General features: G+C 45.6%; 3 protein-coding genes across 7 annotated transcripts in view; 2 read left to right on the top strand and 1 right to left on the bottom strand.

Annotated features, from left to right (window-relative positions):
• The first annotated feature begins 2,577 nt into the window (after positions 1-2,577).
• Positions 2,578-45,663, top strand: LOC125986631 (sodium bicarbonate cotransporter 3). 2 transcript variants are annotated; one of them, XM_049750395.2, is made up of 30 exons: positions 2,578-2,757; positions 6,402-6,483; positions 6,707-6,856; positions 7,503-7,641; positions 7,791-7,951; positions 8,093-8,281; positions 9,039-9,398; positions 11,555-11,634; positions 12,284-12,441; positions 12,580-12,667; positions 12,828-12,974; positions 13,421-13,527; positions 14,023-14,197; positions 14,464-14,597; positions 14,690-14,935; positions 15,333-15,438; positions 15,553-15,714; positions 15,792-15,905; positions 16,045-16,206; positions 16,295-16,546; positions 16,613-16,681; positions 16,757-16,930; positions 16,997-17,134; positions 17,203-17,303; positions 17,457-17,508; positions 18,184-18,319; positions 23,535-23,581; positions 31,757-31,932; positions 40,225-40,327; positions 43,384-45,663. In XM_049750395.2, the coding sequence occupies exons 1-26, from the start codon at positions 2,716-2,718 to the stop codon at positions 18,205-18,207; spliced, it is 3,612 nt and encodes a 1,203-aa protein (XP_049606352.1). In that variant the 5' UTR covers positions 2,578-2,715; the 3' UTR covers positions 18,208-18,319; positions 23,535-23,581; positions 31,757-31,932; positions 40,225-40,327; positions 43,384-45,663. The 2 variants fall into 2 exon arrangements, with proteins under 2 accessions (XP_049606352.1, XP_049606351.1); XM_049750394.2 differs by lacking the exons at positions 17,457-17,508; positions 23,535-23,581; positions 31,757-31,932; positions 40,225-40,327; positions 43,384-45,663 and having other exon boundaries at positions 2,579-2,757; positions 18,184-20,510.
• Positions 19,696-24,497, bottom strand: LOC125986632 (homocysteine-responsive endoplasmic reticulum-resident ubiquitin-like domain member 2 protein). 3 transcript variants are annotated; one of them, XM_049750397.2, is made up of 9 exons: positions 24,378-24,497; positions 23,751-23,986; positions 23,077-23,154; positions 22,902-23,003; positions 22,633-22,754; positions 22,340-22,453; positions 21,985-22,275; positions 21,640-21,748; positions 19,696-21,351 (listed from the first exon to the last, which is right to left on the bottom strand). In XM_049750397.2, the coding sequence occupies exons 2-9, from the start codon at positions 23,898-23,900 to the stop codon at positions 21,175-21,177; spliced, it is 1,143 nt and encodes a 380-aa protein (XP_049606354.1). In that variant the 5' UTR covers positions 23,901-23,986; positions 24,378-24,497; the 3' UTR covers positions 19,696-21,174. The 3 variants fall into 3 exon arrangements, with proteins under 3 accessions (XP_049606354.1, XP_049606353.1, XP_049606355.1); XM_049750396.2 differs by lacking the exon at positions 24,378-24,497 and adding an exon at positions 24,186-24,357; XM_049750398.2 differs by lacking the exons at positions 21,985-22,275; positions 24,378-24,497 and adding an exon at positions 24,186-24,359.
• A 1,403-nt stretch (positions 45,664-47,066) lies between the features above and the next one.
• LOC125986630 (adhesion G protein-coupled receptor B1) overlaps positions 47,067-61,562 on the top strand; it is a 14,649-nt gene continuing 153 nt past the window's right edge. Inside the window, exons 1-31 of one of the 2 annotated variants that reach the window (XM_049750393.2) lie at positions 47,068-48,802; positions 49,441-49,590; positions 49,672-49,767; positions 49,860-50,024; positions 50,103-50,267; positions 50,503-50,667; positions 50,773-50,937; positions 51,026-51,127; positions 51,199-51,305; positions 51,398-51,595; positions 51,723-51,791; positions 52,457-52,565; positions 52,839-52,982; positions 53,063-53,132; positions 53,241-53,343; positions 53,684-53,727; positions 54,719-54,845; positions 56,883-56,986; positions 57,075-57,177; positions 57,265-57,415; positions 57,495-57,564; positions 57,652-57,718; positions 57,823-57,908; positions 58,034-58,205; positions 58,282-58,377; positions 58,464-58,500; positions 58,589-59,196; positions 59,290-59,325; positions 59,408-59,512; positions 59,723-59,773; positions 59,976-61,562. The exon at positions 59,976-61,562 is cut by the window's right edge and continues 153 nt beyond it. In XM_049750393.2, the coding sequence (XP_049606350.1) occupies positions 47,953-48,802; positions 49,441-49,590; positions 49,672-49,767; positions 49,860-50,024; positions 50,103-50,267; positions 50,503-50,667; positions 50,773-50,937; positions 51,026-51,127; positions 51,199-51,305; positions 51,398-51,595; positions 51,723-51,791; positions 52,457-52,565; positions 52,839-52,982; positions 53,063-53,132; positions 53,241-53,343; positions 53,684-53,727; positions 54,719-54,845; positions 56,883-56,986; positions 57,075-57,177; positions 57,265-57,415; positions 57,495-57,564; positions 57,652-57,718; positions 57,823-57,908; positions 58,034-58,205; positions 58,282-58,377; positions 58,464-58,500; positions 58,589-59,196; positions 59,290-59,325; positions 59,408-59,512; positions 59,723-59,773; positions 59,976-60,179 (4,719 nt within the window). In that variant the 5' untranslated portion in view covers positions 47,068-47,952 and the 3' untranslated portion in view covers positions 60,180-61,562. Of the gene's footprint in view, positions 48,803-49,440; positions 49,768-49,859; positions 50,025-50,102; positions 50,268-50,502; positions 50,668-50,772; positions 50,938-51,025; positions 51,128-51,198; positions 51,306-51,397; positions 51,596-51,722; positions 51,792-52,456; positions 52,566-52,838; positions 52,983-53,062; positions 53,133-53,240; positions 53,344-53,683; positions 53,728-54,718; positions 54,846-56,882; positions 56,987-57,074; positions 57,178-57,264; positions 57,416-57,494; positions 57,565-57,651; positions 57,719-57,822; positions 57,909-58,033; positions 58,206-58,281; positions 58,378-58,463; positions 58,501-58,588; positions 59,197-59,289; positions 59,326-59,407; positions 59,513-59,722; positions 59,774-59,975 lie in introns of both variants that reach the window. The other variant, XM_049750392.2, reaches the window with a different exon arrangement.

The raw sequence follows: 61,562 nt of genomic DNA, 5'->3' as shown, positions 1-61,562 counted from the left end.
AAGTTCATGGCAGATGAGAATTTGGAAACAGTGTAGCCAAAAAGAGCTTTTGACATCTTAACACAGATGACGTCCTTAGGCTCTTTCTTCACCTTCAGTCACACACTATTACTGCTCTCACAGGCTAAATTTAGCCATGGGCGCGTTTGTCTTTCGCTCCACATTTTTAGATGTCTCTTTGACCAAAAGAGAAAGAGTGGAACAGTGGCCATTTGTCGTGATTATTTTCACACTATTTAAAGGGATGTGTTGCTGAGTGTCAACCCTGTTAAATGACTAGCTAAATAAAAACAATTCATTCAATAATTCATTCTATGTTTAATGAATCTAAATATGACTTGTTGAATTGAAATATTTCATGATGTTCTAATTTGTTGTTGATGCATGTGAAGTTAATAATTGAGCGATTATTTTGTGCAGGTGTACCCAATGGTGTGAGCGTGTTTACAGAACAAGCATATGAGAGGCATTGATTAGCGTGGCTCATAGTTTCGATGACTTGAGGTGTTTTTGCAAGCGACGTAACACACTGGCCCGGCCGGGTCTCACTTATCTCCTCCGCTCAAACCGCTTCATCATTGCTGGATGTTAGACGGAGCGCTGAGCGAGAGAGCGCACGGCTATAATGCTCACAGGTCTGTTGGAGTGAGACCGTGGTGTGAGATGAGTCTCAAGTTAGCGGGGCCACAAATGTTTGGAGGAAGGTGTTGAGTGTTGGCAGAGAGCACAAAGGTGACAGGAAGCCGAGTTGCAGAGGAGCCCTTGTGTGCTACTGCTGGCTGGCTGGCTGGCTGGCTGGCTGGCTGGCTGGCTGGCTGGCTGGCTGGCTGGCTGGCTGGCTGGCTGGCTGGCTGGCTGGCTGGCTGGCTGGCTGGCTGGCTGGCTGGCTGCGGGGAGGCCTCCACTCACTGGTGCGTGCTTAATGTTGGGGAGGGAGAGCATCCCGCGGCTGAGCTGCACTTAACAGCACATTGATTTCAAACCCTCTGGAGGCTGGTGGGACACATCTGAACAGGCCGAATCAGCCCGCTCCGTCCCTACTGACACCACCATTTACCGTCTCCACAACTCCTCCCGCTACCTCTGTGATGATTTGGATACACCGTGCTGGTCATTGGCCTCTTCTGGCCCACTCCTCTCCAGAGTCTCCAAGGAGTCAGTCTGGATTCAAGGGGCACTAGGCTTCCCGCAAGAGCCCACATGTTTGGGGTAGGACACAAAGAGGCAGCCATGTGGAAAAGATATGAATCCAAATCAATGCAACGGCACTTTGGGAAGAGCCAACAGATTTGGGGAGTTCCCTTCCTCTTCTCTGTACCATCACCATTTGGGACAAAGCAATATGCACTGAACCCTTTGGGACAGAATAACTTGGAAAAAGAAAATAGGGCAGATTCAATACTCTTATGATGACTTGATTGGAGATCTTAAGGCCAGATTTTGACTCCATTTTTCCACCAAAAGTTTTTGTCTGTCACACAGAAACTTTTTCTCCAATCATCACAACACCTCGCAGTGACTGTTTGTTTGACTCCCATATTCCCTTCGCAGGTGGATGCCAACACAGTTCTTCTTCCACTTGTCTAAATTCTGACTCACCTCACAGCTGCATTATTTAGCATGCATGGGACACAGCACACTTGTGTGTGCTAATAGGCTCTCAGTATCTTAACGATACAGGGTACAATTAAGAGGTGAGAGTTTGAGCTCCCGCTTTTCCACTTCTATTTCTGAGCTACCGAGTGATTATGCCGGAGGTTGACTGGCGGGTGAGGAATAAGCTTTATTTTTACTCTGTGAACACATTTAAGTTTAGATTACATAGGTTCATGTTATCAAACAAGAGTAACGATATTCAGGAGTGAAGCTCTTGGTGTGGCTTTTTCAGGGGAATTGTCTTCCATTATTTCCAATTCATTTATGATATGACTGAAGCTTTAATTGGCCAATTAAAATAGATTTTTAAATTTGCGGTAAAACCAAGCATGGTTTTCATGTATTCTGTTACAGTAACTATTTATCAAGGAATGATCACACATAAAGGGTCAGAGTATTCTGAATACCGGATTAATATGCGTCTTTTTTGAACATTGAGCGCCGTTGTTTATACAACACTGTCCTCTGCTGGTAGAAATTAGTTAAAACATTTCAAAATGTATTTCGTTTTATTTTGAATGAACATAATGAATGAAGTATGAAAGTATGAACATAATATACTGCATGCATATATGCACACACATACAAAATAAGAGAAATGTGTTGTAAGATTAATCCTCTGCACTACTAATCGCATCTGATCCGTGGACGAAGGAGCCCGGGGACGTAAGGTATGCTGCGAGACTATTTAAAGATTTCAAAACAAAGGACAAAATCTTGCACATAAATATAACTGAAGTAATAAAGTAAGAAAACAGAAGGGTGTTGGTTAGTTTAGTATGCAACAACAAAAGTCCAACCTTACAATGACGACATTCGTTTCGATTGGCTAAAATAATGTAAAAATCGATTGGCTACATTAGCTGTCAATCATTGTGGAGGCGCGGCTTGCTACGTCATTGACTAACGCGCTACGCTACGCCAGCCAGCCGGCCAGTCCCTCTAGTGTTCACTCAAGTGTCACACTCGCCGGTTTCCTCTACGCGACTCTACCGGCAATACAAAAAAAAAAAAAAAAAAAAAAAACACTGGTGGCCCAAAAGTCTAGCGGGGAGTGCGATGGACGAATCATCGGAACAAACACGGCCCTTCTTGAGAACAGTATGTACCCAGTAGCGCTTCCTTCACGCCACATCTGTTTGTTTCTTTGTCCCGCTGGCCGCCCGGCGTCCTTTACGTTGTGTTTGCCAGGCTGAGGCAGCTGTGATGCTTAAGGCAACCAATTGAACTCAACCAGTCGGCAGCTGCTATTGTTAGCCGGCCGGCCGGCCGGCCGGCTTTCTTATTCGGGACACGTGGCAGGGTGATAAGATGCGCTTTGGCTAGGTTCGAGAAAAGGGGACTTTTCAGACCAACGCGTGGCGTGGAAATCTTTTTTCTTGGTGTTTGGCTTTAGTTTGACGCGGGGGTATACTAGTAACTTGCTAGCTATAATGCCCAAGCCGGGTGCGACGTTTTTAAGTAGTTCAATTCTGGCAGAATAGTTTTTTCAAGTAACCATACTTTGACTTTGACTTTGACATACTGTGCATATAAGAAAACCGTTATCCCATCATCTTGCTTGAAAAAGTTCCAGTTGATCCAGTTTTCTGTGCAGTCGTCTTTGACAAACTTCTGCATGTCTTAACAAAATGCCATTCACATGGACAATACGCCAGTGACGCATCAAATGTGTCACAGGAAACGTTGAATTAGTTTGATTAGAGATGAGAAAGCGGAACCGAATCACAATGGGAAAAAAAGTGAACAAAGTTGGCAAGAGAATCCCCTAAAGCATTAGTGACGATGGGATCATGGCTGTCAAACTCCAGAGCTGTGCGAACAAATCCAAAAAAGAAACAGTGCTAAGTTTAAAATGCCTAACTGAGTGATGTAAGTGCTGGTGTGATATTGCCTACTGCTATGTTTGTGTCTAGGTACTTATTTGTGCATGTATAAGCTTGTGGTGGGGAAACATGAGCCCTTGTGTGCTCAATGAAAAGAGCTCACTTCATCACTGCCTACGTCTTTCCCCAGCCATGGAAGTCAGTGGCTGGGTTTACTGTTGCAGAGGCAATGCTTAAGCTGCTGGGATGGATGCCTGCCGCACAATTCAAATCTTCAATGAAGCATTGTCTTGCTCTGGGCAAGTCCTTGTCCATAAGAGAAAAGGGAATTTGTAATGGTTTGTATACAAATAGTTGGGGTTTTGCATTCCTAGCTTGAAAACAAAGCCGCCGCCGCCGCCGCCACCACCACCACCACCACCACCACCACGACCTCCTGAAGTGCCTGCTTCCATTTATCTGTGTGGGGGATTGCTTTTCATTTGTGACCTGAATACCTCAGCGGGTAAATATTAGTATGTCCTCCCTACGAGTGCATATGTCCTCCATGTGTCGCTGTGTGCTTGTGTGTTTTTTTAGCTCCTGGCCAGGTCAAATAAAATATTAATGGTGCCATGGTGGGATTGGCTGGTGAGCAAAGAGCGGGCTGACAACTGGGTAGAGCAGAGCACTGTGTTTCGCAAGCAGCTCTCTCGCTCTCTCCCTCCCTCTCTCTCGCTCTCCCTCACACAAGCAGAGGAATCGGGAAGAGACAAGTGTGATTGTGTCTCTGCCGAGTGCGTTCCCAACGAGGTTCTTGTCAGGATTGAGCTAACGTGTCTGTGCTAGGGTCTCGATGGACAGACAGAGCCAAGAAAAACATGCGCTAACGGTAGGTGCTCCCGTGTTTTGCAGGTGCTGTACAATGTGTCCCATCTCCAGTAAGGCTGCATGCATTGTTGATGACTTTTTATTTGGTCATTGGAGACAGGAGCGCCATTAAGCAGGCAGGGCATGTGCTTGGAGCAGGAAGGCATCCAAGATTTTAGAAAGTCAAATCCAAGGTGAAAGCAGGGGGTGATGGGAGCTTGTTGTTTTCTTCTTCTTCTTCTTCTTCTTCTTCTTCTCTCATGCATTTGACATGCGTCCTGAAATGGGGACGTTTGCTTTGTCATATTTGTTGATCTCAAGGAGTGGAGACGAGTCGAAAGCAGCAGGCAGAGAGTGTGTTATGGCTGCTTGAAGGACAAGGAGAAAAGGATACTGTTAGAGGTGCTCCGCCAAGGTGCTGGAACATGCAGGTGCTGCATGCTGTTTGAACAGATGACGTTTTTCTGCCTCCCTTTTGGTTTTGTTATGAGCGCTCTCGTATTCATCCATATTCAGTGAGGAACGCTATTGTTTTGGTGGGGTGGGGGGGCATTCACAGAGAACAGATTGGGGGTGCTTAACTTAAAATTTCCAAAACAAATGGCATTAACATGGATCCCGAAATGGATTGGTTTTTTTATGTGTACGTCAGAAAAATGAAATGCATAAATGACTATAAGAAGCCCAAGTGTACACTAGCCGTGTCACGTCTCGGTTGTTTCGTTCTGCTCGTTACCTGTCCCGTCTGCGTGATTATTTCTCGTCTCGCGTCTCTGTCAGTTCTGTTTTTGTTTGCCAGCCCTGTCGGTCAGTCCCGTTGATATTTGTTAGGCCGTTAAGTTATGTTAGCTTGCCGGTTCTGTTGGCTTGTTCCCCTTATCCTCCCTTCCAACTCCCTTTTCCCTTCAATAAACCAAGCTGGTCCAAGCTGCATTTGGTGGCCCTGCTTGCGCCATTCCAATTGGTGACAACCTCTTGCTAGAGTGTACGTTCATTCCCAACATAAATGTTCTTCCATTGTACTTGGCACACAGTGTTCCCAACATAGTTGACAGCATAATTCAAGCCAAGCACTACATGAACAGGTGTTAGTATAACACATTTGTGCAAATGGAATTTTAAGGTGCTTATGAAGATTATTATTTTTTTCTTAACCAGCTTTATTTGCATGTAAACATTGGCTCATGTGATTCTTGCACTGGTCAGTCTTCTACTTTATGGACATAGCGTATTTTAACATCCGCTATAGTTGTAAGAAAGCGCTTCATATATAGCAATGAGTGAGCATGCTAAACTCTTCCCTTTCAGTCCAGCACAAAGTCATGCCAACATGAGGTCACTGTCACCTTGTGGTATTTATAAACCGCGTCAGGACATCATGCTTCCAAACATGACGAAAGATTGTCATTCGTCTACAGGTGAAAACCTAATTGACTTATCATTTTATTTTTCTTCATGTTAAATCCACTTTTTTTTTTATCAATTTGGTGGCGGCGGGTATAGTATTTTGGGAGGCACGATGTGGTCACATCATGTTTTCTGTGCTGTAACATGGTGTGATGTTCATGTGACATCTGGTGCCTCCACTTTGGCCACACGTGCTGCAGGAACTAAAAACAGTTTCTCTGCAGCTGTCTGAATGACCTAACGCTTACGGCGAGCGGGTCAAGAGACCACTAATGGCATTTTTGTAATTGGACTAACTAACCACATCTGATTCTGAGGGCTTCAAGCGACCCACAATCTCCTGTAAAGAGGATCGAGTCAAAGGATCAAACTAGAAGGCCAGATGACGGGGATTGAAGGGTCCAACGAAGAGGGAGGGATTAGATGCCTAGTAGAAGACACCTTATTAAAAACATTTCCGTCTGTATCATTTTCAGCAAGTGTCAAAATGGCCGCCCCCCTGAGATGGATCAAAACAGAAGAATTTTAGTTGGGCTGCACAAAACTTATCATTACATAGGAAATAGTCCATGTATCCATGTGGACCTAAGGACATGTTCACACGTTGGTTTGGTTTTGAATTCTTCTTCTTCTTAAAGCATCCCCTTTTTTACTCTTTCCTAGGGTCTGGATGAGGAGGCAATCGTCGACCACGGAAAGAGCAGCTTCGCCATTCAAACCAACTATGAAAAGGACGACTTGGAAAGTAAGTTGTGATGGGAGAATGTTCTTTTGGTGCCGACCCCGGATAAGCGGAAGAAGATGGATGGATGGATGGATGGATGGATGGATGGATGGATGGATGGATGGATGGATGGATGGATGGATGGATGGATGGATGGATGGATGGATGGATGGATGGATGGATGGATGGATGGATGGATGGATGGATGGATGGATTTTATTTTGATGTTCAATTATTTTTCTAGGCCACAGAGCAGTGTACGTAGGCGTTCACGTTCCTATCGGAAGGGAGAACAAGCGGCGACACCGTCACAGAGGACACAGGCACCACAGAAAGAGAAGGGATAAAGACTCTGATGACGGAAAAGAGGATGACAGAGAATCTCCCCCCTACGGTTAGTACACTCCATTTCTGTTAACCTCCGCAAAGCACTATGGCCTGAAAGTCTCAATTGTGAGCAAACGGGTGGATGTAGACTAACTTTGTACTTGGATTTTATTTTGATTTATTTTTTGTTCTGATCACTTCACTGAAAATGAACTTCAATCTTTTTGTTCCTACTCATTATGCCCAAATCACTGAAAGGCTTAAGTACTTTTTGAAGTACAGTACTAATTCCATTCATTCAGGTTGGATGATTTCCTATCCTATATCATTTGTTCCCACGGTCACACTTTCTATGTGATGTAGGCTTGGCCCATTTTGTCACTTCGTTATGAAAGCCAAGTGCAGAAAAAGTGTCAGGGTAGTTGTGATTTTCTACAATACATTCACATTATATAAAATAGATGAATATTATTGCTGCAATGTAATGATGGACCAACGATTAACCGAGTCGTTGCTTTTTGGGCTTTTTTTTTTTTTTTTTTTTTCTTCTTCCAGTCAGACATGACAGGAATGGTTCCAGAAATATCATCATTATTTCTCTTTCACATTTGACCAATACAAAGATGGAATGTAGAGTATGTATTTGTGCAGGTGCCGAATGTCAAAGTGACAAGCTATTAGAATGCAAATGATGTGCGCCGCTCCTTCAACAGACACTCCATCCCAGCGGGTTCAATTCATTCTGGGCACGGAAGATGATGACTTGGAGCACGTCCCCCACGACCTCTTCACCGAGTTGGACGAGCTATCCTTTCGAGCTGGCAGTGCCACAGAATGGAGGGAAACTGCCAGGTCAGACTAAAGAGAAGAAGAAAATAACATGTCATCTTATGTCACAGGAGTGAGAGTCCTCCTGCACATCACAAATCTTCACATATCACCGCGTTTCAACTTGTGACGTATGAGTTCATGTCTGCATTGGTTTTGGGACTGCTCCGCAGGTGGCTTAAGTTTGAAGAGGACGTGGAAGACGGAGGAGAAAGATGGAGCAAGCCCTACGTGGCCACTTTGTCATTGCACAGTTTATTTGAACTGCGTAGCTGCATCCTCAACGGCACAGTCATGCTGGATATGAGGGCCAACAGTATCGAGGAAATTGCAGGTAGAGACGCTTTTTGTTCCTCAATGACTTGTAGAGGTTGCCAATAAAGTGCCGTGAACTTTTTGACCCAAAGCTGCCTTTAATACTGCGCTAGCTTGTCTTGCACACTCGGTCGGGTTCATGTGCTGTTTCTTGCTTCAGACATGCTGATAGATAGCATGGTGGCGTCGGGCCAGCTCAAGGAGGACCTGCGGGCCAAGGTGCGCGAGGCTATGCTGAAGAAGCACCACCATCAGAACGAGAGAAAGCTCAGTAACCGCATCCCTTTGGTGCGCTCCATCGCTGACATAGGCAAGAAACATTCTGACCCATTCTTGCTCGAACGAAACGGTGAGATTCTTCAGTGCACTCACTTTTCTTTTTCCGACATATGATGGATCCCACGTGAAGTCTTTCTAAAAATGCCATGTTTATATCTTTCAACGCCGCGTGCGTACAAGGTGGATGGTAAAAGTGAGTACCATCTAGAGGTGGAGCAAATAGTCGAGCAAAAAAAGGGAAAGAAAGAGAAATCTGGGTGCTAAGTATTGTTGTGTCTGTATGGCTGCCTTGGTTTGAAAATACTGATCCTTTTGAACAAGCGCATGGCTGTAGCGCTCGGTCTACATTTTAGTGAGCATTTTCAGATTGGCATCAACATGAAGTCTGTCGGTGATGGGATTAGCTCGAGTGGCAAGAATAATTTGGAGTGTGATCCCTGTAGGTGTCCTGGACTGATTTGCTTTGGGTGTTTGCCTCTCGATAATTGCACCGATTTTGTCTTTCCTGGCATGCAATTTTGAAGCTTTGCCTAACCAGTCGCGTGATTGTTTCAGCTTGAGTGAGAGCGACAGGTTTTTGGGTCTTGCGGACAACAACACCCCCCCCCCCCCCCCCCCTTCACCTCTTCCTCACTGAATCATTTTATTTGCTCCCTCGATGCATGCGTGGATCTCTGGAATAACATTTCTGCTACGCCGCTCCCCCTCTCTGGCTGGCTGCTTCCGATACCATCCTTTTGATAGAGTTGGACTTCACCTGTTTTTCTTATGTGCTCCATCCCTTTATTCCTCTTTCTCCTTTCCCTGCCTTCTTTCTCCATTATTAGGAGAGGGCCTTTCCTCTTCGCGTCTCTCCCTCCACAAGCCAGGAGCCGGCTCTTCTGCCTCCAGCCTGCCGCAGAGAGGAGAGTCCCGAGTTTCCATCCTACTCAACCACCTCCTACCGTCCTCTTCCTCCAACACGGGGCGCACCCCTCAAAGTACCCCCGCGTCCTTTCGCCGTGCCTCCCCGAGCCCCCCGCGCAACCACGGAGCCGGCTTTGGCCCCGGTAGCATCCCAGAAGTGGTGGTATCTCCGCCCAAGGATGACGAGCCGCCAAACCGGGCAGAGGAAGAGGCGGCGTTGCCCCAGTTGAGCCGGCAATCTTCCTGTGCGTCCCAGGGATCCGAGCAGCTGCCCTTAGAAGGCAAATATCTGTGTAGCCCGCCAGTGTGAGTCACAGCTTGATCAGAAAACACTAGCACAAGCATGAAAGCTCTGCTTCTTCCTGTTAACTTTGCGGCCATCTCATCAATTACCCATGGCAAAGTTCATCTTCTGAGGCATCCTTGCCCCCTTTCCCCACATTCCTTTACACTACTGTGTAATGTCTCGCTTCTCACTGCACTCGTGCGGAGGGAGCCAGGAAATGAGCATGGGTGTTGAGGGCTTCTCCTGGCCACCATGTAACTCCGCCCCTGCAGGTCCTTTCCTTTTTAAGTCGACCACTCGGGAGCATTGTGATTCAGGGGGCCGACACAAACCGTGAGAATAGACAAGGTGTCTGCACCTTTATTCAGTGCTATGTATTGTACATTACTACTATGTACTATTTTACAAAATGAATATTGAAAAAGGCCATTGAAACACGTTTGCACAGTAGTGTAAATGTGACGGTAATGCTTTTCAAGAATCACTCAGTCAGTCCCAAGTCTCCTCTCTGACCCCTGCATAATTTTCAAAGCATTCCTTTATGTCTTGCTTGATCAAGTTTCTTAATAGCTTTTTGGTTGAGGTGGAAAATGCTCTGCTGGTCCCATAGCTCTTTATCTTTCTCTGCCTCATATGCGGCATGTGCTGGGATGGCTCCTTGTTAGTTTATTATTAGATATCTGCGTGTGTGGCTCCGCGCTCGGCCGGGACTGGCTCCGTATCAAAGTATGGAACTTTGGTACACGCTATCGCTTGTTGAACCGGAGAAGTTGTGCAAAAGGTTCATCTTATTTTAGCCGCTAAGCGTGTGTAATTGAATCCACTTCGAGGAGGATGTCCACTTTTTTTCTTCCCAAGAGGCAAGTGACTTTGGCTGTGGGGGTTGCCTTACTTGGATTGGATTATCACGCTGTAATCACTAGTCTAATTAGTGTGCTTTGGTGAAAGTCTAAGACTTTAAATAGCTGACCGCATTACTGTGTCAAATAGTAGCGGACAACTTTCACATGTCATTTGGGCTCTTTCTTATATAGCTATAGATTCTTGGAACTGTAATCATGTCCTCACGTAAAACTCATGTGACAGTATATGAACATACAATCAAATCCACTTGTTTTTTGGTCCCAGTTCTTCCGGTGCAATCTGACCAATTTCAGTTATGTATTTTAATGCTTGGCATAGATCTGCCGATTCATCACTTCTGTAAAAGTTGGTGTGGGTGGGTGAACATTCCACGGTTTAGCCTTCCTTTTAGCGGATGCAACCTAGGCTAATCCCTCTCTTATTCCAAGAGGCTTTGTCGGGTATGTGAGCAATCAGGCTCCTGTTCACCGCTCACATCTATTGTTAAAAAACTAAATCAATAAGAGAAATCCCACTTAAAGAATTTGCACCAAAAAAATGCTGAAATGTAACTTGAAGTAGTTCAATGTTTTGCGCTTGGCTATTCTTGAGTTGGGTTGAATAAATGGCATATTTACACGTAATAAATTGGAATTAGCCAGGGATGACTTGGGTGTTAGTTTTTATGACCGACCTGCTGATACAGTTGCTGGAAATAAATAGAGAGGGAAAACGGGCTCTTGCCAAGGATCCACAGAATAGGATAAGGCATTACCCCCATTCTGTGTGGACATTACATTTCACAATTCATAACTAGCCGCATGTTAACTGAAGTGCTAGCGTTTCCTGTTTGCGTTTCATTACAAAAGCAGCTAGCATATATTCCATGTGAAGTTGCCGTACTCTCTATGCCAACTCTTTTTGTCCTGATTCCAAATACAGACAGTCACGTCCGAGACGATTTTTGTAGAACTGAAGAATTTCACATTCAATATATGTATTCAATGAATTTGAATATCATTTCCTATATAGCTTAATCATGGCTCGTGTTTGACTTGTGATTAACCCTTTAAATGAAGGTCATTCAATCAGGAAACTGCGGAAAATATTCTATGCCTGCATGTGTGTGCTCTACATTTCTATGTGGTGTGCTACACAAAAAAAAAAAAAAAAAATGCATTGAATTTCCGCTTGAGCACGGTAAGATGAATGGAACGGGAGAAGTGTAAACCAAGATGTACCGATGGATCACGGCTCTGCTCAAATAACCTTCTGTTCTCACACTGTCCGTTATCCGTTCCCTGCCAGGACCTCTTGTTCATCCCCACTCCGTCCCCAACTACCTGGACGGCGAGAAAGCAGTGGAGAGGCGGCCTTCCAAAGTAGGGGTCAGTAGAGAAAGCAGCAGCGTGTAACCTAACCGTAGTGCTGAGCACAGACGATCCATCGATCACCGTGCAGGAGTTGTGTTGACGATTCCCTGATCAAGAGGGAACCTCACCATTTTCCTTTTGAAAGCAACATTTTGGAAATGTTTTGCTTTGCATGGTTGTCCATTTGGCCATTTCTATTCCTCCTCCACCAAGCTGGCAAGCTGGCATGCAAGCTGCCACTAGTGGATTACAAAAGCACCCATCACGTCTTCCAAAAATAAGGTGCACTGTTTATGAGTCACCGCGCCACAGACTGCCATTGCACTCAAGGGATATGTACTACTCAAGTGTCATGGCAGGAAAGGCTTCACAGCTTTCAACAGTCTTTGCTCAGTACTCTGTTGGTGTCAGTCTGCAACTGTCAGGAAAAAAAGTTGGGCTTCGCAATATAGTGGTTCATGCAGATTTGGAACCAATAGAGACTGCACGTTCCATATGTTGTCCCAAGTTTTCTTCTGATTTTAAGGTTGTAGATGCTAACCCTCCTTAGCTACACTGGCTACCTTCTGCTCTACCGAAGATCCCCATAAATCCCCTTCCTCACACTTTACTGTCCTTCAAATGGTCTTCTCTGTAATCGCATTCAGTTGTTCTCTTGGTTTAGGTGGATATGAATTTCATGAAGAAGATTCCTCCTGGTGCTGAAGCCTCCAATGTTTTGGTGGGAGAAGTTGATTTCTTGGAGAAACCTATCATCGCCTTTGTTCGGCTGTCCCCTGCGGTTCTTATCACCGGCCTCACCGAGGTTCCCGTGCCCACGAGGTACTCTGCTTATTTCAAGATGAAGAATGCATTGGAACAGGACCTCTGTTTCTTATTTTCGTTTGCACACTGAATGGAATGGAATGGAATGAAATGAAATGTTATCATTTGCATTGTTGATGTCTGTCTTTTCCAAAGGTTTCTGTTCCTGCTTTTGGGTCCTCATGGAAAGGGTCCTCAGTACCATGAAATCGGAAGATCTATGGCCACGCTGATGACAGACGAGGTGCCATAGTTAGAATTTTCATATAAACCCTCATTTTATGCAAAATTCATGTTCAGTCAGGTGCATTGTAATTAATGCCACTGGCTTATTGTAAACAAAAGAAATGCTTAGGTTTATCCATTAGGGAACTCAACAAAGACTTATTTGTGCGATTGTGTAGATCTTCCACGATGTGGCGTACAAGGCCAAAGACCGTACGGATATCCTGTCTGGGATCGATGAGTTTCTTGATCAAGTGACGGTCCTCCCTCCTGGAGAGTGGGATCCCACCATCCGGATTGAACCCCCTAAAAATGTCCCATCCCAGGTTGGTTTCATTCTGTTAAGTGAAACTCATTTACTAAAGGTTTGCGTCTGCGGGGTCAAAAAAATGGCTGGTATCGAATGAGTTTGAAACTCTGCAGGTGTAACCCGGCACCGCTGCGCGTAGAGATGCCTGTGCTTATTCTAGCGAGGAGAAGGCATGGAACAGTACCTTCGTTGTGTTCCGTGCTATATGGAGGAGGGTCTTGGAAAAAATGTTTGTACCTTTCTCCTGAGTGATACCTCTTAACAATGAGGTCTCTGTAATGCTGTGGAAGCTCTTTGCAGGCCATGCCTTATCACTTAGAGGTGGCTCCAAAAATGTCGGTAAAAATGCAATAGAACGTTATTTGAGGTTAATCAGGAGCACTTGAAATTAGGGCAAGAAGAAAAACAAAGTCGCTGTACTTGTCCGTGTCTGTCTTCATATGTCTGTATGTTTGTGAGCAGCTAAAGAGGAAGAGGCCATCCCATCCAAACGGCACCGCATCCCCAGCGGGAGAACTGGAAAAGGAAGAGGACCACCACGTGGGACCAGAGCTGCAGAGGACCGGAAGGTGAGTACTGCACATTTTTGTCAGCAGTATACTTTGACTTCCTCTACAAGTTTACCTTTCTATAAAAACGTTTTGCAAGAGATGTAAATTTAGTTTAAGAAATAAGTAATACTCGAGAGCGTGAAACATTTCAAAAGTCAGCAGTGCCAGCAGCCTGAGATTTATGTCTTAACGGTGACTGATTGTCTAAGGTTGTAGCCAGGCGTGCAGTGCAGCTTTATATAAACCACACACACACACACACTTCAAGGACACTCTGCACACTGATTTATTTACACGTTGGTCCTCCTTTTCACCATTTCTATAAAAGGCGCAGAGCATGCGCAAGCCATAAATGTAAAGAAAGATAGCAGAAAGTGGGGCAGTGAGCTTTTCAGAAGGCAGCTGTGGCAAAAATAAAATAAATGAATGTCTCAGAGAGGAACTATGGAAAAAAACAAAAAACAAATGAGCAGTTAATCATACCTCTCTCTTTTTTTTCTTTTTTTTTTTTAGGATATTCGGTGGTCTGATACTGGACATCAAGCGGAAGGCCCCGTTTTACTGGAGTGACATCCGAGACTCGTTCAGCTTGCAGTGCCTGGCCTCCGTTCTCTTCCTCTATTGTGCCTGCATGTCTCCCGTCATTACTTTTGGAGGTCTGCTCGGAGAGGCCACCAAAGGCAACATTGTGAGTTGGACAGATTGTTCAGGAAATGCCGAAATGTGCTTTATAATATTGGTTGTGGTTCAGTAAAAAAAGAAAAAAAGTCAGTGGATGTGCGGCAGGTAGTGGCTTGACTGCAATTCTTGTTTACTTGGGTGTGCAATAAAGTGCTGCACAACGATATGACAAAAAAGTGACACTTTCAATGTCATCATTTTTGTTTGCTTCCCTCCTCCGCTTGCAAGCCGCGTTCTCTCTTTCTCATCACTCTTTGTCTCTTATGTCTACAGAGTGCCATAGAGTCTCTTTTTGGGGCATCCTTGACTGGAGTAGCTTATTCCCTCTTTTCTGGCCAACCCCTAACCATTCTCGGCAGCACAGGACCTGTTTTAGTGTTTGAGAAGATCCTCTTTAAGTTCTGCGTGTAAGTTGAAGTCACATTTTCCAAAGCGTATACGGGGGAGCATATCCATAACCATTCATGTTTGGTTTTTTGTTTTTTTTCTCCCACCTCAGCGATTATGGACTGTCCTACCTGTCGTTACGAACGAGTATTGGTCTGTGGACAGCCTTCCTATGTTTGGTCCTGGTTGCCACGGATGCCAGCTCCCTGGTCTGCTACATCACCCGCTTCACAGAGGAAGCTTTTGCGGCACTCATCTGCATCATCTTCATCTACGAAGCTCTGGAGAAGCTATTCCACCTGGGAGAACATTATCCCGTCAACAGCCACAACATCTTGGAAAACCTCACGTCGTATTCGTAAGTATTTGCATTTTTTTTAGGGTCGTGTAGGTTGAGGACATGCGGTATTAAAAATGCATAGATACATTAGATGCATATTTTACCTACTCCAAGCTAGCTTCAGTGGACATCTTTGTCAGTTAACAAGTCCGCATTTGGTATTGTCAATTGTCAACTTATCCTCAGTGGCTTAAAAGTAAACAGAACGGCACTCTGACAGAATGGAAGGAATGTAGCTTGCATATCAACAGAAAGAGTTCCTGGCAAATGAAGGAGGTTGGGAGAAGTTTACAGTTGGTCTTCTTGGGAAATATCTCGTTTGCTAAATGAAGTTGGAGATGCTCCCATCAGAATTCTCTCACAAAGATTGAAAGAAATAAGTCCACAACTCTTTTTCAAATTGTCTTGCTCGCAGGTGTCAGTGCTCTCCGCCAGCTAATGCCTCAGCTCAGCTCCTGAATAAATGGAATCAGACCGGATACAGTCCAGACTCCGTACCCTGGAGTAGCCTCAATGTTTCGGTAAGGCGGCTGGCTACATAGTGACCTCCAGTGTCCAAGGCGTTTAAAGACAACAGCAGCTTGATACGGTTACAATGGCTGCACAGACTTAAATGACTGTCCTGTTTTCTGTAGATGTGTAAAATGCTCAACGGGGAGTTTGTGGGCACAGCCTGCGGCAGCCACGGGCCGTACATCCCCGATGTTCTCTTCTGGTCCATCATCCTCTTCTTCACCACATTTTTCCTCTCCGCCTTCCTCAAGCAGTTCAAAACTGAGCGCTACTTCCCCACCAAGGTTGAGGGATTTGATCATTCAAAGCGACACTGCTTTCAAAATGGGTTGCATAATTTGATTCAATCTTTTTGTCGTAGGTGCGATCCACAATCAGTGACTTTGCAGTGTTTATAACCATCATGATCATGGTGTTGGTGGACTATTTAATGGGGATCCCTTCCCCGAAGCTGAACGTCCCTGATCGTTTTGAGGTAGGCATTTTTTCCCTTCTTCCCCCATTCAAATGACTTACAGTTAGCAATGACTCAAATGATCTTCTGAGAAGCAGGTCGACACATTTGCAGGATGTCCAACCCAAATTTGGCGCACTTTTGCCTCCTTCCCGCACAGCCTACTTCAAAGAACAGAGGCTGGCTAATGGACCCATTAGGAGACAACCCCTGGTGGACGCTGTTGGTGGCAGCGCTTCCTGCCCTGCTGTGCACAATCCTCATTTTTATGGATCAACAGATCACAGCTGTCATTATTAACCGCAAAGAGCACAAGCTCAAGGTCAGTTCGGTTCAGTCCCGGAATGCGCAATTTGCGAGAAGGCGCAAATTGCCTCAGAATGGTACTCGTCTCCTTGACTGACCCGCAGAAAGGCTGCGGCTATCACCTGGACTTGCTGGTGGTGGCAGTCATGCTGGGCCTGTGCTCCATTATGGGCCTGCCCTGGTTCGTGGCAGCCACCGTCCTCTCCATTTCGCACGTGAACAGCCTCAAGGTGGAATCGGGCTGCTCCGCTCCCGGAGAACAGCCAAAGTTTCTCGGTATCCGGGAGCAGCGGGTCACTGGATTCATGATCTTTGTCCTCATGGGCTGTTCCGTTTTCATGACGTCTGCGCTCAAGGTGAGGCAAGGAGAAGCGTTGCTCGTCTTTGTGCACTCTTTGATGACTTGTAGGTCCTCTTTACAGTTCATCCCTATGCCAGTGCTGTATGGAGTCTTCCTCTACATGGGTGCCTCCTCTCTCAAAGGCATCCAAGTATGTTTGTGAAACGTGGGTTCGGTTTGTCGAAAACTGGGTTTCTCGGATTGATACCTTTGATTCCCTCCACAGTTCTTTGACAGAATCAAGCTGTTTGGCATGCCTGCCAAGCACCAGCCTGATCTTATTTACTTGCGCTACGTGCCGCTGTGGAAAGTCCATATCTTCACCCTGGTACAGCTCACCTGCCTGGTACTGCTTTGGATCATCAAGGCCTCTGCCGCAGCGGTGGTCTTCCCCATGATGGTAGTAAAGTTAACGTTACAATCAGGATGACTTGGTCATTTACGAGACTTTTGTCATTCTTTACAGGTTCTCGCGCTGGTCTTTATCCGAAAGCTTCTCGACTTCTTCTTCACTAAGCGAGAGTTGAGCTGGCTCGACGACTTGATGCCAGAGAGCAAGAAGAAAAAAGAGGATGACAAGAAAAAGAAAGCACGCGCAAAGCTGGTACTTTGCATTTACGGCAAACATTGTGGCGTTGAGCCAGGTAGGGTCTCACTCGCTTTTTGTTTCAGGAAGCGGAGTCTCGATTGCAGAAGGAAGAGGAACTGGGGCTGCAGGTCAGCTATGAAGGCTCCAATCTGCTAAACATCCCAGAAAAGTCCCTCTCGGGAAGGTCAGTCCATTACAACGAAACCGTGTTTTTGTGTTGCGCCTTAATTGTTCCGTCGCATAAAAGGTGGCAAAAAAAAAAAAAAAGAAAAAGCCGTGCTTTGAGGGCTGAGATGAGCAAAAAGAGGTCCGAACTTTCTTACTGTATCTTGAACAGATCGTACAGAATAGGAGTAGTCGCAGACCACAGGCTCCCACAGGAAGAAGAGGTAGCAAGACAGTGTGTTTGGAAAACAACTGATGCATCCTAACCTTTCACACACAGACAGTTAGAGCATGGCCTAAACTCGACACGTACTTTATAAAAAGCACTTTCATTGCTTAACCTCGTGTGTGTGTGTGTGTGTGTGCGTGCGTGTGCGTGTGCGTTCAAGCAACCTCACTATCATGTTCATCTGTGGAAACTTAACATGGCTTTTGCTGTGCTCTGTCAACTCTGGTGTTTGTGTGTTTGAGCCGTCCGTCCGTCCGTCCGTCCGTCCGTCCTTGGCTCCTCTTGCTTTGATGTGTGCCTGCTTGTCTTCTCAAAGTTAGCATTTCGGCACCGAGTCGTTCAAGGTCCCAATATCTCCGATGAAATGGCCACAAGCGGATCACGGAGGGCAGTGAACTGGAGCGGTGACTCGCGCGGCCCGCATTTTGACATTATTGACAGTAGATATGGATTTATACTGCCTTGCACATTCCCGCTTCCCCCCAATTATTTTCCGATCCGAATGGGAGAAATGTGAGAGACGGACGGCGTAAGAATGTGAAGGGAATGTGCTGGCATTTGTTAAGGCTCCCAGACTCAGCAGCCCCTCCCTTCCGGATACGGTGAACCTCTTGTTTCCTTGTCTCCTCTTTCCAAAGTCTCATTTTGTATCCGTCCTTCCTGTCAACAGCCGGGAGAAGGCGGCCTGCGTTAGAGTGGACGTCAGCCCGGCGGACACACCAGGAGAGAGTTCCACCGCAGAGACCTTCCTGTGATAGCGACGCAGCTGACATATACATATTGTACACGCGGCTTCAGCCAAGCAGGTGAGCTCCACTTGGGCGCTAAGTTGCCGAGGGTATTCTGCTCCATTTTTTGGACCGTTTGCACCTCTGATGCCAAAGGAATGGGCCTCACTCGTGGGGGATCTTTGACTGAGTTTCATTTCATTTCCGTTTCCATACTGTGTAGCGTTCACAGACAGTGTTTGAAGGTCCTATTAAGAGCACACCAGCACCATTCAATGAAGGCCATTCAGCAAATATCCATGCCGGTGAATAATGTATGAGACATGGATATTTCCTGAATATCTGAACCGATGTGTCAAAAACCAAAAGCCAGGAAAGAATTAGAGAGAAGTCGACATGACACCATTGCAGGTCAAACAATCATGTTTTCTCATGCTGCTTAAATGTCATCTATTCTTATCATCAGAAACGTCGTTTGTATATATATATAAATGTAGGTTCAATATGAATGCAGGTATACAGTATCTACTGTGATCTTTTCATTTGTAATATGTCAAACTTACTTCAGAGGCCATATGAAGTCTGTACTGTACAGTAAGCACTTTGCCAGCATCCTTTTCTTACCCATTATGAATTCTAGTGTACTATTCTATTATTATTTAAATGTTGCTTCTTCTCCCGACTATTTGTTTTACGGCAATTTTGATTTACATTTGTCAGGAATCTTGTGGGATTTTTGGTCGCAGAATTTCCATGTTTTGTTTTCTTCCCCCCAAATCACTACCACGACAGTTTTAACCCGTGATTTTATTTATGAATGTTTACGCAAACGGATAACATCACAGCTGGGCTGTAGTCAACATCTCTTGAGCTCTGCACAACTGGATGATTATCATTTCATAGATACTATTCGAAGCTAAGAATAATAATAATAAAGGATCTGCCCAAGTACAGTGGAACACATTATACACAAAATAAAGGACACTTATTCAAGTATTCCTTAGTGCCTGCTCTCACTCTCATTGTGAATAAATGGGAGTCGATCGTAGAACGTCACTTTGAGGTACCGAAAAGATGACTGACTGCCTTCCAAAGCAGAAGCACATTCTTAGCACATGTGCCATGAATCTCAACTGACAGCGACTGATATCCTCATCTTCATACGTTGTTCACTGCCACGTCACTCAACGGACCAGACAAATGGCGAAAATCGGATTTTTGTTTACAACCTTGGGTGTTCCACTGTACTTTGCGCCAGTCCCCGTTGTGTTTCGATGACGCCGACGACACGCACGCACGCACGCACACGGCCGGCCGGCATACTCCTGCACACAAAACAACACCAGCCAAATGTTGTTGTTGTTGTTGTTGTTGGGGGTAAAAAGAATCCAAGTGACCCCAGTTAGTTGCACCTATTTTTATACTGTCTGTATTACTTTTATTGTGTGTGTGTGTGTGTGTGTGTGTGCGGTGGACAAAAAAAATGTTCTTTTGGTGATGCTAAACATTTTATGCAAGGCAAATATTTCTACTGTAAATGTGACATTTGTAATATTCTACAAAGCCGATCTAATTTTCGCAAAGTGCAGTCTTGTTTTAGCAATAAATGCTCCATGCGAATGGATCCGTGACACTAGCTAAATATCCAGGTAAGGAATAATTATCGCTCTATCGGTGTCTAGCTGTGGTGACAATGTGCCTTGTCAGAGCTCTTTATGTGCAAGTGTCGTACTTCCAATTAAGTGTTCCGATAGATACATGTACGCGGTGGCGGCGGCGGCGGCGGCGGCGGCATCCAATAAATGAATGCCAAAGACAAAGCGGCGTCAGTTTAGAGTGGACCAGTGCACTATTTATTGACTGGTGTGTAGTTGGCCCATGTCTGTATTCAAGTTGTTGCCAGCCTCCGGCTGCAGACTCCACTTCTGGACTTATTATTGTTATTATCTTCCATTTACAAACTGAATTGCTGTTTGTAAGTGTATTCTGTTATGTCTTGAATGTTTGCTCGCGACGTAGATGGAATGAGTCATGCGAGGAGGATCTTGGGACTAACTTGGCTCATGCCGCACGGGTTTTAAACTGGAAGTGAACTCTGACCAATCGGGTCATGTCATGCAAAACAAACGCTGTTGAGTGAAAAAAAAGAAGAACTAACTCCAGCAGGCAGAAACCGAGCCAAAATGAAGCAAACGTTCTGGTTAGCAAGAATGATGACTTGTACTGTATGTCGCAGTGGAAAGCAATAAACATAAAAAGTATCAACTGATCCTGGTTGTTTCTTCTCATTTAGAAATCCAAAAGCAACTTCATTTATTCATGATGCTTGCTCTGATTAGGCCTGAAGGATTTGGATTTAGTGGTTTTCCTCAAAATGGTCACATTTTCTTCATATGTATTGCCGGCATAAATGCAAATATTGGAGCATTTTCTTTTTTTCAGCTTTTTGTGTAAATGATCATTTTGACTTCCAAAGGTTAATAAGGAAGGAGCAAGACAATTTCTTCATAGCCCCAGGATAAGGTCATTATTTATGACCGTGTTGCTCAGGGTTAAAAATTCAAACAAAACATAACATAACAGCGTATCTATAAACCACATTTTAAATAAGTAACAGCAGCAGCCATTCCATCCATTAAGTCTGCACTGTGGCGAACATATCCCACTTCCAGCATCACAACTTTAAAAAGCCATCTTGTCCCACAAAGAAAGGATTGCATCCGTTTACCTTGTCTAGTTATATTAGTGTTACTCATTGTGTCTGCTGATGCATTTGGAATACATTACAGACGAGTGGGTCAGACTAAGCTAACATGGCACCACCGGCGATCCAACGTCCATTCTTCACATTACAATTTTCAGCCAAAAACAAGCAGAGCAGCTCGCCGCTTTATACTGAAGCCATTTGCGGGGAAATGACAAAGAAGTCCGGCTCAGTTGGCAGCATTTTGCGGTCCCTCGGGAACGAGCGACATGAAAAAGGTGATGATAAATGCCCACATGGAGGACAGGATGCCCGTTTGGGGGATGACGCCGTTCGGGTCCTCTGCGCCTTCCTCTCCGCTTTCCCCGCCTTCGTCATCGTCGGAGCTGTCGTCTGCGACGTGTTCCTGTAAGGAAAGAAAGAAGAAAAAAGAAAAGAGCCAATGCAAAACTTTCTGTCATGATTCTGCAATGATTGCTCAATTGTAATTGAATTCAAAAAATAAAATAAAAGATCACAAGCGTGTCTTTCCTAACGTCATTCTTTTCTAATAACCTAATATTCAAAGATAACGTCCGCACTAACTGGCCACAACGTTACAACCACTTGCGTAAAACCAACCAAAGTGGTTCTATTGCTGTGGCCGCTGACAACACAACCAATGAAGCAAATACCCCAAAAGTGAGCTGCATACCATTCCATGGAGGTCATTGTTCTGTAGCTCTGCCTCCATCTCTTCCTGATTTTCTCCAGGAAGCTGCAGTTCATTTTCCAGGTTGAAGGGAAACCAGCCGGCCTGGTGACTGTTAAACACAAATTACATTACACGTGTAAACCCAATTTGGAAAGGCTTCGTAGAAATGTATTTTACACATAAATTGTGTTTAAAGGTTGGTTGGGTTTTTTTTTTTTTGCGTTTCTGCAAATCTAAGAAAACGACGTTTAAAATATTTTAGCAGTAGTAATCGAGTGACACGGGCAAACATCACAATAATGCAAAAAATTGGATCGCATCAACAGATTAGGACGAGCCACTCACAGGTAAAGCACCAGCATGGCCGTCATCACCATGAGAAAGCGACTGAAGGACGAGTAAAAGTACACGATACTAAGTAAGACGGCGGCCCGGGAAAAGGTGTACACCCAGTCCAGCCAATCCCGGTTGAGATCCTCCTCGTTCAGTATCTCCCCCCCTTGGGCGTTCATCTCCACTTCGGGGTTGCCGCGGCGATCCACCCGCGGGCGCTGGCTCGGGGGGTCTGCTTGGGGGACGGGGGGAGTCCTGGGTAGGTCGTGGCTTAGGTTTTGGGAGGTGGCTGCCAGTAAATTACTGTCGAGAGAAGTCATGCATTGAAACGACAAATGACTACCACCTTGGAAAAGTGAAGACTTACTAGTGCATGTAAAATTGGCGAGCATACAACTGCTGCCACCACAAGAGCGTCATGGGGTTGTAATAGGGGGTCACGTTTGTGGGAGGGGTGGACATTGCAGAGAAATGACTCCAGCTGGGAAAAAAAAAAAAGACCACCACCGCGACAACATTAACATGAGGCGCATGCAACAATTTACATGCCACTTGGTTAATCAATTGAAATTGATGATCAATAAATTGATAATCACCCTAGCTGACTGACATGGATATCCATTTTTTTGCATTATGATGATACAGTGAATCCCAAAGTACCTGTTCATGAATTGCTGATGCAACTGCTCGTAAGAGAACTGTGCACCTCGTTGTCGGAGTCCGTCACTGCTCTCTGATTGGCTGTGTTGACCGGGGAAGGAAGGACTAGCACTTTGAGTGACCTGTCAATCAGAGCATCCAATTACGCTTCGACTGGCAAGAGTGCGCATATCCTCTTAGGGGACCTCTTTGGGCATGAAGGCGAATGATGAAACAAAACGTAGCTGATGATGAAAGAGGAGTGAGGAGCATGTCACCGATGCGCTCACCGAGGATTGGGCCGCGCTCTCTCGAGGCCTGCGGGTGGGCTTCGGGGAGCTGGGGGGCGTCGGTGAGGGGCACACCAGATGAAGCATATGATACTCGTCTTGCTGGAAAAGACATTACAAAATGTTCTGACTCGTTACGCCCTCACCATTGGTTAGACAACTGGTAGTCGGGTACCTTTCGGAGCACATCTTTTAAAGTAAAGTGATCCAAAAGCAGCTTGCCAGAATACACCAGTCTCTGGTCTTTGGAGCTCTAAAAAAAAAAAAAGAAAAGAAATGCCTCATGTGGCCCCTTTATTGCACAACCCACCACAACACAAAGTCTAACCCGGTGTACATAATGTTGCTATGTAAATCTTAACCACACCACTAACAATCTAATCTCCTTTCTAGACTCGAGGATTTAAAATACCCAAATAGCACATATTGCTTGGCCTCTTGACCTGCCTTCACATGTCCATCAATGCTCTCATATTATTTCTAAGTCTTAACTTTCTCTTTTCAAATGGGAAAGAAAAAAATTGCTATTTTCTACTTTTATTTTTTGAGCTAACGTACAGTGCTATTGCATCAATTTCAATTTGCTGATTTGCATGTTTGCTTTTGTTGATTTACGCTTGTATGTTTCTACAGGCGCCGAAAAGAGAACTCCTCTTTGACACGCCCAAAAGTGTGGGAAGGTAGGCTACTTCTTTATACAATTGACCTATTTCACATGGTTTGGAGGTATTTGAGGAAAACCAAACATTCCCTTTGCACAATGCCTAACGGGGATTGGCCAATACTACTCGGAAAGATTTATTATTGTGACTATTATTATTACTATTGCACGGTTGTTTTTCTACTCACCGGTTTGCTGGGGTAGACATCTGCCAAATGGGCTTTGAGTTTCTCCACCGTCCAGTTCTGGCAGCAATTAATAGTCTGGTCATCATATTTCTGGTTAGGCGCCCTGATGACAAGTGTAACCGCACCGTCCATCACACCTTGAGCCATCATTCTCAAGCATTTGTCTTGAAATGCAAAAGGCAAACTGCTGTGGTGTGTTCTGGAAACACCAATCGTTACGTGAAGTTCATCTCTGGCTGCAAGGTGAACAAGACAGGGGGGCAAAAAAAAAAAAAAAAAGACTATTTTTATCAGGATCTTATTTAGGCTCTACTAGAGTGCTAAAACACAGTGTCTGACATTTCGCAACAATGCAATGTCAGTGATCGGTGTGGTAGAACCTACCTCCGTGCATTCCACAAACTGGTTATTGTATTGTAATAATTCCTTAATTACCTGGGTTGGAGAGTTCAATGTACACTGTTGACGCAACTAGCCGAGCTAACATTTAGCCCCACTAGATATTAAGCCGTTGGTGCGTTTGATCGTGTTAAGCACAGGAAAAAAATACAGATGCATTTTAAAAGCTAAATAAAATGATGATAAAGTGCTATGGATTGCTATATGATGAGGATCAATTGGGTTTACCTTCGGTGTTTACTCCTACCCTGCCGAGCCCAGCTGTCCTCTTACTCGTTTGCCATGAGATCGCGTTGCAAGAAACTTCCACTTAGTACAGCGCCTCTCGGTGTCCGGGACACAAAATACTCTCTTATTCCATATCAAGTCATGTTTTGCACGCTTGCAAATTCATTTTTCTATACCCATATGTTTGGTATTGATTCTACAATGAATCGTGGGGAAAGTGATGTCATTGTGAAAATTGTATTGATGCAGTTTGATGGCTGCAAAAATTATTATTTGCAATTAAAACCTCCATTGCTTCGAGGATTCAAAAGGTACACACAACAGGAGCGCGTTTTCATACCAAAATGCATCGAGACTTGATTCACAAACGAGCCTCTAGATGGCAGTATGTAATCATTGTCACAACTGTGATGAACTACAACTGAATTCATTATAATATATGGGGGGGGAAAGCTCAAGAAAACGTTTAAATTGTGCATGTATATCTCCCTCTATAAGTAAAAGGTATTTCATATACTAAAATGAGCAACAAACGTTTAGAAACAAAGCATTATGGACTGATTGGACCAAGATTGCGCTCAACCAAAAGGCCAGGAATTGTGGACTAAGAAAGGATCTGCTCATGATCCAAAAAACTGCCCCCCTCTGAAATAGGCTTGGACTTCCCAAGTGCCAGTCAAGATAGTTGACGTGTTTTCTGAGACATGGATGGATGGATGGATGGATGGATGGATGGATGGATGGATGGATGGATGGATGGATGGATGGATGGATGGATGGATGGATGGATGGATGGATGGATGGATGGATGGATGGATGGATGGATGGATGGATGGATGGATGGATGGATGGATGGATGGATGGATGGATGGATGGATGGATGGATGGATGGATGGATGGATGGATGGAGGTTTTCCGAAAAACAAGAATGAGTCAACCTTCTGTAAATTAGGGCCTTGTGCTTGCGAGACCGAACGAGAACATGTCAAAATCAGACAAGGTCAATTGCACGCTACTGGACCGACGACATCCCTCCCTCCCTCCCTCCCTCCCTAACTGGTGCTTTAAATGGAAGCGATAATGACTAGGAGGGAGATGGTGGGTGGCTAGCGCTTCCTTCATAGTGATGGTATTCGTATCATCTTGCGGAGCGAGGGTCATTAGTTTACATCAAAGAGAGGACGACCCCGAGCCACATCACGGCAAAGAACCCATTAGCAATGCACGTGTAACATGTGCTACAATAACGGGCTATTTGTGGTCACCTCATAATGGCCCCTTACAGACCTTAAATATGCTTCTCAGCAGGCTCCGGATACGCGCCATTGAGACAGGAACTCTTGGCCACCGATACTGTGAAAAGGAGTGCTGAATATAGAATTTCCATTAAGTAAAAATAGTTTCCTTTTCTCTGTGTATTAACGCTGTTTCTGTGCAGGTAGGGAATTGCCTTTTTTAGACAGATGTCATTCTCATGAGCTGGATGTAGCTTTTTGTAAGTGAAGATTATTTTTCATCTCAGAAAGCTTTTTTGTGAATGAGAAATTTATTTTGGTCAGTAACGGCAAAGATATATCCCATTGATTGTCGTTTTTAAAAACCAGGCAATCTTTCCATTCAACCTACCAAAATACATAATACTTCCGTTTTTGGTTCTTTGAAGAAAAAAAAACGAATCTTTTTCACTCAGTCTGTCTTTACCATATTACCAACACAGAAAGTCTCATGAAATTGTTGAAATAATTATTGAAATGCCCAGATGAGAAGAAATAAAGAAAAGGGATGACTATTTTTTTGTCATATGCAAAAAAATCTATAGTCAAGGTATTTTCCATAAGTCCAATGAATGAATAATGCAATAAAAATGGACTTTTATGGAAACAACTAGTGCACTTGTAGCATGGTGTCTAGGTGGTGCAAGTTCTGCTAAGATGTCAAAAGTCCTCTGGATGTGGAATTTTTTGGCTTCCGTTTGAAGCCAACGTACGGACGGACGGCTGGCTTTGTTGGCTCTCTCCATCAGGGCAGCCCGTTTCCTGTTGCCGGGTTACCATAATTATGACATTAGTATTCGCTATTGAGCTGCAGCCGGAAGCATTCAGACAATGACGGCCAATGCGGGTCATTGTGATCTTGACCAGCAATTTTGTTTGAATGATATATTTATGAGGTTCAACCTCACAAAACGCATATTGGTGTATGCATTGGCTTTGTGCAAACACAAAAGCTTTGGTTGTCGCATCACTGCTGTTTTGCAGAAGATGCTTTGAATGCATTGGTAAAAATCCAGCACAGATGTCCTTCTGTTCGCACACTTTTCTGTGACACCTTTGGAATTCTGACATCACCGCAGCAACAAAGCTTGCAGAGGCTCGGGAGGACTCCATATGTCAAGTTCAGTTTCCATGGTAATGTGTTTCTTTGCGGAAGAGGAGTTCCCTGTGTGAGTGTGCTGAATACAGTACTCAACATGCCAATCAAAGCAGCAATTATTTTTATTTTTTTTTTAAACTGTTTCTTTGGAATTGTACTTGGAGACTGTGTGGCTGTACTGAGTGATGTCTGTGCACAATATCAAAGGCTGTGTTGATGTTGCCGTTGGGACACAGTTGCTTGCTACTTTTTCCCTCTAGCCTGCCTTAGGCACAATTTGTGTCACTGTGAAGGTGGCGGGCGCCTCCTGAGCTTGAACCGGGGGGGGGGGGGTTCTTTGGCTTCTTGGACTGCCAGCTTGCTTCCTACTTTTGCTATCTCCCATATCTCCACCATCCATCCTCCTGTCCATATTAGAAAAAGCACCTCAGCGCCTTGTCATCAAGATGAGAAAATGTCATGTACGTATGTAAAGGTCAAGTTGCTCACTTTAGCTGACATACATGAACACTCGCTGGATTGAATACGCAATGAACGAGTCATGCCGGAAAAATGGAGACATGCGGACGTGTGTCGCGCCTCTCTGACTTTCTCTGTGACTGGCCAACAAATATAGAAAGCTTCAGCCCTGTTTTACGTGAACATTTCCTGACACAGAAACAAAGGCGGGTGGGGCCGCATGCAAAAAGAAAAAAAGGCATGATTACATCGTTCATTGTTGAAGTGAACGGGCTACGGGGAGCAAATTGCCACTGTGTCAAAGCAACATGGTTTAGGTCGAAAAATGTAAGCAGCCGATGCTTTAATCAAATGATCAGACGTGGCTGGAACTACACATGAGTGATTGCAACAAGTATTCAGTCATAGCCGCTTGCCTTTCTTACAACGTCATTGACGTCACCGGAGTCTGGACAAGTTCTCACAGAGCCTTTTGATTCGGAGCCAAACACAAATGAACTGCAAAGCGCGCGCACACTTACGCGGAGTCACAAATGTTGATTGCACTTACTGGTCACAATGACATACTAAGGAGGAACCCTTGACAAGCCTGGACGTCATTAAAACACTCACGGCCAAGTGACGGCAAGAATCCATAAGTTGAAACCAAGTGGAAAGTACCCTTAAGGTCAATTCCAATTGTAAATGTATCAAAGTGTTGATATTTACTGTATTGCAAGAGATGTTTGTTTGAAATGTCATCAGCTTTGTAAAGAGTGTGACACTTAGCCATCATTTGCCACTCTTTTGTCATAAGATGCTCACTGCATTTGCATCTCTTTGTATGACTCACCAACGTGACATTGTCACTTTGCATAATGATTCAGCTTTCCATTGCAGGTTTGCATGACCCGTGCACAATGCATTTGTGAATGATTGGCCTCATTTGCAACACATTGTTCAAACTCAATGCATATGCTAACTAAAAAGATGTAATAGTCTGTCCAATTTTTCGGAATCGTCTGAATGAAGCAAGTACTGTTGCCGTGGTAGCCATTGTCACTTTAATGCACTGCTCCCCAATTTAATGGTACTTCCAAAAAAGCAAGCAAAAACAGACACATGTCTCAGTTGGTGCACATCTTTCCGCTACTTCATCTTTCTCCACCTTAAATAGGTCCAGGAGATGAAGTTATCCCTGCGGGCAAGGCAGAGACACAAAATTGAGAGCAAATTTACAAAGAGTCTATGTTAAAAGCTTTGGTTATATGCTTTGGAAAGGAATCAAGTCGCAATATTATTTTTCACAGGGAGAATGTCACCGTTCAAATCATGATCATGAGAGGATTGCACAACGTAAACAGCTTTCATTGTTTGGAAGGCTCTTGTGTTACAGACGCGCTCCTAATATTACACAACTCTGCAGGTCAGGTCAGGTTTTGTTCATGCGCATGTTGTGGCTATATAATGCCAACGGAAACTTCATTTACCAAAGCTTCTCATACATACGTAGTATTTACTCATCTGTTATCTGGTCGGGAGTTTGCACTAAGCGTTGGACAAATGTCAAAACAATAAGCTGAAAAGGCTTCATTCAAAAACCTGCTACACTGGCTGAAAGAGGTCTGCAGCGTAACATGAATACGAATGACCATGGCAACCGGAAGTCCCGACATGCCCGCTTGAACCTGAGGGAGGCAGACGAGAGCTGAGAATGCTCACCAAAGAAAGTACTCGTAAGAAGGTGACACAGGACCCTTCAGTTGCTGCTGCACTAGCACAAAAACATGAGACACACAAAAGACACATTTGCAAAGTGTGGGGTCAGAGGTGATGGTGCTCATGTGGAAATATCTTCATGTGCAACATATTGTACCATACCATACAGATCCTTTTTTTTTACTCGATTGAACATGAACTTTCTTCTTTCTTAAACACGTGCAAGTGACTCATCCCAGCAAGGCCGTTTGCTCAAATGAAAGAAATCACTGCAGCTTTCTTCCAGAATGTCACATTAAGAGATTTGAAGCGTTCAAATTTTCTGTCCTGACAAGACTTTGATTACATTAGTTCAGATGATTGGATGGATGGATGGGTACGATGTCATTCCGAGCCTCACGTACGAAAATGGTGGCTGGCACAGGCTGTGGGTGACAAAGAGGACAATGAGGACTTGTAAGGAAGCACATGTGGGAGAGCCTTTGCCAGCCAGCAGGTGGGCATCATTTTTTTAGTCGATGATCCTCGTGCTTCGGGCCTTCCCGACCCGCAGCCTACTGTGAGAATTCAAGTGGGAGTGGACAGCTGAGCAGCGGTTACACCAAACGCATCACGTACTGGAGTGGAGGATGAGTAAGCAGCTCTCCAAGTGTTTGTTGCACCTACTGAAACGCAGATGCACTTTCAAAAATGCCGCTACTCTGCTGATAATTGCAGCGGTGAATTGAGAATGTTTGTCGAAGCCACACAGAAACAATGATCGAAAAACAAATCCCTTTTTGAAATGATTTGATTCTTGTGGACCGTATTGGCCTAGTTCTCAAACCAGCACCGCAAATGATTGGTTGGTAGTTATTTCAAATGACGTCAGACCTGGATTATTTAGTTTCTTTGTTGACATTGCTCCATAAAATGACTGCCTTAGGAAAGGTTCCAGCAGTGTTTAGTCCTCAATCTTTTGTTTGTTTGTTTGTTTGTTTGTTTGTTTGTTTGTTTGTTTGTTTGTTTGTTTGTTTGTTTGTTTGTTTGTTTGTTTGTTTAAAGATCTTTGTTCTGATGCCTTTGTCCAACCACTCGTATAAAGTGTCGTGCTGGGAGGAATTTGTGTAGGCTTTTGAGGGAGGCAATAATATTTATAGTGAACCGTGGCTCAGCACACGTCTCTACACCTACACCAGTAGTCATAGCTCATCCTCTTGTTTCGTTATTTTACTTGATCACTTGCTGGCATCCATTGCTTTTTTTTCCGCACAGGTCACAATGGTCACGTCGCCATCCAATCCAAAGTCTGCGCAAAGACGACGTTTGAATAGGAATGACACAAATCGTTGTCTGTACAGTTCATAAAAAGTTTTGGATGGTGACAGCTTGACCAAAATTGATGAATCTGAATTGATCATTTTCTGTATTGCTTAGCCAGCTGGAGACAACACGGCCTTCCATGTTGAACAAAATCATGTCGTTAAGCTCAACTGTAAAATGACTGATCTAAAAAAAATACACTCAACAGTTACATAAAGAGGCCAAAGATAATTACAAGTGTGTATTTGTAACATGGAGTTGAATAGTTATTGACTGTAATCTGTTTCCAAAAGCACCTGTCAGTTTCTCCATATGTTCTGGAATAGCAAGTCAATTGGTTGGGGCCCAATTTGTAGTTCAATTTTCATAGCACACAAACAATTTAGTTGCCTCTATAAATGGCTGGATAATTGTGTTTTTCAGAGAAGGAGTTGTATACGGCCTGCTTCTTGGAGCGGGACCACCCTTTTTGTCTATCGGAGGTAATTGCCTATCAAAGTCGATCAAACTGGGAAAGCAAATGAACTCTATTTTTGGAGCCGTTTAGTCAGGACAGTGGCCGATGGGAAGGTCTCGCTGTTCATGTTGTCTATGTGACTCAAGATGTGTCTTTATGCAGGGCAACTCTTACAGGCCTATAGAAATTCAATTTAGTACTGTGATGTCCTATTCCTGCTTGCTCAGTATAATATAGCTAACCAAAAAAAAAAAGACAAAAAGATCATTTGTCTTTGATTTATCAAATGATTCTACCTTATTTTGTGTGTGTATGTAAGTTTTGTACCGATCATGATGAATTCCAGAAATGAGAGCTTTATGTGCTAAGAGCGTCACTATCCAAGCTTCATATGGTAGGACCGGAAGCGCACCTTTATCTTTGCTTTGCCATTGCAATGCCTGAATTGCAGCCTCCACATATCCAAAGTCAAGCATTTTTCATCTTTGTACGTTAGCAATCTGTTGAATAATGTTTCGAAGGATTATATTCTACTGAGCTGAAAGCAAAAGGTCGCTCAATGTATCCTCTCCTCGGTAGCTTGCGCGCCAAAATAATGATTACCCTTGGCAAAATACAAAGTTCTGTTTCACCAGCAGTTTGTGATCTGTCATTGACGGCTGGGTCGTTCGTGTATGGTATTTTGAAGCTTTTGCCAGGTTTCAAATTAGTTGAGAATTTCTTTCTTCAAGGTTTGTTTACACTTTATTTGGCTTTTGACTCCACATTTGCAGCAGTTTTGTTTCAGGCCATTTTAGAAATCCTGCACCTTCTTCAACCTTTGGGGGTAATAGTTAAAATATGATTTCAAAATATTAATATTAGTTCAAATATGTCTGGCTGTGTCTAGTAGTTGGTCGGTAAGTTGTCCAGAATCTCCAAAGTCAGAGTATTGAAAAAGTTTCAAGAGGTTAGAAGAGAATACTGCATTTCTGAAAAAAAAAAAATTGTTTTGAAATCCTAACAAATCAATGTTTGTCTGCCAATCACTGAATGTACTGTTGACAAAACTCTTTGTTCCTTCTCTTTTGGTTCACGTGTTGACTTGTAGAATGCGGGAAATTCCACTGCAATATGCAAGTCCTTGACAACTGGGTTCCTACCTACAGAGTGATTCACCACTATCCCCATGGAAACCTGACGGGCAGCGAAAACGTGACGAAGCAACAGCAGCAAGACAACGACGTGTCTTCCAACCATTTCACAAGTTTATCCACACACAAGCAGGTGAGCCCTTTTTAATTTCACAGTAATACTAAAAACACTCTAGAAAGCAAACTCCGGTGAGGTTTTTCAATGTCCTGCACACAAATATCCCTCCATCCATCCATCCATCCATCCATCCATCCATCCATCCATCCATCCATCCCTCCCTCCGTCCGTCCGTCCGTCCGTCCGTCCGTCCATCCATCCATCCATCCATCCATCCATCCATCCATCCATCCATACGTTTTATTTGCCGGAGTCTATACGAGCTGACTTCGGGAGGCTGATGACTCCCTGGACTGGTCGCCCGCCAATCACATGGCACATATACATACCATTCACACTCACATTCACACTTGAGGACAATTTTTAGACTGAACCAACCGTGCATGTTTTGTAAATGTGTGAGGGAGCCTGAGTACCTGAAGAAAACCCACGCAAGCTTTGGGAGCTTAAGATCAGGGATGCTTTGAGAATAATTGTCAATTTTTGTCTATGTGAAGCCCTTTGAGACTGTTTGTGATTTAGGGCTATACAAATAAACTTGACTTGACTTGACTTGACAAGCACTGGCAGAACATGCAACCTCCAAAGTGAATGCTAACATCTAGTTTGGGGTGTCACATTGTGACCCCAATGAGGACAATCGAAAAACAATATGTGATCACGTGGCGTCCTTGTTTGTATAATGTTATCTGTTTTACATGCAGACTAATCACGGCAATTGTCTTGCACGCTGACCCCCGAAACCTTTGCTAAGTAAATGTCGTCAAGGCACTCCACGTTTCTCCCTCCTCACACGCGCCACAATCAGTCTGAAGAATGCCGAGCTCACCCGCCACTTGCACTCCCTTCCGGCTCTTGACTCAATTCGAATGAGCTCTCAATTATCTTGCGTCTCAGATCAACATAAGATGTATAACATGTCGGGAAGTCTAAGCGACCTCACCTCGCTCTGGAAGCGAGAGTCTTCCTTCAATGATGTAACCTAACGTGGGTTTTGAATATGCAAAACAAATGCTGTTGTATATTCATTCCTGTCTTTGCCCTCGCAAGCGCGCGCTTGGTTTTGTGGCCGGTACATTCTCGTAATCTCCATGCTTGATTTTGTCCCCGTTTGTTTCTAAGGAGCTTCCATTGTCTCTAATGCGCCCAGATCCAGGACTAATTCCTTCTCCGATGCCTCGATTATGTTCCTTTTGTTTGTCATTGAAAGTGGATTTTCCGTGCCTGTCCTCCAAAATCTTGAAAAGATTTCATACTTATACGGCAAGTTCCTTCAAAATGATCCACAAACAAGCATCCATTTACATATCTTGACGGGTGACAGGTCTGTTCTTCGATAGCGGTTTTGAGGCATCTTTCCCCAACCCTGCAAGGATAACGCTGCGGTGAAAATGTATGTCAGTCTGTCACACAGACAGAGCCAGTCATTGACGCACATAATGGCAGCAGCGACTAACAACTCCGTTCCATAGCATGCTCTAAGCCGTTTCCGTTTTGCGCCGGCCAACTAACCCAGTAAACGAGATGTCATTGGAGCGAAGATGCAATCGCAACAGCTGCCTGGGCCAGATAGTACATAAGGCTTGTTATGAGAGAGCTGAACTGAGCTGAGCTGAGCTGAGCTGAGCTGAGCTGAGCTGGGAGGCAATTAGGTCAACGACAAAAGCAGGCCCTTGAAAACAAAGGCAGGGTTCGGGTTGTCATTCCGAAAGACTTTGACAGGAATCTGTACATTCCGAGTGCATAGGAGGGACAAAAAGCTCGCTACTGTGTTGAGGTTGTTGTCAGGCTTAACATCTGAAACTTGCAGGTTTATTTTTGTTACCATGATTCTGATGTAAGGCTAACGTGTATGTCCAAAGGTTCCGGAAGAATAGATGTAATAGTTGCCCTCAGCCAACCCGCTTGAATTCATTCTATGTGCTCGGTAAATACATATATGCTGGACTGGGAGTATTAATTATATCATTCTTTGGTGACTAAAGCAAATACATACAGTATATTTTTTCCCTTTCCTTTTTAGTCCTTAATGTGGGAAAATGTCCAATGGGCTGCTCTTGTGCCAGCACTGTTTATGACGCATGCGAGATAGATCAAAAAAGAAGGATCCTTCCAGGCTTGTATTTTTACATGTTATTTTTAACCACAATCCCAGACAAGTGAGAATACAAGAACATGATACAAAAAACAGGAAGTGGAAAAAAAAAAAAAAAAGATCTGGCCCTTTGGTGACAGACAGTCCGTACAGACTCTCTTAGCAGGCATGGAAAGAAACAGACTAAATCATTCTGGAGAAATATAAAATGACAAAAATAATTCCTTGGAAGTTGAACCAAGGCTATGTTTATGCTCTTTTCTTTTCATTTCCAAAGGGAGTCACGGGAAACTTGCATAGTAAAGGGCCCTGCCTGTGATTGACTGGCAGCCGTTGTTGGGTATTCCACGACGCGAATGGGGACAAATAAGTTGATGGCAGGCTGAAAGGATTGGCAGAAGGCGAGAAAATCCTTCTCGTGTCGGCTTGATACTTGCCAGCTTAAACAGTAAACATGATGGAACATGAGCTATAATCAATATAATCCTTGTCGGGGTATCCCAGCATTAGTTTCCTGATGGGGACTTGGCAGTCGGTGTCTACTTTGCAAAATTGCTGAAGGAACATCCAGTGCTTTTGCACTTGTCATCTCCGAATAGAGCGCAATCAGCAAATGCATCATAGAACTTTAAAGTAACCTTAAGCTATGGACCTCCGAGTATCATTCAGCTGCGTTCTCGTTCTGCTTTTTGGCCATCGAAGCTAGGACCTGTCAGAGAGTGATTATCACGCATGTGAATGAATACACTGGAGGACAAGTGTTGACAAACGGCACCGCCGCCGCTTGTATAAATTAGAATGTTTGACAGTAGCCGCTGAATCACAGGGGTCAAGGACGTCAGCAGCTGACAAAATGGATGATGAGATTTGCACTTGTCAGATTGGGGAGAATCCAACCAACGTGTGACATTCAAGTATGAGTCTGAGGGTGGGAAAGGTGTTGACTTTACCAGCCAATATGGTGCAAGGCATGCGCTGCGTGAATATGTTGTGGGAGTGATGTTACTGTGACAAACTTCATCTTGATAAGATGCTGAAAAGCATACCCATGTCCTCACAACTTTCATTGGGAGTGGAACTTTTCTGCCTCTCATCCACACTCAGTGACGATTGGCTCCAGCTCGCCCGCAAATGAGGACAAGCGATATGGATGGATGGATGGATGGATGGAGGGAGGGAGGGAGGGAGGGAGGGAGGGAGGGAGGGAGGGATGGATGGATGGATGGATGGATGGATGGATGGATGGATGGATGGATGGATGGATGGATGGATGGATGGATGGATGGATGGATGGATGGGGGGAGGGAGGGAGGGAGGGAGGGAGGGAGGGATGGATGGATGGATGGATGGATGGATGGATGGATGGATGGATGGAGGGAGGGAGGGAGGGACGGACGGACGGACGGACGGACGGACGGACGGACGGACGGACGGACGGACGGACGGACGGACGTTCCCACACATTCCAGGCTGGCAGAAACGCTGAATTTAATATCACATTTTAACACAATTCGGTTCCCGGATTTCTAAAAAAAAGATGGAAAAAATGTCAGCTTACTTCTACCTAACAAAAGTCACAGACAAACAATAGTCAGCCATGATAACGTACAAAAAAGAAGAGGCCAGAAAAATTCCTACGCAATTGCCCCTGTCCTTACTGGCTCAAGTCGGCATGATGCTAAAAGCCCTCTCGGGACCTTGAGCAACTGCTCAAACTTAACGGGGAATACCTCTGAGATTCCACTGTATTTGTTTCTAAAGCCTTCATATTTCTATGCATGTTAGGAGAAGTTGACAGGCGCTTCTATCGGCTTATGTTTTACCCTTTTGCTTACTTAACAAGGACTATGGGTGAAGGAGGCCCACTGATTCTAATGAAGAGCTACACAGGTTAGTGAAGTGAAAGTTTCAAGAAGCCTCCTTGAAACATTGGGTTAAGCCAGCTTGTTAACCCGCTGACCCAATGAGATGCTTCAGAAAGGTCCGACAATTAGGAATATTAGGCTTGGGCATCGCAAGGATTTCTTCCGTGTCCACTTCCTAATGATTCTCACTTCCTATTCTTTGAACGTAATGTAAACTCATCTTTTGTAAACTATTTTAAAGGCTAAAACGATTTCTTTTTGTATGCATATATTGTCTACCTGCTGAAGCGGCCAATGAGTGCATCAAGGATTGTCCATGAACCGGTGATCCCAGCATGAATGCGAAACTCAGAGAGCAAGACTTTTCACGTCACGTCCTGTTAATACAAAGATCACAACATGAGTCAAGCAGGAATGAAAAGTTTTTTGCACAATTGCTAGCAGCGCATCTTAGGGACGCGATGACGCGTTCCGACGCAGTTTCCTTGCGTTGTCATGGTGATAAAGGATAACCTGGTTACCATTCTAAGCACATGTTCCATAGGAGAGAGAATTTCGGCACCTGTTCTGGTCATTTCTGATCAAATGGTAGCCAGGAAGTGGATCGCAAAAAATAAAAGGAAATGCTCATTAAGATGCTGAAAATAAGGATGTAAAATGATCAGAAGTCAAGAAAGGTTTTTACTTTAACCAAATAGATCAAAGGGCGTGTTGCACAAGTCTTGGAAACGAGAGAGTGTGTGCGTGTGTGTGTGTGTGTGTTTTTGCTGTTGTCTTTGTGTCTGTGAGCACGTAGGAGTCAACAGATTGCCTGCGTGATGCCAAAAGATGAAAACGCTGCAAAGCAGACACAGACACCAAGCACTTGTCGGCAAATCCTCACAGTCAGACATCTGTAATGCTCCAGGCACAGCTAATGACCTGGCAGGCAGGCAGGCAGGCAGACAGACAGACAGACAGACAGACATACACTTGCCATCAGTCATATGGGCTCATGCATAAAAAACACTTTAGGCAAGCAAGTATATACAGTTCAATTGTGAAACATCAAAATGAATTTTCAGATCGTCAAATGAGCTCATATTTGTACTTGGGCCGTAGCCAAATGTCCCGCCAATAAGATGACGCTTGTACTGATTATTTATCAGCGTCCATTTTTAGGCTTTAATTGTTCAATGCAAATGAATTGTTTGTGAATTTTGGCTAATAGTGGCAGACACGGACTGTATCTTCTCTATGGAGCAAAAGACTGGGTAGTATGGAAGTGATACAAATATCAATGACGCAAACTTTAACTCACCTGCCTTCGCAACAAAAATACCCAAAAGGTTTCAGGGTGACACAAACTCGTCTAGACTAAAGCTTAGAAACCAGAGGCTCATGGTTTTATGAGTTGAACCCCATCCCCAATCCCGCTCTTTCAAGACCAGCTCCGGGGCAAGGTCACCATCTGCACACGTCACTCTGACATCATTGTGTGATGTGCTACAAGATCTACACAACAGAGTGTACATTGAGTTTACCCTTGAACGAATACACATAGTCCCCCAAAAAATATCCAACAATCGCCAATGACAGTTATAAAACGATGGCAGAAATAGAGAGAGCAAAACAATTTATCGCTCATCATTTGGTCCAGGATCTAATTTTTAGCCAAACTGCAAGCTTGTTATTGTTACGCCGCACAAACATCCCACGGGGACATCATGTTTATCGGAAGCAAATAACGAGGCAACCCTTCACAACTTCGCAGCTTGAGGAAGCTCTCCTGCTGATTCATCTCGTCATCGTCTTTTTGTTGTTGTTTTTTGGTACAGTATTTTTGTCCTGGTCGGCCAAGTGGCTGGAATATGAAAAACAATCCCAAAAATATCACAACCTTGATCACAAAGCTACGAATCTGGAAAAGGTCAAATTGACAGTCTGGCAATAGGAATGACATTTATGTCATGACGCTAATGCCACTTTACGTATATTCAAGTAAATGATTGGTAGCATTGGTTGAAACAGCTAGTTTTCTAAAAGTAAACAATTTGCAAGGGAGCGAAAGACTCCGAGGCGCCGGAAAGGTCACCATTGCCGTGCAATCGAAATGAGCTGCCTTCGGGCATCATCACATTGTCAGGACAGAACATAAATGAGTCAGTGTGACTGTAAAGCTGCCAATTCCTCAATTGTCATGGTGACATCAAAAAATAGACGCCGTGACAATGCCGTTGAACATTTTGAACGTGGCTGCTGGCGCACTGGAACAGACATCAGTGGGCAGCGATGGAGTTGCTTGTGTATGAATCACGAGAAAGCCCTTCTGTTGCTTGTTTGTAGCATTTCACTGCAGCAGGACCATAGTGAGGTCATCAAGCCGAGATTCCCACGACGCTCTCTGCCATCACCTGTTTCTTGAAGTTCTTCAAACGACAACCAGATTGGCGCAGTCCACACTTTTGGGACAGTCTTGTATTGAGAAACACGTCTTTACGTAATCCTGAGCAGTGCAAGCTGTCATGTCGCATGCGTGCTTCACCTCTTCGAAGCCACCTACCCATTGCATGTTGCATGTGTGGTATGGTGTCACACAGAAGCCCTTGTGTATTTAGAATCACGTAACAAACTGGAAGATACCTCATGATAAATGTTGAGGAGGAGGAGGAGGAGGATGCAAGAAACAAAGAAATGAATCATGCGTGTGAATTTCCACGTCATTGTAAAATCAGGCGACGACATGAAATGCTGCAGTTGAATTTGTTTTTTCCAACTTCAGTGAATACAACGCAAATTTAAACATAACATAATCTAAGTTTCTGGAAGTCCACTTTGGATGGATGGATGGATGGATGGATGGATGGATGGATGGATGGATGGATGGATGGATGGATGGATGGATGGATGGATGGATGGATGGATGGATGGATGGATGGATGGATGGATGGAGGGAGGGAGGGAGGGAGGGAGGGAGGGAGGGAGGGATGGATGGAGGGAGGGAGGGAGGGAGGGAGGGAGGGATGGATGGATGGATGGATGGATGGATGGATGGATGGATGGATGGATGGATGGATGGATGGATGGATGGATGGATGGATGGATGGATGGATGGATGGAGTCAGCTGCTGGTCCACCTTATACATAAATAGTGGGGAAATAATAGCACACTTGGTATGGTTAGCTTTTGCTGACAGGCTTTAGGGATTTGCTGATGAAAGAATCTATAGCATATTGCCAAGAGGAGGCTGACGCTGCGTTTCGGTCAGCTCTCACTATCTTGCACATATAGAAGAAATTGAGACTTCAACATTCTTCCTGTCGCAAAGTTGAGTTTGCTGTGCGACATTGAATCTTGGAAGGTTTTCTTTGTTTGTGTAGCCACGGTGGTGGCGGCGGCCGCGCTCGGTGAGGCCTGACGTTCAACTTTTCTCTCAACACAGGCTTGGGACTGGCTATTGCATGCTGCCTATTTCATGATACATCTTAAAAAGGGGGACAAAATTAGAGCTGATTCGTGACTACCATTCGGAAATAAGCATGCGCATTAAGCAGGAAGAACAAGCCAGCCAGCACAATGAGACCAAAGTCACGAGTCTGCTTGGTAATGTGAGCTAGACCATGAGCTACAATTACACAAGATAAAAGAATGATCATTTGACGTCGCTGAGCGAGTTTAGGCCTTGTCGCAATTGTCAATGAAGAGTCAGTGTTGTTTGGCATGTTTGGTTCCAAACCACGTTGGATGATTGTTTTTTTGTACCCTATGCATCTACGTATCGTACAAATGTTCAGAAGGTTTCAGGTTTGTGCCTCATCCAGTAAGTGATGAATATGATGAGCGTCAGTATATGGTAGCGAATGATCTCGGTGACGTCCTTTCTAATTGCATCGATGATGTTGAGTGGGAAGTCTTGCCATAGTAATGGATGACTCAACCGTTCAGGGACTTTTTTTTTTTGTTGTTTTTTTTTCTCTTCTCTCCGAGGGGCACCAAGATATGTCTCTTGCTGTGGTCCTTCAAGCCACTACCAGCTTGTTATGGCAATGAACCAAGTTGTCCGCCATAACAGCTATGGGCGCTCGCTCAGTGACGTGGACTTTGGCACAGCAGACGATTGGTTGTATGCCCGGGCTAATGTGGGAGTAAGTGTGATCCAATTCATCATTTAACTCCCCACCGCGCTGCTTCATCATCACACATGGCCTTGTAGGCCAGACATTTTCGTCACGGAACAACACTTTTTATTTTGGGCGATATTTCCAGTCACACACCGTGTCAACAATGATACCCACAAATAGATCATTTGCAAGGAATAATTCAATTAGCACTCCTTCTGTTTACAGTACAGTGTTTGTCTTTTTTAGGTGATGCAGGTGAGCCAAAGCTCACCAGCACTAGCGACGGCGCCATCCCCGAAAATGCCGAGGTGAAACTTGATGAGGACAACAGCGGAAGAAGGTGATCAAGGTACTGCTACAAAACAGCGGTTAGCACTGGTCTGTATGGCCGACCGACCCCGCCACTCTGCTAGAAATTCTTTCCTTACTGTAATCAAATAATTGCTCCCATTATCCCGATTAGCAGTTTAATACTGCCATTGACTCAACCAGAAACCTGGATGCTAACTTGCAGACCATCAAATATGATCTCATTCAATTCACTCAGCCTTTCGCTCTGCAATTATTTGAAAAACTTGCATCCTCGCTGAAAGGGACTTTGAATTAGAGGGCTAAATGATTTGTAAGAACGGGGAAAAAAAATACCCGAGGCTGGATGGCTTTTGTTTGTGGACAGAGCTATTCAATTTAAGGTGGAGAAAACTCTGGGGTATTTATTAAACACTGCAAAAAATCATATGCAGAACAACAAATACAGATTTATGAAAGCAATAAATTGAAGACAAAAATGAGTAGTCCAAAGCAAGTCCAAATGATACCTTCTTGCAGCGTGCTACGAATACATAAAGAGCATTTTCTCAGCTCGAAGCGATTCCGTTGAAAAGAAATGAGCAATGAAAGGTGAAAAAATACCTCTGAACAATGGTTGTCATGTTACACCTTGCAGCTCACGTGGCCACTTAATAGCTGTTGGCTTCATATAAAGAATGACATGCCTGCAGCCTTTCAAATGGCGCTGTTGACTCATACGTGAGAACACACTGAAAAAGTTGTGCCATATGTTGTTTTAGTTTCGAGTAATGCATGTCTTTTAAAAGGGCCCTAAAGAAGCTTTTTTCCAATTATTTCCAACATTCGCTTCTCACCTACTTTGATTACAATACATTTACTGCAGCTTTTACTGAAGCAAGGTGCGAGACAAAAGTCTTTTTGAAGTTTACAATAAACCTCAACAACAAATCCAAAAATATATTCCAGCTCCTAAATGTGTCATTTCTTCTCATCTCACAGAAAGCAGGGCGCCGCTTCCACTGATTGGAAACACTCAACCAATCATAGTATAAAATAGAGAGGAAATAAATTGCTCATGCTTTTTCCGACTTCAAATACGTATCAAGACATTTATCTTTGCTTTAAAAGGTTTCAGTCTTGGCCAGGCTACTGAAAATAATATATATATATATATATCAAGTGCTGTGAAACAAGTCATTTTCACACACGACATGCAAATTGTAGCCAAGAAGAGCAAAACGATCATGCTAACCCCATGCTCCACACTTTTTTTTTTTTTTGGGTCATATTTTGCTCACAGTGTGATTAGATATTCATATTTAGTCATCAGATAACGCAGCGTAATTGGTTTGAAGGAGATGCTTGTAGAATGGATGTATTACTTCCGTCTCATCCCAATTTACTCTTGACTGCTAATTGCTGTAATTAAGCTTTTGTTGCTCGCGTTTGAAACACACGCGTTTACAAGACTACGGTTCTCGTCGTCTTATGTCACTTATATTATTCTAGTCGCGACGAATACCTCGCCAACAACATGGTTCGCAGTTTCCTTATCTGTTTTTAAGGCCAAAAACAATCAGGACGATTGCGCAAGATGATAGTTAATGACTGAATGACCGTATCTTAGTCTCCCTCAACGTATTCCGATTGGCTCAACCATTCTGGTGGGTTGACTAAATGGTGAGGATTGGCTTCGTCCTCTTTCTGTTGCTTATTCAGCTTTACCTTTGGCGTAAGCGTGCAGTCAGCTTAGAAAATCCTTCGCCTCCCTCCCCCTGTAGACTTTTGAGTTGAATGATCATCGGCCTGACTCAGCCGCTAAGTGACGAACTGACTGGCCTCTCTCTCCATTATGGACGTTTCACGCCTGCGGGAAGTTGGGCAAGCCTGCAGAGACCCCAAGCACTTGATGGGCATCTCTTCAATGCGCTGCTGTGACTCAACCTTGCGCACAATGGGAGCAGGAAACGATATAAAGACAAATCAAAGTGGTTTTGATGGTGCATAACTCATTCATCTTTTTATGCAACCATAGTATCATTTTATATTTGTATTTTTTAGATTGAAATGTGCAAATAATGTATACGTGTACGATATGCACAAATAAGATCACGTTCAATAAGCTCTGCGATAGCGTAATTGATGCACGCTGCCGCAAAATCCCTTGAAAGTTAACCGACTTGCGAGCTGCAGCTGCTCACATTGCAGAAGCAGCGGTCGGTCACATGTCGCTTGTCATTTCATTCAAACGCAGAGTAATCAGATATTTATTCAAGCAATAAATGAGGAGGGTCTCTCTGTATGGCCTGCTCTTCTCCTCAGAGCAGAGCAGAGCAGAGCAGTGAAATGGATTTCCGGGCAGCCCATATATGGTTGGACAGCAGCGATGAGGTGTGCAACACATGAGTCATCCCTTCGACTCCCACACTCTCTGGCCTTGCATGTGTGCCAGACAAAGAAAGATGGGGAAACCAAGTGAGGCGGCGAAGACTAGAAAATGAAAAAGAGAAAGCAGATGTAATGGTGCTCTTCACATTTGCGCAGAGTACTAGCCAGAGTGACTGAATTGAAAAGATTTTCCTCTCTGTACATCTATCCTAAAAAAAAAACAGATGACAAACTGATGCTGCTTGCACAAGGATTCGTGCATAAATTATGATATGGTCATTGGAAATGCTAAAAAAAAAAAAAAAACACCTTTATGAGTATTGAGATGCAGAATAGTATGCAGCCGCAGTGTTGTTATAATAGTTTAACAGAAAATAACAAACTCAAATTGTAATTAAAAAATTATAATAACATTTTAAAAAGTACCATTAAAATGACAATACTGAAATGGATCATTAAAACCTCCTTTTGTGTCATAAAACTAAAACTATAATTAGATTTCATATGCATTTGGTTATTTGAATGGGAAATAGTGCAAGGTTAATCTTTATTTTATTTGTTATTTGTCATATCAATGTACATATTTATTCATTCTAATTGTTTCACTATATTACATTATAATAGTGTGTATGGTTATTGTTTTTTTTTTTTTTTTTTTTTTCCTGCAGCAGCAGCAGCAGCAGCAGCATTTGTTACTCCTGTCCACGTTTTCTTTGTTCCTGACAGGGTGTTCTGGAGCAGCATAAAAAGGAATGGGAACATATGAGTCACAGTGTCAAGGCTTGCCCGGTGAAGCGCTCGCTGTTGTGGTTCTGCCAGTCCCGCTGCTGCACCAGTTGGGGATTCACTGCACTAGTCATCATGGTCAGGTAGCACCATGTATGTCTTTCCTGCTGGAGCAAGCGGACAGCACCTGTTGTCAGGGAGGCCTTCTCAGCCACAGTGTGAAGAGAAAAGACAGTGAGTCACTGCACGCATACTCTACACATGGCTTGCTGTTTACCACCCGCTTACTCCATTTATTCCTAATTGAAGAATTTGCTTTCGTTCAAAAACAAGGGGGGACACCTGCAAGAATAATCATGTGCCCCAACAATCTGCTCAGGATCTTCCTAGTTAACTTCCTCTCTTAATGGGCAGAAGAGAAGCTGCAACTTTCCTTCGTTTTTATTGATTACCAGAATAACTGTGCAGACTCCCCGGGGCGTTTAGTAGACAGATCAAAAGCGTTTACAATCATTTTGTGTGACCTGAGAGACATTGATTATGAGAGCCAGTCTCGTTTTTATAGTACCCGCTTGGTGAATCTGGACAAAAGGAGGTTTTATGTACCAGAGGGGCAATCGTTTGTTATTATTCATCATTTTGAAAGGAGACATATTCTTTTGGGGGGGGGGGGGGAATGTTTTAAAGAGATCCCAAGTGCCTTAAGTTTCTTTTCTTTCCAGTTCTACCTCTCACTCTTCCTCTCGCTCTCATTCTCAACCAATTTCCCACTATGATCAAATGCACAACGGCTTCCCTATGGCCTTTTCATATTGCTTCCTGGTCAGTGTGGTCACAGTTAATCATGGAAAGTTTGTCCTTGCTGAAGAAGAAAAAAAGAAGCTCATTTTGAAAGGCAGTGTTAATCCTCATTTGAAAGTAAGTAGCAAAAGGGATGCTATCAAAGTATTAGCTTAATCCAACATGATGACGACGTATAGGCAGGCCTCCAATGTGTTCCTCTAATGAGCACGGGAGTATCTCCCCAATTTCCAAAGGCGGTTAGGATAGCACCCCCTTCTCAAACGCAGAGGGAACGGAACCTGGGTGGCCACTCTCCACGCGTGAAAAGGAATAACCTAATGTGGGTGTCTGCCTGTTACAGTACTCTTGGCTCTGTTTCAAAAGTGAGCGCTTTCTGATCATCATGAATCAGGAAGTCCAAAACAGATCCGTTTTGAGTCACTGTTTTTGCTCGATATTTTCCCACAGATTCTCTAAGAATAAAATGGAGGTGGAGTGTCGTTCTGTCATAGCGCCGTGGGGATCCTCCGCCGCCACTGTGTGATGTCGTTAGGAGTCGATTGGTCATTGTCCTTCGAAACAATGCGAGGTTAATTGAAGACTCTGAATTGTCCAGTGGCCTGAACGATTGAATGATTTGTATTTCTTTTGCCCGTCGCCTTGTGCGCACTTGAGGCGGGAGGCGTGCAAAGTGTCTGCCATTATACAATGCAGCCATAAAGGACGATGTATTCAAAATCATTTCAACATTTATTACCCTTCAGTTGTGGCTCATTTAAGAGTGAGGCAAGCGTGGGCTGATGCAGACACATTTACATCAACAAATGACCCAAAAAGTCAATGCAAGCATAAAAGTTTGGGCCTCCACAGGACATTCCTCACACTGTGCTGGTATTTTTTGCGCTAGCAGGCAGCAGGGGCCCTATAAAGTGTCAATATCCGAGTCAAAGCGCAAGCAAACGCACACAAAGCTGCACATTTGTTTGTGCTCATGCATCTTAAAAGTCTGGCCTTGCAATTTCCAACTTCATAAAACCTTCTATAAAGTTTGGCTCCTCGGCACCTGTGCTCTGCCGCACATGCTGCCACTTTCTGACCTCGTGAAAGACAAAAGATAGATTATTACGATGATTATGCATCGTGCGATTTTTTATCATGTCAAATATGCGCTCTGGTTCAATAAGATTGGTGAATAGTGCCTTAAAAGAATATTGACGTTGCCAAGTGTACTTTTTATGCTTCAGCCGAGAGCCTCATCCTGTTTGTCTCTCTTTCTCTGTTTCTCTCCCTCCCTCCCAAACCTCCCTCACTGATTGTGCTCATCCTCCTTCCGGTACCTTTGGCTCTGCGTTGATATCTGCGTAGTTTGGTGTTCATAATCGTCTGTATCTATGCGAACACGCCTCCCTCCATCCTGCATCAACGCATTCCCTCCCTCCCTCCCTCCCTCCCTGCACTCCTCGCGGCTCTGTGCGCAAACACGGTCACTAACACTTCTCCCACGTACACTCCTCCCTCCCTCCCTCCCTCCCTCCCTCCCGTCTTGCTGCTGTCTCATTCACTTGATCCACGCACTGACTGTGAGTGCAAGGGGCGGGGGGGCGGGGTTGGATATAAAGCACCAGGAGAAGGCCACACGCTACACTGAGACTGAAGCCGCTTTCAGTGCCACAAGCAAGAAGACTCCGAAGCCGGGAGTAGAAGTACCAACATTGATTCTGGGAGCTCAGACAAGCGAGAGTACACGCCGTTTTGCTTCTCCGGACCGTCTTGGAGCTTCACTGCAAGGCAGCCAGATTCAACACAACGCGCGCTATACGCCAGTTTCTCTGGATATAGCAGCTCAACCAAGTTGGTAGTAAACTCTTTGGAGTTTGTAAGAGTCACTTTTTAAGATAAATTCTTTGCTTGTGGGCATCAAAGACACTCGGGGCTGACCCACTCGGTCGGGTCAGCAGCGGACCTGGCGCAGCTTTTTTTTTTTTGCGTAGCGTCCAACACTGCAACAACAGCAAAAAGTTTTGGCCAGAGCAAAGTCCGCGCCGCAGTTCCAAAGACTTCACGTTGAAAGACACGGTAAGAAAATACACTTTATCTTTATTTTGTCTTGTGTTGAAACTTTACCGTCGCTGTCCGTGGTACTGAACGGGACTTGTTGCACTGTAGCTTCAGCTGCGTGTTGAAACTGTCATGTCGCTGTTCATGTTGCTGACAATGTTGTTGCACTGTCGCTTGGGCGGCCTGTTGAAACTGTCCGTGGTGCTGAAACGTCATGCCGATTCTCAACTAACCTCTGTGCTCTCGAGTTCACAACTTGCATCAGATACGATATATTTCATTACGTCTATACAACTTTTGTGACAAGCTTCAAGAACTTTCCGATGGGTTCGTTGCCATTTTGTAAGCAATTTGACAATTTAACCCTAACCCATAACGGCTTCCAAATGACGTCTCTTTACCTTGCCCTTGGCAAAAGCTGAATGCCACGTGCACATGCTGCAAATACGTACAGCATTCCTTAAAGGTGACAAAGTAAGAAACAACCTTGATCATTGCTTTGCAATGTTTCCTCTTGCACTTCCAAACTGTGACCAGCATCACCATGAGCAAACACGTTGCAGCAGTGCAATTGTGAGCCAAACTATTTGGAACAAGGTCTCCATGACAACGGTCTACCGCTTACTCCCTCGCCTACTTGTTCTGTCGAAATGTTGCCGCAAGCAACAAATGGTCAGGCGGAAGACAAAGAGGGAAAAAAAGGTCAGGAGGGAAAGTGCATGGCAATGTGCGTAGACGACAGCTGGACCTCCTTTCTTTTCGCAGCAGCATCCGATGCACATTCATGGAGCTTCCGGTTGGAGGTGGGCTGGGAGGGAGGGAGGGAGGGATAAAGGGAGGGAGGGATAAAGGGAGGGAGGGATGGGTGAGGTGGGCAAGCCACTGTGAGAAAGAGAGAGAGAGACAGCCCTCTCTATCCAAAGCAGATGTCTTTGCTATGCTGCTCGCAGATGTGAGGAAATGAAGTCTGAAAAGTGCAGCAGGTGTGTGTGTGTGTGTGTGTGTGTCTGAATGAATGGCAGCGCAATTACCAAATCATATAGCGCTGCTGCCTTAAGGCTTTTATATTCACATAGATGAAGTAGATTGTCAACCTGCCTGGTAGTGTTTTATAATCAGCCAGAATAGGAGACAAATTGCACTGGGATGTTGCCTAGTAACCAGTCAGAGTATCTCCTGTCTATTCAGCCAAGGCAGGTCAAATGGAAATCTTGCAACACTTTCTGCGTCATGCATGACTTTGTAGAACCTGTTGCAAAAAAACAACAAAAAACAATGCAATCTGCAGGAAGCATGATTGCGTTGCTCACCTTGAAGTTAAATGTTGCAAAAGTTGACTCATGGCCATGCATTTGCATCAACTCTCGCATTTATTCATCTCAGGTGTATTCAAGTCATCAGTGTCGAGAATGCAATCAGTCTCTGCTAGGTGCAAATCATTTCTCTTGTTTATCGTGTAATTAGAGCTGTGCATTGTGCAAAAAAAAAAAAAAAAAAAGAAAGGATGTGTCGAAGTGGCCACCGTCGCTAGTGGTAATGCGTCTATGGACGTCAGACTGACGCAGATGCCTCACAGTTTGGTTCAGCGTGTGGGAGGAAAAGACCGAGAGCTTGGCGACAGCAGCATTTTGTGAAGAGCCTGTAATTGCTGTTTCATCACAATTATCCTGCGGAGAACTCGCCGCTTTCATTCACTCTGTACGGTCTTGAACCCAGACAACTGACGCAATGCAAACTTTTGTGCATAAGAATCGGAACTCAAGTCTCTTGCATGCTGTCCTGTCTGTCCCTCTGCAGCTGCCTCATTCACATCGCCCGATTGTGCTGCAGAAGAAGCAAATGAGGTTGAGGTTCTCAGCCCAAGCTGAGCCCATGGCGTCGTCAGCTCTTTGCGTGGCTCTTGCCGTGCTCTTCTTCTGCACTTTGACCTCCTGCACTCCCTCCGGTCCGGCCTCTGACACCTGCGCGAGCCTGGAGCAAAGTCGCTTCTTCGGCGTCTTCTCGTCCACCGCCAACCTGCCGTCGGCGCCGTGCTCCTGGACCCTGCAGAACCCCGACCCCCGCCGCTACACCGTCTACATGAAGATCACCAAGCCGACTGAGTCGTGCAAGCCGAAGCGGGTCAGGACCTTCCAGTTTGACTCCTTCATCGAGACGTCCCGCACCTACCTGGGCATGGAGAGTTACGATGAGGTGGTCAGGCTGTGCGACGCTTCCACCACCGTCACCTACATCGAATCCAGCAAGCAGTTCGTGCAGATCCGCAAAGTGGCCTCCGGTAACGGCCTGGAGAACGAGGACGAGCAGCAGGGCCAGAATGACGTCAGCGAGTTCAAGTCCGAGTTCCTGGTGGTGGGGAAAAGGAACCCGAGTATGCCCGCCTGTCAGATGCTGTGCCAGTGGCTGGAGAAGTGCCTGTCTGACAGCACCCACGACTATCCCTGCGGTATCATGAACACCCCTTGCCAGTGTTGGGAGACGCCAAAAAGGAAGCCGGGAAGCTGCTACAGAGGCGGCGTTTACGTGGAGAAATGCCTTCCCGTGCCCAGAGACAACCGACAGAATGCTGAGATCACCAGTGAGTGGGACGGACACAAAGTTGAGAAAGAAACAACATGTGTTTTGTAACGACCCCCACGGGGTCTTCACTGTTTGCTCTGCCGGCGCCGGCCCTCCTTAGCACTCGCTGACCCTTTAATTTGTGTCTTCAAAGTGTCTGCCGAGCACAAGCCCAGACGAGGGATGTGCACTCGGCTGCCACAAAGTAATGAGAAGCCAATCCAAGTGCATCTTTAAAAGCTAATTGGATGAACTACCTGAAAGACACGCGTCACTAACCGCCTTGTGCTGCGAGTCGAGCGCGTTCACTTGGCTGATGAGGCCGGCCGGCCGGCCGCCCGTGCGTTTATGTCGGTGGAGAGGAGCACAAAGACCTCACAGTCAGCCGGCGGTGAAAATCGAAGCACACTTGCGCTCGCTCGCTCGGTCGGCATAGCAACGCCGCCCGCCATCGGCCCCTGCCATCATTTCAAGCGATTTCGGGATAAACAACTATCCGCTTGGAGCGAGCAGACCGTGTCCTTAAATCTCGACTGATAGTTGATCCAACGCCAATATATCAATCGGAATAAAGGGGTGTTTATAAAAAAGATGAGTCAAGTCATTGAGCCATCAGTTGCAGCAGCCCTAATATACGTCAATGTCGATATTTTACAGAGGGCTGGGCCGGCTGGAGCCGCTGGTCAGTTTGCAGTCAGGAATGCGGCGGTGGCGTCCAGCTGCGCAGCCGGGCCTGTCAGCCCGACGATGCCGTATGCGAGGGGACCGTGGAAGAAGGGCGGGCGTGCAACCAACGGGCCTGTATAGGTAACCTCTCGTTTCCTTCATTTGGCGCCAGCTGCTCAATGCAGTGCAATGAACCGCACTGTCTTCTTCTTCTTCTTCCAGGCACAGAACGTAGCAAGAGCCAGGGTCTGCGGGCCATTGTCGGTATGAGGAGGGAGCACGATGATTCTGGCCTCGGAGGAGTTGCAACCCAAATCGGTAAGCTTAGTTTGCGCTTTCGAGCAAGGTTGTGTTTTCCAGAGTTTCACTCACTCACTCACTCACTCACTCACTCACTCCATTGTTTTCAGCAAATACTAAGACAGACGAGTGGTCCCAGTGGAGCTCGTGCTCGGTGACATGCGGAGAAGGCTGGCAAAGCCGCACCCGGGTCTGCGCCACTTCCTCCTTCACCACCCAGTGCACCGGACCCCTGCGTGAAAACAGACCTTGCAACAACACCGTTGTCTGCCCAGGTAACCTCCTGGTTCATGACCTGCACACCAGTGAGATCAATGCGTCCGTCGCATCAGGTTGATCGATTTGACTTTCAGTGGATGGCGCCTGGGACGAGTGGACCCCGTGGAGCTTGTGTTCCTCCACGTGCGGCCGCGGTTACCGCGACCGCACTCGCACATGCAGGCTGCCTCAGAACGGAGGAGAGCCTTGCAAGGGGCCTTCGAGGCAGAACAAGCTTTGCAACATTGCTGTATGCCCCGGTGAGATGTTTTCTCAATATTGTTGCATCATTACACTTCGAGGCAGTCAAGAGGGAGCATCATTTTTGTTAAAAGCACTTATACTCAATCTGATTACAATGAGATGTTGTTGTGGCTGGTGAAAACTAATGATATAAAAACAAAAATACTAGTGGATTCAAATAAATATAATTAACTCACTCCAACGTTGGCCAATTATGTTGCTCATCATTGATGCGTCTCTGCTTCCCTCTAGTGGACGGACACTGGAACGACTGGTCAGTGTGGAGTCCGTGTTCTGCCTCTTGTTCCAACGGCACCAGGCAGAGGACGCGAGAATGCAATGGGCCATCCTACGGGGGCTCGGAGTGCCACGGGAGTTGGAAAGAGGCCATCGACTGCTTCCTGAAAGAGTGCCCTGGTAAATTTAAAAAAAAAAAAAAGGAAAATAATCAACACAAGACAAATCACAGTTGAGATTTGACGGTGCATGCTACTGTGTGTGTGTGCGTGCGTGTGTGTTTAGTTGATGGACGCTGGCACGCCTGGAGCGCTTGGGGCAGCTGCAGCAAGACTTGCGGAGGCGGCATTCAGCAAAGACAAAGAGTATGTGAGGGCCCTTTCTTTGGTGGGGAGCCTTGCCCTGGTGAAAGAGGAGAGCAGAAGCGCTGCAATGAGAAGAGATGCCCTGGTTAGTCATGTGCTTGCACAAACAACATGAGCACCTCGTCCAAGATCATTTCATAAGCTAACATGATTACGATTCCAATTCTTTTTAGAGCCCCATGAGATTTGCCCTGAGCAGAACGATGGCGACGTTGTGTGGAAGAAAACTCCAGCTGGAGACATGGCAGCCATCTTATGTCCCGCTGACGCCGAAGGTACATTGATGTTTGTATTTAGAGTATTCATATCCATATCCATACATGCCTGAGCGCGTACTGTCACGCAGGTCCGATTCTTCGCCGCTGCAGTCTCAATGCCGTCGGCCTCGCCACCTGGGAGAGCCCGACTTACACCAAGTGTGTCTCCAAGAACTACGGGAACATTCAGAGCCTGGTAAGTGAAAAGGGGAAAAGGAGCCTTGTTGTAAATGACGTGGTCCAAAGGTGGAACCCTTAACAATCCCGTTTGCACTCTCGTCCTTGTAGTCGAGGGAATACGTCAGCAAAGTGCAGAAGGCGCCGCAAAGCGTCGACGGCGTCACTGAGGTGATTTCACGTTTGAGGTTCTCAACGGACGAAGGCGCCACATACAGCGGCGACCTCATGGCCGTCATGGAAATCCTCAAGAACGTCACCGAGTTGTACAAGGCAACCACGATGAGGCTTAGCAACGCAGATGTTGAGGTAAACTGAAAAGTCAGCTTTGAAAATGTGTTTAGAGATGATGCAGGGGAGGAGAAATGTGAATCCGGCCGGCCCTTTACATTTTATTCAGTCAAACGTTTTTTTTGTTGTTGTTTGTTTTTTGCAGAACTATGTCCAGACCATCAGCAACCTGCTGAAAGAGGAACATCACGAAAAATGGGAAGAGGCACAGCAGGTACGTGAGGAGAAATTCTCAAGCCATTTAACCTTTAGTGCTCCAAATAACAAATGGTCATGACAAGTCAAGCAAACACTCGGTCGGGGGTGAGCGTGAGATTGAGTCAGGGAAATACACGGCGGCGCCCACTCGCCAATCTGTGGCCATCCTACAAAGGAAGAGAGGACACAGACGGCACACGTTTGATAGAGAAGGCACACCTCGTACCCACACTGCTCCGGTTTGTGCGTCAGAGACCACGCAAGTCCGGGGCAGCCCTCCCCTCCGTGGAAAGGAAATTCTGTAGAAATATCAGGATGAATCAACAGGCAGTCCATTTATGGCTTGAAGGAACTTTGCGGTTGCCTAGCAGCAAGCGAGGCTTTCACTGCAGCGGGCGGCGGACGTCGTCGACACAGAAAAGACATAATAGATGGTTGGTTAGTCATGACCAAAAGTCTCAGCTTTCTTTTGAGCGAATTTTCAAACCGTTCCATTGTGGATAAAGTCGTGACATTTTGCGCTCGGTGTTTCCTGGCATCAATCGAGGCGTCCTCGGTCAGAGCCGAAAGGTTAACATAGCAAGTGGACTTTTCCCCCCAAATTGTAAATAAATCCTCTCCAGCAACGCATCTTGAATTGCAATGACAAATGTTCTTCTTCTTCCCGCATTTCTCATCCAGATGGGTGCCAACGTTAAGGTGTTATTCCGTCTGGTGGAGGAGTCGGTGAACATGATCGGTACGCAAATGAGCGGCTTCCAGGATATTTACGAAGTCACCGAGAATTTAGGTGAGCCCGCGTTTCCAGCGCTCGTGTCTCGTCAGGATGATTTGGCCAAGTGCATCAAAGCATCTCTTTGACGTTGTGTCCCATCCATCCATCCATCCGTCCGTCCGTCCGTCACACAAACGACTTGCTGTCTCCCGACTCGCCTTAACGCTTTTAAATGAAGCAATCTGTCGGTCAGAATAACTGCAAAGTTCACAGCCGTGACATTTCTCATCAGTGGTCTGCAACTCTCTCCTGTCATTCTGAATGAAGTGTTTTCTGTTTCCTTCTCAGTGCTGAGCATTCATAAGCGGCCCACTTCCACCAGCTCCAACTTCACTTTCCCCGCTAAAGGCTGGAGGGGAATGCTGGACTGGGTCAGGACTGCCGAGGAGAAAATTTCCGTTTCCAGAGATGCTTTAGCCATTGACCACAGTGGTGAGCGCACAAAAAAATGACTTTAGCTGCTATGTCATGCACTTGAATGCGTATCTAAGAAACCATTTGTTTGATTTCAGATGGCAATGAAGCTTTCGTCACCGGCATTGTCCTCTACAGAAACCTGACTTCGTTTCTTTCCTTTCAGAGGTAATCGTCCAGCATCTTCATGTCATTCTTATTGTAGCCACAAGATGGCAGCCACGCCACTCACCATTTATGAACATCCATATTAAAGCTGTTTTTGTCTCTCCGCAGCAACTCGACTCTGCTCAATTCAAAAGTAGTGACAGTGATTGTCAGCCCTAGCCCTGCCCTCTTGTCTTCTCCCGTGGAAATTGAGTTCCCGCATCTTCACAATGTAAGTCGCCCAAACGAATGGAGCCTCAGAAAAAAAAAGATGGCAGCATCCCCTCTGGGTGTTTGCTCACCGCGGCAAATGACATTTCGTTGACATTTGTGTTGAAACGGTGACATTTGGCAATCATTTTGCCAGCTGAAAGCTGCCACCATCACAGCCTAACCAGCTGGTCAGTCACTGTTCAAAAAAAACAAACAAAAAATAAAAATCACTCTCATTGGCCCTGTTATGAGCTTCTGGAATTGGAGAAGGTGTTGCTTTTCACACGTTTTTCCTATGGAATTTCAAAGTGCAGATAGATTCCTCACAATGTTCTCTCCATCTGTCTCTCTTTTTTTAGGACACAATGAACGAGACGTGCCTCTCGTGGGATGAAAGTGAAACGTGAGTGTTGACTCGTGTCGTCTTTCTTTTGGAGTGCGTGTGCAGTGCATCAAAGTCATTAGTCACACATCTAGTGTTTCTGGCGGGTGCCGGCGATATGTCACCGGCCCCAACCTTCTTTTAGTCATGCATAGAACATCCGTCCGTCCGTCCGTCCGTCCGTCCGTCCGTCCATCCATCCATCCATCCATCCATCCATCCATCCATCCATCCATCCCTCCATCCATCCCTCCATCCACCCATCCCTCCATCCCTCCCTCCACCCATCCATCCATCCATCCATCCATCCATCCATCCATCCATCCATCCAGCACCTTGAGACTCACCAGAGGGGGAGTGATCATGTGCTTTCGTCCCTTTTTCGTGAAGTGGCACAAGATGTTGTCCTATCATTTCCAGCTCAAGCACACTTACTGTTTGGCAAGAGTTTAGGCAAGGCAGCACATTTCAGACTAAATGTGCTTCACAGTGAAAAGCAAAACAATTGAAGACATTTTAAAAAGAGTAAACAGCAAAGTAGACAAATAACAAAGTGAAATTAGTGCTGTCAAATAGTTTTAGAATCGATCATTCCACGGATGAATCGAATAATCCCATACAATTTTATTTGCATTAGTGTATTATGAAATCTTTTTCCCCCTGATTACTGCTTATTAAGCAATTATATTTTCTTTAGTGATTGAAAAGACGGCTAAATAACAGTGAAGCACGATCACAAGACGGATTGATGGTCACTGTTTTCCAAAATAAAAGCTAATATTTGCAAATGCAAGTGTGATTGAACAGATTGCAAAAAAAAAAAATGCAGAACAAGTGTAAAACATTTGTCTATCTTTTAATGGAAAGGCATTTTTAATGAGCTGTGTCAGCTGTGAAGGCAGCAGCAGCAGCAGCAGCAGCAGCCTCTGCTTTTGTGCTCTGTTTTGCTCTGCTCTGCTCTCCTCCTCTCACTGGTTGGTGCCTTTGCTCTTCTCCTTCCTCCCTTGTGCAGATCCTCCCTGCTTGGCTCGTGGTCTGCGCGTAGCTGCAGAGCCGTCCCCGTTCATTCATTCCGAACCAAATGCGTGTGTGACAGCCTCTCCACCTTCGCCATTTTAGCGCGCGTCAACTTTGACTCGGTAAGTCTTTCTAATTTGATCATACTTGAGCTTTTTTCTCTGCTACCGTCTTTGTGCAAATGCGGTGCGGTGCGGTGCGGTGCGGTGCGGTGCGTGCTCACTGGCTGGCTGGCTGGCTGGCTGGCTGGCTGGCTGGCTGGCTGGCTGGCTGGCTGGCTGGCTGGCTGGCTGGCTGGCTGGCTGGCTGGCTGGCTGGCTGGCTGGCTGGTGCAAATTCAAGCCATTTGCATGGCGCCTCTTTGTCTCGGTGCAGCAGGAGACGAGAAAATCGGAATTTCTTATAGAAAGAGGGAGGAAACTGACATGCACTGACGTGCAAATGTGAATATATGCACAAGCACATCATTTGATTCCATCTAGTGATGGGATTTTGTGTGCAGCATCTTTTGCACAATTGAATGACATGATGTGAGCTGTTTCGCTTTGTGTGCAAATTAATTGTGTTTTCAATGATGAAGCAAATCAAGAAAGGAAAAAAAATCCCCTGTAGACTGTGCTGCCCCAGAAGCTGCTCGAGCCAGTTGCCACGGTAACGGCTTCTGCAGCGCTAACTCGGCCTGGGGGATTTTTCATAAGTGAGAAGCTGGGGGCCAGAAAAAACACAACCCCCCTTTCCTTTCCTTTCCTTTTCGTTCCTCGCCCCTCCTCTGGCAGAGGATGTGATCTGGCCATCTCTGCCGTGCAGCAATTACTGCTTAGCGCAAACAAACAACAGATAAATGCATTTAATCCAAATGCCCCGTAGTCAAACTGCTCAAGAGCTGTTGACTGCAGTCTTTTTTCTTTTTCCTCCTGCTAGCTCCAGTCAGTGCCTTTTGTTTCGTCTGCATTTGCCCACCTCTTACTCCTTCCTCTTGACCTTAAGCTGTGGAAACAAGGAGAATCACCCGTCGTCATCATCGGCTATTATCTACAAAGTCTCAATTATGTCCGCCCCCCCTCACATCTTCCTCTTCCTCCTCAGCCTCATTGTGTCTGACAATGCCAGAGATGTGAACCAATGAGAGACAGACGTCTGGTTATACGTTGACGGTCCCCCCCCCCCCCCCTCCCTTCCACCCACATTCGCCACCATCCAGCCTATTACGACCACTTTCAATAACATCTCCTCGATGAAAATATCAGCATGAGGCAGCGAGCGAGACCAGACGAGGGAATGAATAAAGGCACATATTGCGGCGCATTAGCTTTCATCTCCGATATGAGCGCACGCAGAAGGAAATGATAGGAAAAGTAGGTCTGCCCTTGACCAGCTTGCGGTCCATCAAGCACTCCCTCCCTCACTTGTTTCTCTTCCAACATGTGATGCAGGCAAGGGCAGACATAAGACATGTTTGATATTTAGGTCAAAGCCTGACTTACATCGTGCAACCCAGATAGAGGACACAACAAACTCAATGGCTAAGAGCTCATTCAAAAGACCTCAAATGGAGCTCCTTCACTGCTGTTTTGTGGCAGCCACCTCAATCTTCAAAGTCAAAATAACATTTGGAAAATAGCAAGCGGGCGGGTGGTAGTGACAGATGAATGCGCTGGTGCTGATGGCCCACCTCTTCACCTCAGCCTGCCTTCAGCCTGCCTGGCTGCCTGGCTGCGTGGCTGCCTGCCTGCGTGGTTGCCTGCCTGGCTGCCTGGCTGCCTGCCTGCCTGGCTGCCTGCCTGCCTGCCTGCCTGCCTGCCTGCCTGCCTGCCTGCCTGCCTGCCTGCCTGCCTGCCTGCCTGCCTGCCTGCCTGCCTGCGTGGTTGCCTGCCTGCCTGCCTGCCTGCCTGGCTACCTGCAGGGCATCAAGGGGAAGAATGAGCGTCGCAGACTTGTCTGTCAGCGACGCTGCATTCACCCGAATTGTCTCATCTCGGTTTTGGCCCAGGGACATCAAATACGCAGCAAGATGATGCGGAAATGAAGCCAGCCTGACCGTTTGTTTCATTTGCCCTTGAGGTCACCTTGCTTGAGCTGCGCCTTTGGGGACTCACTGCACATGTTGGTTTTTATGCAGCTCTTAGAAGACGTGCCTTTTGTCTCCTCTCCGCACGCAGATCATGGACAAGGCGCTCCTCCCGTCCGTGACGCTCATCGTGGGCTGCGGGGTGTCTTCTCTCACCCTGCTCCTCCTGATCATCATCTACGTCTCGGTGTGGAAGTAAGTCAGCCCCCGCCCCCTCGCTGTAGGCTGGCTTTTCCAGAAGCGCAGCCCAAACTCATGCTTTCTCTTCTCCGACCGGCTCCAGGTACATCCGCTCCGAGCGCTCGGTCATCCTCATCAACTTCTGCCTGTCCATTATTTGCTCCAACGCCCTGATTTTGGTGGGACAAACTCAAGCTCGCAATAAGGTTGGTGCTTGGCCGCCTTGCCCTTTCAAGGCGTTCTAAATGCGCTAGCTTTCTAAACCTGCTTTTCCCCACTTTGGGCTTGCTTAGGTGGTCTGCACACTGGTGGCGGCTTTCCTGCACTTCTTTTTCCTCTCGTCGTTCTGCTGGGTGCTGACAGAAGCTTGGCAGTCGTACATGGCCGTCACGGGTCGTCTCCGCAACCGCATCATCCGCAAGCGCTTCTTGTGCCTGGGTTGGGGTAAGGGCACCTCGCCTTTATTTGAATTTTTTTGCCCCCCGAATGCTTCTTCAGTTGATACTTGAACCTTTTTGCTTAGGTCTACCTGCGTTGGTGGTGGCCGTTTCTGTGGGCTTCACGAAAGCCAAGGGATACGGCACCGTCAACTAGTAAGCCTCATTGTCTAATTCTGACTTTCTGTGACCTTTTTCTCTGACGTGACCATATTAAAGCTCTTTCTCCATCTTTTCCTTTAGCTGTTGGCTTTCTCTCGAGGGCGGGCTCCTCTACTCTTTTGTGGGTCCGGCCGCCGCTGTTGTTTTGGTACGTATCTGATCTGAGTTTGAAATCTTAATCCCTTTTTATTATTATTATTATTATTATTATTGTAACGCTGACCCTTTCATTTCTTTCTGCCCAACCAACAGGTGAATATGGTCATTGGTATTCTGGTCTTTAACAAGCTGGTATCCAAGGACGGCATTACCGACGTGAAGCTGAAGGAGAGAGCCGGGTAGGTTCTATTGATCTGCCATTAAGCTTTGGTGCTTATCGCTCACATCAGCGCCATTACCAGCGTATTGGTAAGGAGCCAAGGACATCAAGTAAAAGGACGCGTGGCCTCTCTCTTCCTTGCAGGGCATCGTTGTGGAGCTCCTGCGTGGTTTTGCCTCTCTTGGCCCTCACTTGGATGTCGGCCGTCCTGGCAATCACTGACCGCCGTTCGGCCCTCTTCCAAATCCTCTTTGCTGTTTTCGACTCCCTGGAAGGTTTTATCATCGTCATGGTCCACTGTATCCTGCGGAGAGAGGTAAGGGAGGAAATTCTTTCAATGAGTTCAGCACGTGACGAGCTGTGGTTTAAACGCAATTTCCGGGGCTCTTTAGGTTCAGGAAGCTGTTAAGTGCCGAGTTGTGGACCGCAAGGACGACGGCAACGGCGATTCGGGAAGCTCGCATCACAATGGCCACAACCAGCTTACGGTAGCTTTCTTTGCTTTCATCGTGCCTTCTGATTTTTCTATTTGATGATTTTTGCATTGATGGCATTTTCATTTCCTTTTCATCAGTCTGACGCCGAGAAGGATGGAGATTCGTGCATCCAAGGTAAGTAAGCATCAGCATTGCCATTTGCATTTGGTTACGGATGCTTTTTCACCTGCCTTGCTTGATGACTGGTCATTTTTCTTCAAAGGAATGAGCGGCTCATCTGAAGAGAAGATGTCACCTCCTCAAATGCCCCTCCCCATGGGCCCCAATTTCCACACCCTGCCGTCCAACAAGAGCCACATGCAGGCGGTCCCCGAATATTCCAGCCACACGCTCACCCTGAAGAGAGAGAAGAGCCGTCTGGCGGGAGGAGTTGACGGAAAAGCCGTGTACGTGTGCGAGGGAGAGCTCTTCCAGCAGCTGGACGCCGACCTGGCTCGGGTTCAGGCGGAGGGCGGAGTCTCCGACGCCAGCGGTTACATGCTCATGCCCAACACCACCTCCACCCTGAGAAGCAAGCCCAAAGAGGACCCGAGCAAATACAACATCAACGTGGAGCAGCTGCCCCAGGCCCGACTCGTGCACCTAGGCGGCCCCTTTGCCGAGCCCCAAGCCGCCTTCGGGATCAAGACCATTCCCTGCGACCAGGTCAGCGTGTCCTACTCGGAGAGGGACTCGCCCATCCAGAACATCCACAACATGTCCAGCGAGTCTCACATCACTCACAGCAGCCTGGAGAACACCTTTGAGTCCATGAACTCCATGATGTCCAAAAGCGAGACCATCTCTACTTTGTCCATGAGCTCCTTGGAGGTAAGACCGGACGGAATAAAAGGATTCGGGGTATTTTCTGACTTACTCCTTCAACCGAGCTAACCCGATTTGTTGTTCTCTTTTCTTTCCTAGAGGCAAAAGTCGCGCTATGCCGAGCTTGACTTTGAGGTACCTATCAATCAATCAGACTTTGTCAAAAGGCATCGTTATGTCAAAATCCACCATTTCAATGTTCATCATTTTTCCATAGAAAATAATGCACACAAAGAAGCGCCACCAGAACATGTTCCAGGACCTGAACAGGAAGTTACATCACGCTGATAAAGACAGAGAGTCGCCCGCTTCTGACAGCAAGGTAACATCATTTTGGTTGTTCGTTGCTCATTGCTCATCATCATACCGAAAGGAATTGACGCTTAATCAGCAAAAAAAAACAAATCAACAAACAGTCAATCCGAGGCAATGGACGACGAGTTTGGCGGTGGAAAAAAATGCCCCTGTAAAGAATATTTGCATTGAGCTAGGGTTAACGCTTGAATTTACGGGTGCATTTGTCTTCCTACAGTCTGTGAGATGGAGCGTCTCATCAGCAGGAAGTGACAAAACGAACCAAAGCGTGAGTGTTTTTAATGTGACCTCACCATTTCAAATTGTAGTCAGACGACGACACGGCTGCCCTTGCCTCAAGGAGGAATAGTCAGTCACCTCCGTAGACCATCTCGGTTATTTGACATTCACCTTTCATTTGCATGAGCCGTTTCTCGCACATCCTGAGTGGCAATTTGGCGACTAAGCGTGCTCCCTTTGTCACCCTGCAGGACAAACAGCAGGGTCCCTTGGAGAGGCCTTGGGAAGGAGTCCGGGGCTTACCGCAGCAGCAGTCTCCCCCCGCGTGGGTCCGCAAAGACTTGGAGCCTCTGGCCGCCTCGCCGCTGGAGCTCCACTCGGTGGAGTGGGAGAAGAGCAGCACTCCCATCCCTCTGGTGGGCCAGGACATCATTGACCTGCAGACGGAGGTCTGAGTCCGGGCCAGGTGCCCGTCTTACTTGACCTTTTGGCGTCGCGTTCCTGCATTGGAATCGTAAGTTGGGAAGTAGCTCCGAGAATCTATGTCTTCAAATCCTCAGCCGGAGCAGGAAGATCATTTAAGAGTGGGGTTGCCTCTCTGAGTGGACTTGGCAAGGCGCCGGCGGAGAGTTGCGTTGCGTCCGCGGTCCACCTAGGCCAGAGTTGGATGCGGTTCCATTCGTGTCGGTCAGTCGGCCGTGGGAGGGAGGGAGGGAGGGAGGGATGGTAGGGAGGGCATGCCACTCACCATGCCCGCTGTGCTTCTTTTCACCTCGGGCTGGACAATGTGGCAAATAGGCTGTGTCCTCCCTGCTTTTTGGGAGCAATGACTACGACTCTTGGCTGCTGCCGTTCCAGCCAAATTTCCTTCCACCATAGCAAAGAGAGCAAAAGCAAGCATTTTCTGATTTTTGGGTTCAATTTGATCTTCTCTGTTTACTTCTTAAAACACCTCCGCCATACTAATTGTCATTTTAGTATCATCATTAGCACTATTATTGATGATCATATTTGATCTATTTCTGTTTTGAATGCCAATGGATTTGGGTTGGGGTTTTTTTTTTTTTTTTTTTTTTTTTTTTCCGTCTGTGACCTGGAAAAAAAAACAAAAGAGTGGAACACCTCCGCAATGTGCCGTTATCCGGTATGCTCTGCATGGGGACAAACCTACTGAGGGGTGATGCGTTCCTGGTCCCTCTTGCATTTTTCCTGGCTAGCAAGCACAATACAGACTCTTAAGACGGAGCAGTAGAATGAATGTGAGCGTTTGAAGAGGAAAATGCCAATGGCTTTCATCATCGCCCATTTATCTCTCAGCCTTGCAGGACTCTTTGGACAAAGCTGAGGCGCTGTCGAGCCTTCAACACATTTGTGTTTTGAACCATCAGTGTGAAACGGTGCAATACGATGGGCGCTTGATGCTCAAGCAGGACTGATTTTTCTTACTGACGATGATGATGATGACTCCAATCTTTTCTACCATCTTCCTCATATTTACTGAGCATATAGAGGCTTTATGAGAATATTGTATAACAAATCTGTGTTAGTAATTCAAGGAATTTATTGACTAGAGATTTGTTAGCCTAAGACTCCATTTTTGGAGGTGTCTGTGACAGGTAGATCACTGTACTTCTAGTATCAAAGCAAACAGTGTACGTATACAATGAATGAATGAATGAACGAACGAACCAATATCACCACAAATGTGCTTCAGGATATTATTACTCTCCACTGTGTTGCGATGAGTAATGGAACCTCCTCATGTCTTCTGTCAAAGTGTTTTTGATAACCTTGTCACTCGTTGTCAGTAATTGTTACGATTTCATATTTGACCACTT

This window comes from Syngnathus scovelli, chromosome 19 (assembly GCF_024217435.2).
Source record: "Syngnathus scovelli strain Florida chromosome 19, RoL_Ssco_1.2, whole genome shotgun sequence".
Classification (NCBI taxonomy): Eukaryota; Metazoa; Chordata; class Actinopteri; order Syngnathiformes; family Syngnathidae; genus Syngnathus; species Syngnathus scovelli.
This window is presented reverse-complemented; position numbering and strand designations above follow the sequence as displayed.

Bases quoted from the DNA above. Each gene is read 5' to 3' on its own strand.
- LOC125986632 (XM_049750396.2), bottom strand. From the start codon at position 24,237: ATGTTAGCTCGGCTAGTTGCGTCAACAGTGTACATTGAACTCTCCAAC. The intron at 22,755-22,901 runs GTGAGCGCATCG...TCTGATTGACAG, and splicing joins AGAGCGCGGCCCAATCCTCG to GTCACTCAAAGTGCTAGTCC. The intron at 22,276-22,339 runs GTAAGTCTTCAC...TTCTCTCGACAG, and splicing joins CGCCAATTTTACATGCACTA to TAATTTACTGGCAGCCACCT.
- LOC125986631 (XM_049750394.2), top strand. From the start codon at position 2,716: ATGGACGAATCATCGGAACAAACACGGCCCTTCTTGAGAACA. The intron at 15,906-16,044 runs GTAGGCATTTTT...CTTCCCGCACAG, and splicing joins ACGTCCCTGATCGTTTTGAG to CCTACTTCAAAGAACAGAGG. The intron at 17,304-18,183 runs GTCAGTCCATTA...TCCTGTCAACAG, and splicing joins GAAAAGTCCCTCTCGGGAAG to CCGGGAGAAGGCGGCCTGCG.